Raw genomic sequence first — 72,089 nt, 5'->3', positions numbered from 1 at the left:
GGAAAATGGCGCGTTCATAGAAGCTGGATGCTGTACCTGGCTGGCATACAAAAATATGGCGAAGCCCACGTCAAAAGTTTTGGGAAAAATTAATTAAAAAATAAATAATAATTTAGGGACTGCATCTTTATTAACTCCTCAAATGTCATTTAGTGTTAAAATAAAGGATTTATTTTAAAAAAAAATGGCGTGGGATCCCCCATAATTTTAGTCTCTAGCGGAGGTTAAGCAGACGGCTGGGGCAGATGTTTGAAGCCTGGGAAGGGGGTAAAACCCACGGAGCTTCCCAGGCTACTAATATCAGCCCCCAGCTGAATACCTAGCCTTTACTAGCTATTAAAATGGGGGACCCCCCCCAAAAAAATGACGTGGGGTCCCCCCTATTTTAATAGCTAGCAAAGGCTAGGCAGACAGCTGGGGGCTGATATTAATAGCCCAGGAAGGGTGCCATGAATAATGGCCCCCTCCCAGGCTAGAAACACCAGCCGTCAGCCGCCCCAGAAATGGCGCATCCATAGGATGCGCCAATTCTGGCACTTAGCCTCGCTCTTCCACGCTGCCCTGGTGCGGTGGCAGGGGGTAATAGTGGTGGGGTTCATGTTAGCGCCAGCTGCCATGAAGCCCAGGTTAGTAATGATGGGCGTCTATAAGACACCCCCATTACTAACCTACAAAGTGTTAAAAAGAAAAAACACACTACACCCAGAAAAAAATAATTTATTTGAAATAAAACACACAATTTTATTTAATTCTTAGTTTACTAAAAATAATAGTTACCTGTCCACGTTCCTGCGCTGATCTCCCATGCACAGCTGTCACATCTGGAGATGGTGACAGCTGTCATGGCTGCTGTAAGCTCACGCTGCCGGGAACACGTCCGCTCCCGGCAGCGGGAGCCACTGACTGAGGTCACCGGAGTGCATTCAGTCAGCGCAGCTCCGGAGACCTCCTTTACGGCACTGCTGTACCGTGGGAATTTCTCACGATACAGCAGGGCCGTAAAGGAGCTAACCGGAGCAGCGCTGCCTGAACTCCGGTGAACCCTTACGGCCCGTCATTCTAGCGGCGGCAGCGGTTCAGAGCGGTCACATTCTATGTGGCTGCTCTGAACTGGAGATCTTCGTGGGACACTCGTGGACTACTACGGAGGGGTAAGGATAAGGTTGTGGTTTATTATTTTATATTTTATTACAGGAGATCGATGGCTTCGGGGAATTAGGTGTCTAGGTGAGTATAGGTGTAGTTTTTTATTTTTTACTTTATTTTAGGTGGCGATCGGCGGGGACAGGTAATGTATAAACTAATTTATTGTAGGCAACCACTGGCCACCAATGACATGTATTTAACATTTATTGGGGACACAGTAGGGCAATTTAAATAGCAGGATCAGGCTGATGGGAACTACTGCTCCCATCGAGCTGATCCTGCTGGCACGAGTGGACGGGGGACAGACATAGGCCGATGGGAGTAGTAGTGTCACATCGGCCTATGTCTGCCTGCACGCACACACCCGCACACATCGCACAGACACCGCGCACACCCGCACAAACATCGCACACACACCCCGCACACACACTAATCATGACGGGTCTGGGAGGTGAGGCTGACCTGTGCGGCCATGGGAAAGTTCATGTGAGTTCATGCAGTCAAGCATGAACTCACATGAACCCTCTGAGGGCAACGCGGTGACTTCAAATGAACAGCTGATCGGCATCAGCTGATACCTCAGCTGTTCATTTGAAATAACCGGCGGGAAAGCGCAGCATAGAACGGGAAAGCCGGCGGTGAAGTCTTTTCACTGCCGGCTTCCCCGCCCGGGTCCTTCGCTCCCCGCTCCTTGGTGCTGCGCTCCCCGCCCGGTCCTAACTTACGATCGGGATTGGAGGTGGCGAGGGGAGCGGAGGATCGGGGTGGGAGGCTGCGGGGAAGCAGTATGGGGCTGTGTGATTGTTTAAAAGCCGGCGGCTTTTTACCGCCCGCCAGCTTTTAAACAATCAGGAGAATTCTCCCCCGCTGGGATGGCATTCTGATGACAGGCTGGATCGCGCTGCCATCCAACTTGTCATGCTTCACAGACACTGCAGAGCGCAGGCATTATGGGAACTTCCGATTCCGGTATCCGATATTGTAAAAGTATCGGAATTAAGTATCGGAATTCCGATACCGCGAATATCGGCCGATACCCGATATTACAGTATCGGAATGCTCAACACTAGACCTAATGTTATCAAATTCTGTTTAACTCCTGTGGGTTCAAAATGCTCACTATATCCCTGGATAAAATCCTTGATGGATGTACTTTCCAAAATGGGGTCAATTGTGGGGGGTTTCTGGTGTTTAGGCACCTTTGGGGCCCTTCAAATGAGACATGGTGCCCGCTGTCTTTCAGCCAAATTTGTGTTCCAAAATTCAAATATTGCTCCTTCCATTCTTCCGTTTGTCCAAACAGAACTTTTTGATTACATGTGGGGTATCGCCGTGCTCATAAGTAAGTGGGTATCAAACTGTGGGGTTCACTTTTCGATGTTACCTTTTGCAAAAGTGTGAAATTTGGGGTTAAAGCAAGATTTTTGTGAAAAAAATAACTTTTTCAATATGACGACTTAATGTTATCAAATGGTTTTGTAAATTTTGTTGGAAAAATGAGAAATCGCTGGTCAACTGAACCCTTCTAACTTCCTAACAAAAAAACTATGTTCCAAAAATTGTTCTGATGTAAAGTAGACATGTGGTACATGTTATTAACTATTTTGTGTGACATAACTTTCTTATTTAAGGGGAATAAAAATTAAAAATGTGAAAATTGTGAAATATTCAAAATTTTTGGCAAATTTCGTTTTTTTCACAAATAAATGCCAGTCATATCGAACAAATTTTATGACTATCATGAAGTTCACTGTTTCCCGAAAAAACAATCTCAGAATCAGTAGGATCCATTGAAGCGTTCCAGAGTTATTATATCATAAAGTGACACTGGTCAGAATTGTACAATTTGGCTTGGTCATTAAGGTCAAAATTGGCTCCGTCACTAAGGGGTTAAAGATGAAAACCTTGCAGTTGCTTGCTGCAGGTTGTTTGGCAACTTTATTCTTGGAGAACGAAAGGGTAAAGGTGCTACCCAGATGTTGGAATCATCCTGGGCGAATTCCTTTTGCATACCCTTATGAATGCTTTGTCCTCTCTTGCAGGTGCCAACTTGTTGTCTTCACTTGTAGAATTGAACACTGTTGATCTGAGGTTGTCATCACATGACAGGAACATGTTCATGTTGCCAGGGGTTTCTTGCTGCCCCTTACTGTCACTGAGCTTCTCTTTCACCCAGTAATTATATGGGCGTAGCTGAAAGTAAGTGGTGCGACTATTTGGCAAGACATAAGTCTTGAATGAGGAAATCCTTGTTGGTCTCTTCATCTTATTTATGCAGACATTACCTAGGATAACCCAGCCTGGATCAAAACGTTGAGCAAATGGAGCATCATGTGGTCCGTTGATTTGCTGACGTACCTTGTATAGCCAGAGAATGTCTCTGCCGAGCAGAATCAGGATATTTGCACTATTGTCAAGGGCTGGTGTCTTGTTGGCTCTAGTCTTTAGATGAGGTTGATGAGCAGCCTCTGGGGTTGAGATCTGGTTGCACTCGATGAGAGAGGGTAGGGGTATCTCCACATTGTTCTCAAGAGAAGATACTATGAGCCCATTGGCTCTTCTCCCAGAAAACTCTGTAACACCACTACAGGTACTCAGGGTGTAGGGGTGAGCATTTCCCTTTAAGTTAAACAGATCAAAAAGTTCTGACCTTGCAAGTGATCGGTTACTCTGATCGTCCAGGATGGGGTACATCTTTACGGTCTTCTCTAGTTGACCCTTGGGGTGCACATTCACCACACATATCTTTGCAGAGGACTTGTCACAAAGTTCTTCTGTGCAAACTTCTGTGCATGAAGAAATTTGTGGTAGGACCTGCTGCTTGTTCTGCATTCTCCCCGTCATGACTTATGTTAGGTAGGGACGAATGGAGCGCTTGTACGTGGTACTCACTGTCACACTCCAAACACTAAATAGCAATTTTACGGTCTTTAGCAAAATGTTCAGTAGAATCACAACATCTGTAACATACCCCAAACTTCTTTAGAAGCTCCTTGTGTTCCTGGAGCGGTTTCTTTCTGAAGCTGATGCACTTCTTTAGGAGATGTGGCTTCTTATGAATGGGACACATTCGATTAGGATTTTCAACCTTTTCACTTTGGCTGCTCTTGTCTGGAGCTGATGTAGGTGTGGGAAGAATGTCAATCTTTTTCACTGACACTGGACTTCTGCGGTTTCTTATGTTAGAACGTGGACTTTCATACTTCAGAGGAGATGAACCAATGCCGCTGGGTTTGTCATAGAAAAAGCTTGGGTCAGTTTTACACTCTGCAATATCCTTGATAAACTCACAGAAGTGTGAAAATGGAGGAAAGGAGACTTGTTTGGCTCTTTTGTACCTTGACCCAAGTGTGGTCCACTTTTCTTGTATATTGTACGGCAGTTCAGAGACTATTGGGTTTACCCCACGAGCCGTGTCCAGGTAGTTGAGGCCAGGTAGGTGCATGCAGGGTCGGACTGAGATGTCTGGGGCACACAGGGGGAATTGACCATAGGGGCCCACCTACAGCAATATGCAAATAGCTGTTAGCCGTTATCCCTGTTTTAGTGGAGCGTGGACTGTAAATCACAGGCGGCTCCTGCACATCTACTGTGTGCCAATATAAATGGGATGTACAATTACGGTAAATTGCATTAAAGGGGTTCTTTGGTTAAAACAAGTTATTACCGATTCATGGGCCCCACAGTATAGGTGATAACATTGATTGTTTGGGTCCGAACATTGGAAAACACACTAAGCGGAAGAATGTGGAAGTTTTATCCCTGACAGGACACTAAGTTATCCCCATTTTAAAATGCAGCAGCAGGTGGGATGTCTGACCACAGCCTCATTCATTCTCTTGGGGGCTTCCAAAAAATAAAAAGCAGTGCTCACAGCCAATGAGGGAATGAATGGATCAGTGGTCTAGTCTCACATGCCGCTCCAGTGTAATGGGGATAAAAGCTCCACATTCTGCCGATTGGGTCCCATCAGTCAGACCCCCACTAATCAATTAGTTATCACTGATCCTGTGGAGAGGTGATAATTGGTTTTCACCGGAGATCCCCTGTAAGTGCATCTCTGCCGCTGTGTTTCAAGTATTTAATCTCTAAGGCCACAGTCCCACTATCAGTATTTGGTCAGTATTTTTTCTCAGGAGTCGGAGCCAAAACCAGGTGAGGAACAATCAGAGAAAAGGTATAATAGAAACAAGTCACCAATTCTGCATTTATCACCCACTCCTGAGAAAAAATACTGATTGAATACTGACCAAATACTGATAGTGGGGCTGTGGCCTAAAGGAAATAATCTTCTCGTAGTTAATATCAGAGAGACCAAATGACCACCAAACACAATCCACTATACCAACACCAATAATACCACATATAAAAAGGGACTAATACCGCGACACCATGACCAGATCACATATTACCACCACGTAATGACAGAATAATACCACATTCGAGGCATAATACAGGGATCACCAGTGACATTATACACAGGAGCTCTGTATATAGTGTATAGGTAATACAGTGGTCACCATTAACATACACAGGAGCTCTGTATATACTATATAGTGTGTAGCGCAAGTTTACATGTAATACACTGATTCACCAGTAACTTCTCTAGGTGAAGTCCTTCATCTTCGCTTTTCTTCTTCATCTGGCAGAGACCGCCATCACTTCTTCCAGCCAGGACTCATCTCTGCAGAAAATAACACACAGTTATCAATAACTGATCTCTTCTAGAGCACATTCCACACTTTTTCCCAGACTTCTACAATACGCCAGATGAAGAAAAAATGCGACATAATGCTGCCCTGCACAGTAACAGGACTCCCCTTTTGTCCCCTACCAAGGAAAACAGTTTCCTAAAAAATAAATTATATTACAAAAGTAATAATGTCCCTAATTGGACCCGAAAGTGACAATGTTCACACTTGCCACAATGAACTAATAATGTATGTTCCTCAATCTGGCCCCCAAACAGTAATTAAGTTCCTTGTCCAGCCTGGCCCACCATGTGTCCAGCCTGCCCCCCCCACCCCATATATCCACCCTGGCCCCCAAGTGTCCAGCCTGCTCCCCCATCATATATCCACGCCTGCCCCCCCATCATATGTCCATCCAGGCTGCTAAGTGTCCAGCCTGCTTCCCCCCAATCATATGTCCAGCCTGCTCCCCCCATCATATGTCCAGCCTGCCCCCCCATATATCCATCCAGGCCCCAAGTGTCCAGCCTGCTCCCTCCATCATATGTCCAGCCTGCTCCCCCCCATCATATGTCAAGCCTGCTCCCCCATCATATGTCCTGCCTGCTCCCCCACCATATGTCCAGCCTGCTCCCCATCTTATGTTCAGCCTGCTCCCCCATCATATGTCCAGCCTGCTCCCCATCATATGTCCAGCCTGCTCCCCTCATCATATGTCCAGCCTGCTCCCCTCATCATATGTCCAGCCTGCTCCCCCCCATCATATCTCCAGCTCTCCCCCTATCATATGTCCAGCCTGCCTCCTCCCCCCATCATATGTCCAGCCTGCTCCCCCCCATCATATGTCCAGCCTGCCCCCCTCATATATCCATCCAGGCAGCCAAGTGTCCAGCCTGCTCCCCCCCATCATATGCCCAGCCTGCTCCCCCCCATCATATGTCCATCCTGCTCCCCCATCATATGTCCAGCCTGCCCCCCCCATATATCCATCCAGGCCCCCAAGTGTCCAGCCTACTCCCCCCATCATATGTCCAGCCTGCCCCCCCATATATCCATCCAGGCCCCCAAATGTCCAGCCTGCTCCCCCCATCATATGTCCAGCCTGCGCCCCCCCATCATATGTCCAGCCTGCTCCCCCATCATATGTCAAGCCTGCTCCCCCCATCATATGTCCAGTCTGCCCCCCCATATATCCATCCAGGCCCCCCAAGTGTCCAGCCTGCTCCCCCCCTATCATATGTCCAGCCTGCTCCCCCATCATATGTCCAATCTCATCCCCCCAATCATATGTCCAGTCTGCTCCCCCCCATCATGTGTCCATCCAGCTCCCCCCCATTTGTCCAGCCAGCCAGGCCCCCCATGTTTCCAGCCAGCCAGGCCCCCCCATATGTCCAGCCAGCTAGGCCCACCATGTGTCCAGCCTGCCAGGCCCCCCATGTGTCCAGCCTGCCGGGCCCCCCATGTGTCCAGCCTGCCGGGCCCCCCATGTGTCGAGCCAGCCGGGCCTCCCATGTGTCCAACCTGCCAGACCCCCCATGTGTCCAGCCTGCCAGGCCCTCCATGTGTCCAGCCTTCCAGGCCCCCCATACCATTCTGCATCCACACAGAAAAAAAAATTCCTTTTACCTTCCAGCACTCCCAGCTTAGTACATAGTCTTTTGTACGCTAAGAGGGTCTTCACTATTCCTGTAATAATGTCAGCACAAAACTACGTGAGAACTATAAAGTGCATGGTGCAGCAGAGTCCTGGATTAAGAAATGGTTAGCAGGGAACGGTGGGGAAAGAGTGCTTGGCACGTGTTGTCACCCATTGTGGCTTCCTCAAGCCCCTGAGAGATGGAGAAAGAAAAGCATTACACATGGAATATTTCCACATTCCTTCATTGTATAATAATACTACAGCATCTCCAGGGACCTACAGTGGTGGCCAAAAGTATTGGCACCCCTGCAATTCTGTCAGATAATACTCAGTTTCTTCCTGAAAATGATTGCAATCACAAATTCTTTGGTATTATTCTCTTCATTTAATTTGCTTGAAAGGAAAAAACACAAAAGAGAATGAAGCAAAAATCAAATCATTGATCATTTCACACAAAACTCCAAAAATGGGCCAGACAAAAGTATTGGCACCCTCAGCCTAATACTTGGTTGCACAACCTTTAGCCAAAATAACTGCGAACAACCGCTTCCGGTAACCATCAATGAGTTTCTTACAATGCTCTGCTGGAATTGTAGACCATTGTTCTTTGGCAAACTGCTCCAGGTCCCTGATATTTGAAGGGTGCCTTCTCCAAACTGCCATTTTGAGATCTCTCCACAGGTGTTCTATGGGATTCAGGTCTGGACTCATTGCTGGCCACCTTAGAAGTCTCCAGTGCTTTCTCTCAAACCATTTTATAGTGCTTTTGGAAGTGTGTTTTGGGTCATTGTCCTGCTGGAAGACCCATGACCTCTGAGGGAGACCCAGCTTTCTCACACTGGGCCCTACATTATGCTGCAAAATTTGTTGGTAGTCTTCAGACTTCATAATGCCATGCACCCGGTCAAGCAGTCCAGTGCCAGAGGCAGCAAAGCAACCCCAAAACATCAGGGAACCTCCGCCTTGTTTGACTGTAGGGACCGCGTTCTTTTCTTTGAATGCCTCTTTTTTTTTCCTGTATACTCTATGTTGATGCTTTTTGCCAAAAAGCTCTACTTTTGTCTCATCTGACCAGAGAACATTCTTCCAAAACGTTTCAGGCTTTCTCAGGTAAGTTTTGGCAAACTCCAGCCTGCCTTTTTTATGTCTTGGGGTAAGAAGTGGGGTCTTCCTGGGTATCCTACCATACATTCCCTTTTCATTCAGATGCCGATGGATAGTACGGGTTGACACTGTTGTACCCTCGGACTGCAGGGCAGCTTGAACTTGTTTGGATGTTAGTCGAGGTTCTTTATCCACCATCCGCACAATCTTGCGTTGAAATCTCTTGTCAATTTTTCTTTTCCGTCCACATCTAGGGAGGTTAGCCACAGCGCCATGGGCTTTAAACTTCTTGATGACACTGCGCACGGAAGACACAGGAACATTCAGGTCTTTGGAGATGGACTTGTAGCCTTGAGATTGCTCATGCTTCCTCACAATTTGGTTTCTCAAGTCCTCAGACAGTTCTTTGGTCTTCTTTCTTTTCTCCATGCTCAATGTGGTACACACAAGGAAACAGGACAGAGGTTGAGTCAACTTTAATCCATGTTAACTGGCTGCAAGTGTGATTTAGTTATTGCCAACACCTGTTAGGTGCCACAGGTAAGTTACAGGTGCTGTTAATTACACGAATTAGAGAAGCATCACATGATTTTTCAAACAGTGCCAATACTTTTGTCCACCCTCTTTTTTAGGTTTGGTGTGGAATTGTATCCAATTTGGCTTTAGGACAATTCTTTTTGTGTTTTTTTCATTGAAGACAAATTAAATGAAGAGAATAATACCAAAGAATTTGTGATTGCAATCATTTTCAGGAAGAAACTGAGTATTATCTGACAGAATTGCAGGGTTGCCAATACTTTTGGCCACCACTGTACATACCATTCTTTCCTGAGAACACTCACCTGAGTCATTAGAGGAACTACAGTGGGTTCTGGGATAGTGCTAAATATGGATGTGTCATCAATATTGTGATTCAGATAAACCCTTTATTGGAGTTCAAAAATAAGCTTTTGCACCATTCTATATCTTTAGCTGGCCAAATTTGACCACTGTTAGCTTAAAGATTGCTTGTGAGCATTCTTCTAGTAAAAGAGGTACGCTCAGTTACACCAAGCGTGCATGTTTAATTCAATGGGGAGATGGAAATGAGCTGGCAGTGCCTGATTACTCAGGGCAACAAAATATCAACATGTTTGATTATTCTTTCATGTATCTGACATTAGGAAACCATTTGAGGGACATTAAATTCTAATCTGATCCTAATGAAATTGATGGATTCATGTAATGAACTTATCTGTCAGTGGAAGGTTGGTGAGCCTCCTCATGCAAGGTGGTGCATTCATTGCAAAGCAAGGACCATCCGTCTGCATTGTGTAATGTGCACTGCGTAGCCAATAAGTGGTGCAATTGTGGCGCCCCTGCGGGTTCAGTCGCCGCAGAGGTACTGCATCTCACCCAGAAGTGTGGTGCCCCACTCTCAGGTAAGGATGGAGTACTGCCTGGGACCCACCCACCTGCATCCAACACTACACCATTCCAGACCAGCAGGCGGGCAAGATGCACTGGCTTATGCTGAGCCCTGTCCCTGGTTGGAAGTGGGGGGAGCCGAGAAAGGGGGAACCATGTAGTGGGTGTGGGTGGAGGAAGCAGTACAGGGGAGCACTTGAGTAGGAGTATATAAAGAGTGAACCATCTTGTAGAAGATCAGACAGTCTGAGGAGAAGTAGTGGGCGCAGGAGCTCTGTAGGAGCTCTGCTCAGAAGAGAGGAGCGGGCCTAGATTGAGAGGCCCAGGAGGACAGGCTGGAAGAGGATGGGAGCAGAGGGAAGGCTCCAGGAGTGAGGGGATCCCAGGGGCACGGCGAGTGCGGAAGCCACCCGTGCGCCCGAATCTACAGGAACGTGGAGTGATCAGGCCACAAAGGGGGCCGGCCCCTAACTAGTGGAGAACTACAAGGCTCAGCTGGAAACCGGAGGCTACTGCACTTTCAGGGTGCAGCTGCTCACAACCGCAACTAAATCGCTAAAAAGGTAGCCACATAGGATTCAGGGGACTGCAGGTTGCCCGCCAAAATCTGAGGCTACCGGCTTTGGACACTGGTTGTGAGGCGCAGGGCAGGAGGGTGAGAGCCAGCGCAGGAAGACGACCGAGGAAGGCACACAGAATGGGGTCCCGTTATGTACTCCTGAAACACCTGGGAGTTTGCTGAAACCCTGCCTTGGTAAACACAGGACAGCGTGGGAGGTTACCCTGGCCCTGGGAACCTGGAGTCTGACAACTGTGAGTAAACCTGAAGACTGCACCCCACTGTGTCCTAGAATTATTATCTGCGCCATAACCTGCACCACACAGCACAGCAACATCTACCTCATTAAATCATCACTTACTGCGCTGGAGCCAAGCTCAGCCTGTGGAGAGATGAACCAACTCTGCTGCGTCATCATTAACTCCAGAGAATCTGCACCGTAGCGGCGGCTCTATATAGCCGCATACCACAGATGGCGTCACGAACATTATATATAAAAACTTTATTCCCTTTCATTTTCCCCTTTTATTTACCGCCCTGGGTCACGGACCGGGTCACTGCCACTGTGACATCCCCAGCACCGACCGGCCCGGCTACCGAGTACCCCACGGCCCAGGAGGCGCATCACACCCATTTCCCTGCAAACAGGACCATCCGTCTGCATGGTGTCATGTGTGCTGCTCAGCCAATAAACGTAGTAAATTTACAGCTAGTCCTGCATAGATGGTTAGTCGTCTAATAGAGGCATCTTTCTTAAAACACTATATCATTTGCTTACAGTTATTGCATTTAAACTGCCTGATTGCCAGGGCTTGAACTCTGCTTTGTCACTGTCCCCCATCTCTCTGGCGCTAAGACAGCCAGCTCATGTCTCTTGCATCAACTTTCGCCTCTGACCAGCAGAGGATAGAACCAAGGGGACCCTGCAGCAATGACCAAATCCCTGTACAGAGGTGAAGACGAGGAAGCTTCTGAGACCTGCTACCTGTGACCTGTTTACAGAAAGTCTGCCATTGTTGCCCATTTGAGCTGACGGATTACCCTACAGTCAGCTTACATTTTTACCTACTTAACTGGTTGAACTTAATGGATTAAGGTCATTTTTTCCAAATCACTAAAAATAAATACTTTTATGCACTTTGTTTTTCAGTTTTAGTCTCTGAATTTGTCTAAGTATGCTAAGGACTATTCTACAGCATTTATTTGTTTATTATGAACTACATATGGCCAATAACTCTGCTAGTAAAAATATAAGCTTTACTATTGTTATTATTATTATAGCGCTATTCTTTTCTTGGTGCTTTACATGTGAAAGGGATATACATAGCACAAACAATTACAATAAATTTGAACAATACAAGTCAGCGACTGGTACAGGAGGGGCGAGGACCCTGCCTGGGAGGGCTCACAGTCTACAAGGGATGGGTGAGGATACAGTAGGTGAGGGTACAGCTGGTCGTGCAGCCGTGTGGTGGAGTGATGGTTACTGCAGGTTGTAGGCTTGTTGGAAGAGGTAGGTCTTCAGGTTCCTTTTGAAGGTTTCCATGGTAGGCGAGAGTCTGATATGTTGAGGTAGAGAGTTCCAGAGTAGGGGGGATGCACAGGAGAAATCTTGTATGCGATTGTGGGAAGAAGAGATGAGAGGGGAGTAGAGAAGGAGATCTTGTGTGGATCGGAGGTTGCGTGTAGGTAAGTACCGAGAGACTAGGTCACAGATATATGAGGGAGACAGGTTGTGGATGTCTCTGGGCAATGGGGAGCCAGTGAAGGGATTGACAGAGAGGAGAGGCCGGGGAATAGCGGGGAGACAGGTGGATTAGTCGGGCAGCAGAGTTTAGGATAGATTGGAGGGGTGCGAGAGTGGTAGAAGGGAGGCCACAGAGCAAGAGGTTGCAGTAGTCAAGGCAGGAGATGATGAGGGCGTGCACTAGTGTTTTTGCAGATTTGTGGTTGAGGAATATGCGGATCCGGGAGATATTTTTGAGTTGGAGTTGGCAGGAAGTGGAAAAGGTTTGGATATGTGGTTTAGAGGAGAGGTTAGAGTCCAGGGTTACCCCGAGGCAGAGAGCTTGCGGGACTGGGGAGAGTGGACAGCCATTGACTTTGATGGATAGGTCAGATGGGGGAGTTGAGTGAGACGGTGGAAAGATGATGACGTCAGTTCTGTCAATGTTAAGTTTTAGAAATCTGTCAGAGAAGAAGGATGAAATAGCGGACAGACATTGTGGGATTCTGGTTAGTAAGGATGTGATATCAGGTCCAGAGAGGTAGATCTGTGTGTCATCAGCATAGAGGTGATACTGAAAGCCATGGGACTCTATTAGCTGTCCCAGGCCGAAGGTGTAGATGGAGAAGAGCAGGGGTCCTAGGACTGAACTCTGGGGGACACCGACAGCTAGGGGGTGAGATGAGGAGGTGGTGTGTGAGTGGGAGACACTAAATTTACTGAATTTTACTATGTAAATAAATCTCATCTTTGTTGATATAACCATTACCCTAATTATTTTGGTTGTACCTCTGAACCCTCTCAACTAAATTTTACTTATGGTCATGTAGTGTGTAGGAATCAATGGTATATATCTTGTCCATCTCTGAAGCCAATAATAAAGATAGTCTAGTCAATGTTCCTAGAGTATTACGGTATATCCCTGGTGGTCAGTGGTGCTAATAGCCATGATTCCAAGTAACCTGTGTATGAAGCCTTTGCTCTTTGTTGGTCAGTATTATATACCAGTCCTTGCTGGCTACCTATCTAAATGCAACTTATATACGATTATTATATATTCTCCATTTCCTAATGATCACATGTATACAAATATTTTTGTGTAACTAGCTTCTTAGTTTATTTTACTTGCTTGTCTACTTCTACAGTTACTTAATTTCTTACTATGGTGGCTAGATTGGACTAAATAACCACTTTTGACCAAATCAAGTTCAGAAGCTGAATTGTTTCTTGATTATTAGTATTAAGTCAGATTTAGATGGCAGTATTTTGTTGTCTTTAGATGGATAGCAAAATAGACTGACCATGAGTTACCTGACTTGTACTCATGGCCTCAAATATGAATATTAAGCTGTAAATTCAGGCCAGGAGACCCTCGGTCAGTACGAGCTTTGAAGTTCACATAAGGACCACGAGATACGGCCGTCTGATCCCAGCCTTACTGAAAGACCGTTTTGCATATAGAACTTTTATGGCAGCCAAAATTTCTAAATGTCATCAAAGATAACAGAAACCTACTGGACAATCTACTGACCCATTGGTATCATTGCCACGTGATGTATGAAATAGACTTGCGCATATTCAAAACATATACTATTGTTCTCAGTTTCTAACATTATAAAATCTATCCCAAATGTATTTTGAAATACATTACTTCTTTATAATAAACAACAAATATTTCCCCCAAAATATCTACATTTTATATATATAAAAACAGTTATAGTAAAAAAAATGTTTATCTTAATAAAATGACACATTTTAATATACAAAGTAAAACATTAGTATTGACAGTTTTTGCAGTTACCAGTACCCCTGCCTCTCCCCTGGGTGGGGTCCATCCTGAAACCTGTGGTAGAGGTTACATTATTTCCTGCCAGAACTACTAGATGTCAATTAGCTGTCACTTCTTCAGAGATCAGAGATCACCTGCATGCATGCACAAAGTGACCATCAGATGCCAGGTGAGCAGGGATTCTATGGATTGTTATGAGAAAGATCATGCAGCTAATACTTTTTATGGCTAACCACTAAATATACAATGAGATGGGGCAGAATAGAAAAAAATATAAAGGAAAGGATAATATACCTATAAGATCAGCTGGATGTGAAGTTATTAATCAGGTAGATTGCATGGATGGATGGATGATAAATAGATATGATAGATTGATATAATAGATAGATAGATTGATATGATAGATAGATAGATAGATAGATAGATAGATAGATAGATAGATAGATAGATAGATAGATGCTAGGTAAACATAAGTAATTGTACTTTATATGAAGAAAGAGTGAAGACAATGTGTATGTATTATAATATAAACTGGTGCAAGTTTGTGCGTCCTAAGAGTTTAGTCTATAGTTGATAAAACAAGACATACATAAAGTAAGGAAGATATACAAAGAAATATTTTCCCCTGTGATGATTGTTTCTATATTTTATGTTTTCAGAAAATGGTAAATATTGGACAATGGACATAGCTGCTCATATGTTTAAATTGAATGTTTTTTTTCTTGGGGAAGTTTTTCTCCCTATTACAGTGTTCTTGCTTGGTCTCTTAAAGTGTCTAGACCAGTATATCTCAACTCTTGTCCTCAAGTATCCCATCATTTTAGGATAGTATAGAGAGTTCCTTTAACAAGAGAACACTGTTGGCAATTTCTAAGGACTTAAGGATATTTACATCACCTGTGTAAGGCTACGTTCCCACAATGAGCTTTTGGTGCATTTTTGATGTTGCACCATTTCTGCACCTAATATTTAAATTAGGTTACTTGCTTTTTTCATTGCAGTTTTGCGTGCATTTTATTTATCATGCGTTTTATTGCGTTTTTGACGCTGCGGTTTTTGTCTCTGTTTAGTATGTCATGCTTTAAATGCAGCTGCTTTGTTTTTGATACTTGTTTTTTTGCTTGGCCTAAACTTTATTGCTATACTTAGGTGCGGCTTACACGCATTTTTGATGCGTTTCTGCAGCGGAAATGCAGTAAAAACGCGTGGGCGTTTTTTTGCTGTGAATTTTCCGCATCTAATGCAGGTCTATGGGAAAATTCTGCCCAGAAAACTCAGCAAGAGAAATTGACATGCTGCGGATGTAAAAAACACACACCACAGGTGAGTTTAGGGAACTTTAAAAAGAAGCACAGTGGGCAGGAGATTTCTATAAATCTCATCCACTTTGCTGGATCTGTAAGATGCTGCGTTTTTGATACAGCAAAAATACGCAGTGCCAAAAACGCACAAAAAGCTCATTGCGGGAATATGGCCTTACAGTAATGCCTCGCTCACGCATGCATATCACACGGCCGAGTGTTATCTGATGTTTTTATAGCATGTTATACTATGGAGCAGCTCACATCTGCGATTATTTTCTCATGCTGATTCGGAATGAGAGAACAATACCAGCATGCTGTGATTAGCATTAACACCCATACAAGTGTATGGTTGCGTGGGAAACGTCAGACTGCACTCGGATGTCATCTGAGTGTAGTCCGATATACGCCGAGACAGGCAATGGAGGAGATGGAGAAATTACTCTTTCGGTCTCCTCCGCAGCTGTGCTGCGATTCTCTCATGTGAGAGGATCGGAGCACAGAGCACGGACACTCGGCTCACGCTCACAGCAGACTTTGAGCCGCGTGTCATTAGCATCTCACATCCATTATGAGTACCGGAGTTAAGAAACATATATTAATTAAATACATTTCTGAACAGCATACATGTTGCTTGAGCTGGTATATAGGGGTCTATAGTGGGGGGTCTATATCAAATGGGGCACAGCCCTTTTACGGTTATTTTGTATATCCCTTGTGCTCACTCATTGCATCCACACTGCGTTTTTTTCCCACAGTTGCACTAAAAATCCCTGAACCCTGATCGTGAATACAGAGGAACCTCAGCAGATGAACTTGCTGTTACTGAAAATAAATCTCTACACAAAGACCAACAGTGGTAGATATCAGTCCTGCAGACCATACAAGTAATAACAGTACAGGTATATATAGTAACTTACAGTTGACGTTCTTTTTGGTGGAGTAGTGAATTTTCCCGTCTTTTCCATCTGGCCCAGACCGTTACGACAACTTCTTCCAGCCACGACTCATCTGCACAGATTACAATGAAAACATACTTGACTTCTCACATTACCAGCCCCATCCCCATCTATTCCCAACCTGCACAAACTCCTCATCCTGCTGACACCCCAATACTCTGCCTCTGCTGCCGTATATGTCCCTATTACTGCACATGCTGTGTGGTACAAAAGCAGGGAACCTCTTACTGCCCCACATAATAATACCCACCACTGTGTCCCTTAAATGTAATAATGCCTCATTTGTGCCCTCTAGATTGTAAAATTGCTCACTTGAAAAGATTAATGCCCTGTGCAAATACCCTAGAAAAGTGTCCACATTTTGCCCCTTTGATGGTTGCAATACTCTGAGTGCCCCTATAACAATAATTCTTCTTAAGTGACCATTAGACATTTAATAATGTCCACTTGGTCCCCAATATATAGCTCCCCTATACACAATATAATGCCCCACAGCTTCCCTATACACAGTATGGTGGGCCCACAGCTCCCATATACACAGAATCACCATCAGTACATGAATGCAGCACCAGAACTACTATTGGTATATTAATGCAGTGCCAGAACCACCCTCAGTAGATTAATATAGCAATACAGCCACACTTTTCCTCCTCTACATATTGCCCACAAGGTACTATGCCTTCACATTAACATCCCTCATATACAATAAAAGTCCCTATAACCTTTGGTTCTATAAGCCGCTTACCTTTCCCACTTTGGCAGCAGGGTGACAGCTACAGTAGGGAACCAGTGGCAGATATGTGACCGCCTCAGCTGGGTGACGACCTCTGGTCAGTTATGGATTGGTACATTTGTACATGATTAGGACCACGGTCAGTACATAAATCCATTACTAGATCCACTGTCAGTACATGAATCCAACTTCTCCATACTGTTCCCCCACTTCTCCATATTGCCCCCAAAGCTCTCACCTCTCCATACTATCCGCCCATGGTCCCATCTCTAAATATTATGTCCCCACTTCCTTATATTGTTCCCAAAGCTCTCACCTCTCCATACTGTCCCGTCATGCTCCCATTTCTAGACTGTTCCCCATCTTCTCCATATTCTCTCCCACACTCTCACCTCTCCATACTGTCCCCCCACACACCCATCTTTACATACTGTTCCCCACTTCTCCATACAATCCCCTCACACTCCCACTTCTCCATATGGTCCTCATACACTCCCAGTTCTCCATCCCGTACCCCAATTTCTCCATATTGTCCCTATGCTCCCACTTCTCTATACTGTACACCCACTTCTCCATACAATCTCCCCCACACTCCCACTTCTCCATATGGTACTTAGACGCTCCAAATTCTCCATCCTGTTCCCCCATATTGTCCCCTATGCTCCCACCTCTCCATACTGTTTCCCCCTAACCCCCCCCCACCGCTTCTTCACACTGAACACTCATTTCTCCATACGGCCCCCCAACCTCTCCATAATGTCTCCCACTACTCCAAATGGTCCCCCCACTCCTCCATATTATCCCCCATGCTCACTCCTCTCCATACTGTCCCAAAACCTCTCCATATGGCCCACCCCCACACTGCTCCCTCACCCCCAACACAATTTTCCCCACCCCCATAATATGACAAGCACCGGTGTGTCCTTCCTTTGCCACTCTGTGGTTCACTGATCACAGCAGATCTTGGTGATAGTAGCAAATATTCAAATGAGCAGCAATGTGCAACCTCATCACTCCACTGCACATCGGGGCGGGGAGCTAACGAGCACTCCCCTCCTCACAGCACTGCGGAGTTCCTCAGATGTATTCACGTCAAAAGAATGTGAATACATCTGAGCCCAGGGAGTAGGGAGCCGGCGGAGAGTCGCACGTTGCGCAGCCCTAGCTTAATATATAGGAGCGCTGTGCACTCTGATATAGTTAAGGGTAGCGTAGCTCCAGGTGGGACCAATGGAAACAACAATTACACTGATCGGTTGCATTGCAGCACCAGTTCTATAACCTGGGGAAGAGCTGAGCTGAAGCATTCCTGTCATTACCCAAGGAGAACAGGCTGCAACATAGTAGTTTTAATAACAGCAACGCTGTTCTCTCAGATTATCCAACCTGTGGAAGAATGGAGCGCTGACCTTACAGCTGACTGGAGCATACTAGTTAAGGGAGAACGCTGCTTGAGTCTGCTAATAGCTCACCGCAATCTCGGGTTGGAAAACAGTGGATAACGGAAGAAGAGTGCTGCTTTGGTAATTGGCAAGGTGAGCTGCAGAGTACCTGGGCCATCCAGTCCAAGAGTCGAACACTAGCCCAGGCGGTAATCAGGCAGCCAGTGGAACAAAAGACAAGAGGCAGGAATGAGTAGACTACTACCTAGGAGGAGGGGGCAGAGGCCGGGCAGAGAAGAGTGATGTCACCCGATGTGCTAGAGTTGTCGTGAGCCGCATGTCAGGGACCCATGAGTCACATGTGGCTCGTGACTTACAGGTTGTAGATCTTTGCTTTAAAGAGACTCAATACCATGGTGTTTAGATAATATTGCAGCTAATGTTTAGACAATAGAGATGATATAATATGTGTACAAAAATGAATCAAGTGGTGTTAGTTTATTTTAAGAGAACTGTATAGAGCACCTTTTTTTACATAAAGAAGGACTCATGCACGACAGCTTGTCACTGTCCTTCATACCAAACTATTTAAACATTTCAGCCCCAATTCTTCAACATGATTACACCAGAATTCTAATGTAAATTGCTTTAAAAAGTTGCAAAATTTTTACTCAATGCGTAGGTGTGCAAACAATTTAGAAACTTTTAGCCACTTTGGCAGGGTAGGATGTGAGGGAAGTGACACTACAGCTCATCTAATTCATGATTAGCTGTGGCATACCTTACTCCAGTCACTGGCTAGAATAAGATTTGTGGTTAATCACAAGGAGGCACACCTCACTTTTCAGACGTGCCTGATTCATTAAGACGGCATGCGCCTCTTAAAGGGGTTGTCCGGCTTTAGGTTACAAGTCTGCAGTCACTCTATGTGACTTGCAGACTTGTGAATCTGTGCGCTGTGAGGATTCTCCTGTGTCGGCGGCGGGCGTGTGACTGCAAGTATGTGATTTGCGTTCACAAGGTCAAGTGCCGACTAGATGGGCGCCACCATGCTCAATGCAAGTATATAGAGTAAGGCTGGACACACTCTAGTCGGAACTTAATGAACACAAATCGCATACTTGCGGTCACATCAGGGGCGTACATAGGAATCACGAGGCCCCATAGCAGAAGTTCTAATTGCCCCCCCCCCCACAAAAAAAAAATGTAAATAATTGTCGTGGTCACACAAGAGCAGATCTCACAACTTTCCATCCGTTACATAGTAATTTCCCCCCTTCAGTAGTCCTAGATCCCTCTTTCATTGCCCCATAAAGTGTCATGCCAACAAAAGTGTCCCCCAAACACAGTATGATACCCCCATGATACTCCACATGTGCAGTATAATGTCCCTACCCCACCTCAACTCCCAGGGCAAAGTATGGTGACCCCAACACAGTATGATCCCCCAACTGTGACCCCTTAGAGCTAGAGAGGATGATACGTAATAAGGGAGGGTGTTATACATAAAAAAAGGTGAAACTATATAACTAAGGACGGCGCTATACATAATAAGTGAGTACACTATATACTCAGTATGCTATATATAATACGGCTACATTCCTGCATCTGTGTGCAGTGTCGGTGTGCTGCCCACTTTTACAGACGCATTGAGCATGTCCTATTCTGATCCTCAAAATCGGATCAGAACAGGACAGTCTCTGACCATCACAGATCTCATTCTCAGATCCGTGATTTTCATGGATGTGTTATGTATCTATAAAACTCTACGAGTTCGTGGACCATCCGATAAAAAGATCTGGCAGCACACGGACCTTTCACACAAATGTGAGAATGCAGTCTAAGGGATTTTACATGTAACATTATCACTCCAAGTCACACAGTGCAGATACAGAATAATATTTACATCCAGGAACTTACCGCTAACGTCTCATCTGATCAGAGTCGGTTTCTGCTGCTTCTTCTCCATCTGGTCAGACCTTCATGTCGACATCTCCCAGCCACGACTCATCTTGTCACGATGATCAGTACAGCCCTAAAAATAACAAGGTCACATATATTGTATATATACTTGTGTCTCCCCCACACTGCGCCCCTGAATACAGATATGTACCCCACCATTAATATACTATTAGCCACTTAGTAATCAAAATACAAAGTGATCAGCAGCAATGTGCCCCCCATTAACTATAATCTCCACCAACCAATAATATAAATTATTCAGTCTCTGTGACTCTCCTCAATTAACTGTAAGGCTATGTGCACACGGAAAATATACAAGGCTTTGCAGTACAAGCAAAGTGAAACCCCCTTCATTGCTCTCTCCCAGCACCCCCATCATTGCTCTCTCCTAGCACTCCCATCATTGCTCTCCCCATTGCCACCATCCCCATCATTGCTCTCCCAGTCTCACCATCCCCATCATTGCTTTACCCAGCTCCATAAGCCCCATCATTGCTCTCCCCAGCCCCACCATCCCCATCATTGCTCTCCCCAGCCCCATCAGCCCCATCAGTTCTCTCCCCAGCCCCACCATCCCCATCATTGCTCTCCCCAGCTCCATCAGCCCCATCATTGCTCTCCCCAGCCTCACCATCCCCATAATTGCTCCCCTCAATGCCACCATCCCCATCATTGCTTTCCCCAGCCCCATCATTGCTCTCCCCAGCACCACCATCCCCATCATTGCTCTCCCCAGCCCCATCAGCCCCATCATTGCTCTCCCCAGCCCCACCATCCAGATCATTGTTCTCCTCAGCCCCATCAGCCCCATCATTGCTCTCCCCATCGCCACCATCCCCATCATTGCTCTCCCCAGCCCCATCATCCCCATCATTGCTCTCCCCAGCCTCATCATCCCCATCATTTCTCTCCCCATCCCCCTCATTGCTCTCCCCAGCTCCACCATTGCTCTCCCCCACCTCCCCTCATTATCCTGTTACTCTCCCCAGCGTTTTAAGTAAAAAAAAAAAAAAAACTTACCTCTCAGCACCTTCTCCTGCAGCATCCTCCTAGTTGCTGGCAACTTTCTTCCTGATCCAGGCGAGCGCTGCATGATGATGTCATCAAGCTGTGCGCATCTGTGTCAAGGAGGAAGCAGAGAACGGATCCCTCCAGCTCCGCAACCATTTTCCTCCTGTCAGCAGCAGAGCTGCAGGGATCGCTCCATGCCCGCCGCGTGCAGGGAGCACCTGCACCGGCGGCGGTATGTTCTCCCCTGGACTGCTCTGGGGCCCCCTCGCATCACGGGCCCCATAGCAGTCGCGTGGCCTGCCGCCATTGGCGGTATGCCACTGGGTCACCTGACTGGCCGCTCCTGGCACCGGCATTGGAGAATCCTCACATAGAGTAATAGAGTAAATGAAAACCTGTAGCCTAAGGCTGAACAACCCCTTTAATGAATCAGGACCGTCTAACTCCAGGATGACCCCTTAAGACTGGCGTAAATATCGCTGGTCTTCATTAATCGAGGCCTTCATTTTCAAACTCATTCTGGTGTTACTGTGATCATTTTTATATGCACTAGGTTTTAAACACAAGTATAGTCACTGTGGTTTGTGGAAAACCGTCAAATTACCAAACCAATTTATACCCCCTACAGTCATGGCCAAAAGTATTGAGAATGAGACAAATAGAAATTTTTCCAAAGTTCACTGCTTCATTTTTTGTAATGGCAATTTGCATATACTCCTGAACGTCAAAGAGTGATCAGCTTAACAGCAATTACTGTACTTGCAAAGTCAATATTTGCCCAGAAAATGAACTTTAACCCCCAAAACACATTTCAACATCATTACAGTCCTGCCTTAAAAGGAGCAGCTAACATCGTTTTAGTGATTGATCCATTAACACAGGTGTGGGTGTTGATGAGGACAGGGCTGGCGATCAATCAGTCATGATTAAGTAAGAATGACATCACTGGACACTTTAAAAGGAGGCTGGTTCTTGGTATCATTGTTTCTCTTCAGTTAACCATGGTTATCTCTAAAGAAACACGTACAGCCATCATTGCACTGCACAAAAATGGCCTAACAGGGAAGAGTATCGCAGCTACAAAGATTGCACCTCAGTCAACAATCTATCGCATCATCAAGAACTTCAAGGAGAGAGCTTCCATTGTTGTCAAAAAGGCTCCAGGGCGCCCAAGAAAGACCAGCAAGCGCCAGGACCGTATCTTAAAACTGTTTCAGCTGCGGGATCGGACTACCAGCAGTGCCGAGCTTGCTCAGGAATGGCAGCAGGCTGGTGTGAGTGCTTCTGCACGCACTGTGAGGCGGAGACTCTTTGAGCAAGGGCTGGTTTCAAGGAGGGCAGCAAAGAAGCCACTTCTCTCCAGAAAAAACATCAGGGACCGACTGATATTCTGCAAAAGGTACAGGGAGTGGACTGCTGAGGACTGGGGCAAAGTCATTTTCTCTGATGAATCCCCTTTTCGATTGTTTGGGACATCTGGAAAACAGCTTATTCGGAGAAGAAGAGGTGAGCGCTACCATCAGTCTTGTCTCATGCCAACTGTAAAGCATCCTGAAACCATTAATGTGTGGGGTTGCTTCTCAGCCAAGGGAATCGGCTCACTCACAGTCTTGCCTAAAAACACAGCCTTGAATAAAGAATGGTACCAGAATGTCCTCCAAGAGCAACTTCTCCCAACCGTCCAAGAGCAGTTTGGCGCCCAACAATGCCTTTTCCAGCATGATGGAGCACCTTGCCATAAAGCAAAGGTGATAACTAAATGGTTCATGGAACAAAACATAGAGATTTTGGGTCCATGGCCTGGAAACTCCCCAGATCTTAATCCCATTGAGAACTTGTGGTCAATCATCAAGAGACAGGTGGACAAACAAAAGCCAACAAATTCTGGCAAAATGCAAGCATTGATTATGCAAGAATGGACTGCTATCAGTCAGGATTTGGTCAAAAAGTTGATTGAGAGCATGCCAGGGAGAGTTACAGAGGTCTTGAAGAAGAAGGGGCTACACTGCAAATATTGACTTGCTGCATTAACTCATTCTAACTGTCAATATAACCTATTGGTACTCATAATATGATTGCAATTATATTTCTGTATGTGATATAAACATCAGACAAACACTAATAAAAACCAGAGCCCAGCAGATCATGTGAAAATATAATTTTGGTGTCATTCTCAAAACTTTTGGCCATGACTGTATGCTGTGACTTATCGGTGAGCCACTTTGAAAAAGCAGTATGGCCGAAGGAATAGTGCAGCAGCTTGAGCCATGGTTAGACAGGTAGATTTTCTTAAGAAATAACTTGTTTTAATTTTATTTCATAAATCAATAGTACATAATAAAATAAGCAACTTTGTAATATATCTTTTCAGAGAAATCTGCTTCTTTCAATCTGAAATAAGTGGATCTTCCACTTTCAATTCATGTGTAAAATCTGTATTCTTTGAAGACAGAATTTCCCATTACAATGAAAAATGATAGTTTGTGATTTTAAAGGAAAAAAAGGAAGATTTTTCCAAACATCTTGGAGAAGTAACCACAGATCTTCTGTGAATGTAGGCTTTTCTATCAATTTCTTCATGTAATCCCATACAGACTCGATGATGTTGAGATCCAGCCTCTGTGGAGGCCATATCATAATTTCCAATACTACTTGTTCTTCTTTACATCCAAGTTTTTAATGACATTGGCTGCATGTTTGGGGTCGTCCTGCTGCAGAATAAATGTAAAGCCAATCTGATGCCTCTCTGATGGTATTACATGATGGATAAGTAGCTGCTTTTATTTCTCAGCATTGAGGACATCATTAATCCTGATCAAATGCCCAACTTTATTTGTGGAAATGCAGCCCCAAACTTACAAGGAACATCCACCATGCTTCACTGTTGCTTGCAGATACTCATTATTGTTCTGTAGTCCAGCTTTTAGGTAAACAAATAGTTTTTTGTTACAAATATTAAAAATTTTGTACTCTGGTTCCTAAATTATCATGCATACTTGAGTGACTTGGCCTTGTTTCTATGTGAAAGGTATGGATTTTGGTCACAATTTTACCATGAAGGCCACTTCTGGCCAGACTTTTCTGAACTGTATATGGCTGTAGCTGGGTCTGGCTGCCAGTTTTTAGCTAATGGCACTGCTGGACATCTTCCAATTTTGAAGGGAATAATCGTAATGGGTCTTTCATGAGTTTCGTTGGTCCTCAAAATTGCCCATTTCTTGGTGTCCTCAATGATGAGAAATAAAGGCAGACACTTATCCATCATGCAATACCATAAGGGAGGTAACTGACTGCTTCAAATTTATTCTGGACAATTACCTCAAACATACAGCATGGGTTATTAGGAATTATCGTCAGCATAAAGAAGAAGTCATAAAAGTATTGATATGGCCCAAACAGAGTTCTGATCTCAACATCATCGAGTTTTTGGGGAATTACATGAAGAGACAGAAGAATATGCACAAGTCTACATCCACAGAAGATCTGTGGTTAGTTCTCCAAGATGTTTGGAACAACCTCCCTGCCGTGTTCATTCAAACACAAAGACTGGTCACACCAAATATTGGTTTGATTTATATTTGTCGTTTATTTATTCCCTTTTCATTTTGTTAATGTATGAACATAAACTATTAACACTTCTATTTTAAAGTAATGATGGCCACTCGTTTTTCTTTACTTAGCTGCTTTTTTCTTGCCATAATACAAATTCTAACAGTCTATTCAGTAGGACTATCAGCTGTGTATCCACCAGACTTCTGCACAACACAACTGATGGTCCCAACCCCATTTATAAGGCAAGAAATCCCACTTATTAAACCTGACAGGGCACACCTGTGAAATAAAAACCATTTCCGGTGACTACCTCTTGAAGCTCATCAAGAGAATGCCACGAGTGTGCAAAGCAGTCATCAAAGCAAAAGGTGGCTACTTTGAAGAACCTAGAATATAAGACATATTTTCAGTTGTTTCACACTTTTTTGTTAAGTATATAATTCCACATGTGTTAATTCATAGTTTTGATGCCTTCAGTGTGAATGTACAATTTTCAAAGTCATGAAAATACAGAAAAATCTTTAAATGAGAAGGTGTGTCCAAACTTTTGGTCTGTACTGTATATATACACACACAGTGGTGTGAAAAAGTATTTGGCCCTTCCTGATTTCTTATTCTTTTGCATGTTTGTCACACCTAATTGCTTCAGATCACAAAACAAATGTAAATATTAGACAAAGATAACACAAGTAAACACATAATGCAGTTTTTAAATGAAGGTCTTTATTATTAAGGGAAAAAGAAATCCAAACCTACAGGGCCCTGTGTGAAAAAGTGATTGCCCCCTAAACCTAATAACTGGTTGGGCCACCCTTAGCAGCAGCAACTGCAATCAAGTGATTGCTATAATTGCCAATGAATCTTTTACAATGCTCTGGTGGAATTTTGGCCCACTCATCTTTCCAAAATTGTTGTATTTAAACCACATTGGAGGATTTCCGGGCATGGACCGCTTTTCAAAAGGTCATGCCACAGCATCTTAATTGGATTAAAGTCAGGATTTTGACTAGGCCACTCCAAAGTATATCTTTTGGGCCTTCGCCCCTTGTTGGGACCCCCAGTATGGAGTGGGAACCCCCACCATCAGGAAAGCCTCTACGTCATCCCCCGGGGTCATTTTCTGCAAGGCCCGTCTTACTGCCTTCCGGACATGGGAGTCATCAGCCGGATTTGGGGCCCTCGTCCTGCCCTGGATGGCGGTTGCCAGAAGTTGCATCTGCTGCTGTGGCTCCTGCAGGTGCTGCTAGATCTGCTGTAACAACAGGTGTTTAAGCAGGTCCTCCATTTTGTCCAGCGTCACTTGCTGGCTTGTGGCAGACATTACCCAGGACATGCCGTCCTTCCTGTAGCAGTCACATGTATCTGCTGGGAATGCTGCCCGCATTGTCCACCAACTGTAGGGATTTTACTCACTTGGGTGCGATGGGAGGCAAACAGGAGCCATGTTCCTTTAAATGTCCATAACAATTTATTTGCTTCATAAACCAGTCAAAAGCAAAATGCAAACAAACAGCCTTTAGTGCAGGCAAAAACAAAGAAAACAGTCCTTTAAGCAAAGTCTCTAGTTAGCCAGTCCTGTGGTCACACAGGCAGGTAGGCATCCAGTACACGGCTCAGTCTGGAGACAACACACAGGAGGCCTTCTCCCTCCAAACACACAATGTGCCAAACAACGGCCTCCATTTTATAGGCTGTTAACCACACCCAGAGGTGAGGTATGTGGGTAGCTGGACCCGCCCAACTCTCCAAGCTACCCATAACCCGGTCCCAGGTGCACCAAACAGCCTTTTCGTGCTTACGTGCGCTAGAGAAACACTCCGGGCTACATCACAGAGGACAGCCATCTCTGTGACACATACCTCCCATCGACTATGCAACTATGCGACCATTAGCCACCTTACAATACATACATGCATACATACTGTTACGCACGCAGGTGGCACAAGAGGTTCCTGGACCTCACAACTCATTAGTAGACTACCACACTACCTAATGATTCACGGTTGCTTGGCACCTCCCTATTGGGGAGGGGGCCTCTTAAACAAGATGCCACCCAGCTATTGGCTGGGAGCCATTTTGTAGGTGTACTTTTATACTACGCTGCCCCTTTAAGAGCAGGAGAACACACGTGCACTAGGCACACCACCAGGAACTGTGGCACGCACAATACCAGGAGACATGGAGCAAGCGGGGGACCATGACGCACGGCTGGGGCGGTGAGCATGCATGGAGGCAGAAGGGGAACTATGCAGGGGTGCCAGCGAATAGCGTTACACATACACACACACAGCGGGTGAAATAAGTATTGAACACGTCACCAATTTTCTAAGTAAATATATTTATAAATATGCTGGACATTAAATTCTTTCCAGATGTCGGTAACAACCCATCCAATCCACACAGGCAAAGAAATCAAGCCATAAATGTCCATAAATTAAGTTGTGTGTAATAATGAATAATTACACAGGAAAAAAGTATTGAACACGCTTACTGAAATTGTATCAAATTGTAACAAATTGTAACAAAGCCTTTGTTGGTAATGACAGCTTCGAGACGCCTCCTTTATGAAGAAACGAGTTGCATGCATTGCTCAGGTGTGATTTTGGCCCATTCTTCCACACAAACACTCTTCAAATCCTGAAGGTTCCGTGGACTCCTTCTAAGAACTTTGAGCTTTAGTTCCTTCTATAAATTTTCTATTGGATTAAGGTCCGGTGATTGTCCGGGCCATTCTAGCAGCTTTATTTTCTTTCTCTGAAACCAACTGAGAGTTTTCTTGGCTGTGTGTTTGGGATAATGGTCTTGCTGAATTGTCCACCCTCATTTTCAGACAGTGAAAACAATATCTCATATGAATATAAACATCTTTATTAGCTTAAAATAATAAAATGGCAAGGTGTCACTCATAAGAACTGGGGAGATATAACGTCCAGAAACATTAAATAGTATGACATAAGTATATTTAATGTATAGAATTTGAATAAATAATTGAAATACATGATGTCAATAGTTTGCAAGCATAATCAATATAAACCACATAAAGTGCAATAGTGCAATGTAAACACATAATCAAACTACTGATACATAGTTTTCTGTAATGGCCATGTGTCCCTCCGCCCAGGAAGGGACACGCCCCTGTAAGCACGCCCCAGCACTTTGATTGACAACCAGCTCTACAGTGCAGTGCATCAGCGCAGAGCCAGTTGTCAGTCATATTGTCGGGGCGTAGTTAGAGCCACCGCTCACAGTATAGTGAGTAATGACTGAAGCAGCGCCGGCATGCCTGTATGACTAAAAGCCAGCGGTTACTGGCAGGAATAAAGTTAATTTTCTCCCAGGTGCTGCACTTTCAGTACTGCAGCTGGGCACCTTCATAATGCTATAAACTTGCAGATTGACCCCATACCTTGCAGGCTAATAACGTTATCTGACCTCAAAGGTTCCCTTTAACACCTTTAACACCTTGGTCCGTCCAAGGTTGTCTCCCTGCCCGCATCTTTCCGGGCACATGACAGCTGTAATCGCGATCCACTCGCAGCTGTAAAATTGTTAAATGCCGCTGTCAATATCTGACAGCGGCATTTAACACATGCAAACTGGAAGCGGGTCATAAGACACACCCATTGGTGCCCTTGTCTCATGATTGCGGGGCACCAATGGGTTGTCATGACTTCAGGGGGTCTGCAGAAGAGTCATTGAGAACCACCTATGAACGCTGGCCCGTGGCCAGCGTTCATAGGATATCAGCATTTATGCTACACATATGCTACACACATGCTGAAGCCCTGCTATGAGTAGCAAAGGCGATCGGAAGATCGCAGTTTCAAGTCTTCTAAGGGGACTATTCAAGCAAGTAAAAAGTATAAAAAAAAGTTTTAAAAAATATAAAAAAAATCCTAAAAGTTCAAATCACCCCCCTTTGCTCAGATGTTTGTTATCGCTGAGTTCAGAAATGCCCAATCTATCAAAATATAAAGCAAATTAATCTGATCGGTAAACGGCGTAACGAGAAAAAAAATCTAAATGCCAGAATTACTACTTTTGGTCACAACATTGCAATAAAATGCAATAACAGGTGATCAATACATCGTATCTACTCCAAAATGATATCAATAAAAATGTCAGCTTGGTGCGCAAAAAATAAGCCCTCAACTGGCCCCAAATCCCAAAAAACTGAGACGCTATGGGTCTTGGAAAATGGCAATTTTTTTTTTTTCTTACAAACTTTGGATTTTTTTTTCACTACTTAAATAACACAGATTCTATACATGTTTGGTATCTGCATACTTGTACTGACCTGGAGAATCATTATGGCAGGTCAATTTTACCATATAGTGAACATGGTGAATAAAAAACCCAAAAAACAATTTAGGACTTGCACTTTTTTTTGCAATTTCGCCACACTTGGAATATTTTTCCTGTTTTCCAGTACACTACATGGTAAAATCAATGTCATTCAAAACTCATCCCGCAAAAGAAAAGCCCTCATATGGCTATATTGACGGAAAAATAAAAAAAAGTTATGGCTCTGGGGAGAAGGGTAGTAAAAAAGAAAAATGGAAAATCGCTAGGTGGTGATGGGGTTAAAGGCTAAAGGACACTTGAAATCATTCCTCTGAATTAACCTGCCATTTTAAATGTATTTATTTTTGTGGTCTATGTTACATAGTAACATAGTAACATAGTTTGTAAAGCCGAATAAAGACTTGCGTCCATCAAGTTCGACCTGTTAGTTCTGTAATTGCTAAAGTTGATCCAGAGGAGGGCAAAAACCCCAAATGATTTAGCCAATCTTCACCTGAGGAAAAATTCCCTCCCGACTCTGAAACCAGCAGTCAGAATAAATCCCTGTATCAACCTACTATTTTATTTTATTTTTAAGTATATGCTGAAATCTGCCTGGTATCTAGAAATGCATCCAGTCCCCGCTTGAACTGGTGTAGTGAATCCGACATTACCGTCTCCTCACTCAGTGAATTCCATATTCTCACTGCTCTTACCGTAAAGAACCCCTTCCTATGCTGGTGCTGAAACCTTTTCTCTTCCAGTCTTAGTGAATGCCCTCTTGTTATCGTAATATCCCTCCTTTTGAACAAATCCCGGGCAAGATCTCTATACTGTCCCCTAACATATTTGTACACATTTATTATGTCCCCCCTCAACCTTCTCTTTTCCAGGCTGAATAGTCCTAGTTTTGCCAACCTCTCTGGGTATTGCAGTCCCTCCATTCCCTTTATTAATTTTGTTGCCCTCCTTTGTACCTTTTCAAGCTCATTTATATCCTTTCTATATATTGGGGCCCATAACTGAGCACAGTATTCCAAGTGTGGTCTGACCAGTGCTTTGTACAGTGGAAGAACAATGTTCTCATCCTTTGCAGCTATACCTCTTCTGATACATCCCATTACCCTGTTTGCCCTTACAGCAGCGGCCTGACTTTGGTAACTCCAATTTAGTTTGCTATCAATCAAGATGCCCAAGTCCTTCTCCATCTCTGAATTCCCCAATGACTTCGCATTCAGTGAGTACTGGTGACTTCCATTTTTCCTTCCCATATGTATGACCTTACATTTCTCCTCGTTAAACCTCATTTGCCATTTAATGCTCCACCTACCCAGCTTATCCAAATCCCTCTGTAGGTCTGCACTGTCCTCTTTTGTATTAATTGTTTTACATAACTTTGTGTCATCTGCAAATATTGATATTTTACTATTTATCCCGTTGACTATGTCGTTAATAAAGATATTAAATAACATTGGGCCTAGTACAGACCCCTGTGGTACCCCACTAGTGACAATTACCCAATCTGAGTATATTCCATTTATAACCACCCTCTGCCTTCTATCCTTTAGCCAGTTAGCTACCCACTTGCAGACATTTTCCCCCAGCCCCATCATTCTCATTTTGTATACCAACCTATTATGTGGCACGCTATCGAACGCTTTTGAGAAGTCGAGATACATGACATCCACTGGTTCCCCCTGATCTACTCGAGAGCTAACCTCCTCGTAGAAGTCAATCAGGTTTGTTTGGCAGGAGCGATTCCTCATGAATCCATGTTGGTTCGGGATTAAAAGATTATTAGCATCAAGATGCTCCGTAATTGCCTCTTTAATGAAGCTTTCAAAAATTTTGCCCACAACGGACGTCAGACTCACCGGCCGATAGTTTCCGGCGTCACTTTTTGCTCCCTTTTTGAATATTGGCACTACATTCGCCTGTCGCCAATCAAGTGGTACAGACCCAGTCTCAACAGAGTCCTTAAATATAAGATATAACGGTCTGTCTATCACATTACTTAGTTCCCTTAGTACCCGTGGGTGTATGCCATCAGGTCCTGGTGATTTGTTTATTTTAATGTTACTGAGGCGTTTCTGTACCTCAACTTGGGTTAGATTTGTCATACTTAGTGGAGGATTAAGCTTGTCACTTCTCATTTCTCCTGTTAGTTCGATTTCCTTTGTGAAAGTTGTCGAAAAAAAATTATTTAATAGATTAGCTTTATCCTCATCTTTCTCTATGATTTTGCCTTCCTCACTTTTTATCGGTCCAATATTATCCGATTTAATCCTTTTACTATTTATATACGTAAAGAACAGTTTGGGATTTGATCTACTTTCCCTAGCAATACGTTTCTCTGTTTCCTCCTTCGCTATTTTTATTTGTTTTTTGCAGGTTCTCGTTTTTTCCTTGTAACACATTAGTGCCTCCTTACTGTTTTCCTGTTTTAATCTCTTGAATGCCTCTTTTTTGCTATTTAACGCCCCTTTTACGTTCTTGTTCAACCATATTGGTTTCCTCTTATTTCGGGCCCTTTTATTCCCATACGGTATATACCTCTCGCACTGAGTATTCAGAATTCTTTTGAAGGTTTCCCATTTACTATTCGTATTCCTTTGATTAAGTACTTTGTCCCAGTCAATAGGTTGAAGGTTTTCTATCAGCTGATCAAACTTCGCCCTCCTAAAGTTTAATGTTTTTGTTGTTCCCTTATTGATAACCCTACTGAAGGGCATTTTGAAGTCGATAATATTATGGTCGCTATTACCTAGGTGCCCCCCTATCTGTACCTCAGTTATTCTATCAGGCCTATTAGTCAATATTAAGTCCAACACGGCCTTCCCTCTCGTTGGTTCCTGCACTAGTTGGGAGAGATAATTATCCTTAATATTTGTCAAGAACCTTTTTCCTTTCTGAGATCTACAGGTTTCTGTTTCCCAGTCAATATCCGGGTAGTTGAAATCCCCCATTACAATCACTTCATTATGTTTTGCTACTTTGTCTATTTGTCCTAATAGCAGATTCTCATTCTCCTCTGTTATATTTGGTGGCTTATAGCAGACCCCCAGTAATATTTTATTATTATTTTTTGCCCCCTCTATCTCTACCCACAAAAATCCTGTTCAATAATCCTATTATTTTGACTTTGATAAAAGTAAAAGTGATATGTTGTTAATGCTTCACAATGGATGAAAATAGCCCCGATTTACAGTTATACAAGAAAAAGAATAACAAATAAAGTTTCTCTATGCTTTCTGTGCTTCACAACACTTGTTATAAAATATGTTATCATGTATGAAGTGTAAAGAGTACCCCCATACAAGTTAGAGGACCCGATGATTGGTGAATGAGCAATTATAGGAATGCTTATTTCCAACTATGAAGTCATCTAAACCGGCCACTAATCACCCAGAGAAAACATCATCATGTAAACAGCACATGTGCTCCAGAGAACAATACTCTATGCTCAGAGAACAATTATGTTATCCATTGTTCTGTGCTCACAGAATTTTGGTTGGAGTGGCTAAACAGGTTATTAAATGACCGCAAATTAGCTTTCATGCTGGCAATAGATGGTCATTTCATGGCTGCGGTCAACATGTGTAAAACAAGCATTAGGCTAGGTATACACTGCATCTGTGGCCACTATTAGGCAGAGGCCACAAGCAACCATTGTAAAAAAAATGTATAATGCATGGTACAGGTCACTTTGCTGATACATAGCTGTCAGCATAGGCGGATTATAATGAGGGTAATCTGGGCTACCACCCGGGGCCTGAGGCTCCGGGGGGGGCTTTGGCTAGATTGGCCTCATTATAATGTGCGGCCGCGTCACAGCTAAGAGACATTGCACTGTGCGCAGCCATGTCTGCTAGCGTGACGTCACGCAGTGCTCCCTGCACTGCTGCATACCACTGGAGAGGAGCTGGACAACGGGAGCCAAGCAGAGGGATGGTGAGTTACGTCTGTGTCACAGTGTGTCTGTTTGTGTCTGTGTGTGCAGATATCATTGTGTGATGTCTGTTTATATGTATTTTTAAGTTTTAAATGTGTTTATGCGTGTATGTATATGTCTTTGTATATATGTGCGTGTGCATGTGGCCTCCCTCTGTTTCTGGTGGGTGCTGTGCGGCCTCCTGCTGTATCTGGGGGGCGCCGTGCGGCCTCCCACAGTATCTGGGGGGCACCGTGCGGCCTCCCGCTGTATCTGGGGGGCGCCGTGTGGCCTCCCACCGTATCTTGGGGACACTGTGCGGCCTCCCGCTGTACCTGGGGGGCGCCGTGCGGCCTCCCACTGTGTATGGGGGCGCCGTGCGGCCTCCCGCTGTGTATGGGGGGCGCCGTGCGGCCTCCCACTGTGTATGGGGGGTGCCGTGCGGCCTCCCGCTGTATCTGGGGGGCACCGAGTGGCCTCCTGCTGTGTATAGATGGCCACGAGCGGCCTCCTGCTGTATCTAGGAAGCTACGCGCGGCCTCCTGCTGTATTTAGGAGGCTATGCGTGGCCTCCTGCTGTATCTAGGAGGCTAGGTGCGGCCTCCTGCTGTATCTAGGGGGATTATGTGGAAGCTCATACTGTTTACAGAGGGCTATGTGGGGGCTTATGCTGTATGTGGGGGCTCATACTGTATATAGGGGATGTCAGCATACTTAAAGGGAACCTGTCATGTCACTTCTATAACTTACATTGTCCCCAGGTCCATGTTAGTGATGCAATGTGCATCACTAACATGCTTTTCCCATGCAAATCACTGCTATAGTGACTTACTAAAATCACTTTATATACACGTATAATCTTACTTGCTCGTTCAGTCATAGGGGTGTTCCTTTCTGTATTCAGTCAGCCTGGTCGCCGCCCATTGAATTTGAATGTTTATTCCACGTTTGCGCAGTTTCAATGTGTCTACCAGCGTTCTTTTCCCCCCATTGTGAATGGGGTCCCCGCACGTGCGCTGTGAATTGCGGCTCCTGCGCATGCTCTCAGTCAGTGAAGCTGTGAGCTCAACACAGCTTCACTGCGCAGTGAGAGCATGACTTAGTGATGCACATTGCATCACTAACATGGACTTGGGGACAGTGTAAGTTATAAAAGTGACATAACAGGTTCCCTTTAATAGTGCTCAATATTAAGTCATACAATTAATGCAAAAAAAAATAATTAATATATTAATATTGAGAAGAATTAATTTCAGCATTGGTTCGGCTTCCACAACAGTCACAGTCTCTCATGTGGCCCCTTGGGAAAATTAATCTCCCACCCCTGCTCTATTTTGTATAGCGCTATGTTTTGTATAGCGCTGTACACAAGGGAAAGATTTGCGTGGCTCACATCGCACGCCGCAATCTCTTTTTCCGTCTACAGATCTGCACCAGAGCACCTGTATGTTACTCACATGAACTATCACATGGTTTATCAAAGGGGATCATGTGATATGTCACGTGATACATCAGGTACCGGGGCGGCGGGGGGTCCACGCCTTCTAAACTGCCCAGGGCCCTGGCTACTTTTAATCCACCCCTGCCTGTCAGACAGAGGCTAAAAGAACAGGTTTAGTGTACACTGTGTCTGTGCACTTAACCTACAGTATTGGGCTCTTTACCCAGCGTATACTCTAAAGTGATAACTTACTGATCGGTGGTGGTCCGACCACTTGGACCAGCACCGATCGGCAGAACAAGCCTTATTGGGGCCCTTCATCTGCTTCTGATTGAGAGTGCTCACTTCCCAGAGTGAACACTGTTTGAGTGCTGCCGGTAAGTGTGCAGCCATGCGTGCATGCAGTGGCCCCGCACATTCTTCTCCCTGTCTCCTTCTGTCATTGCATGTTGCACTTGCAGGAGTTTTTGGTGAGTTTTTTTACGCTACGTATTTTTGAAAAAGTGCAAGTAACCTATTTTACTTAAATGGGTGCAAAAATGGTGTAGAAAAATCTGCAACATCAAAAACTCACCAAAAGCTCATGGTGGGAACATAGCCTTAATGTAGCAAGGGGTATCAGTAGAAATGAGACAGGGAGGAGAACAAGCACATACACTGCGCGGCTGCACACACACTGGCAGCATTCAGACAGTGCTCTCTCTGGGAAGCGAGTACTGTGAATCAGAAGCAGAGGATGGGCATTGGGCCCCAATAAGCAAACGATGAGGATGTTGATGCACCAAGCTCTTTGCTACACTAAGTGTGCACCGAAGCCTTCTCATTTGCATATGAACTAAAAGTTATTTTCTCAGGCACTGTGCATGGTTATAGGGGCTAAGTCCCCTACAACACTGTATAGCCCATTTAAAATTCATTTTGGGGGTGATGGACTCCTAATAGTAGAAAATCCCTCTAATGGTAGCGCTGTTTTGCAGATCTATTTTGATGTGGAAAGACCCTGCAGCATGTGCAAGTATTGTGCATGCATCCTGCTGTATAAAGTAGGATATGGGTATTCCTGCTGGGAGTCAGACAGTTGCCCACCTTTGATGAAATATTGATCAACTCCTACACGGTTCCACTCAGCAGCAGCCAAGGCTTAGATGGAACACTGCCATTATAATGGGCTGCATTTTTATAGGTCATCAGTGAGAAGCATACAGTATTTAGTGGGTAGTGAGTGAGCATTGGTGTGGAGAGCAGTAGTGGATAGCTGACATTTTTGTTATGGCAAAATGGACTTAAACGGAACCTGTCAGCAGGATTTACTCGTAGAAGGTATTAGGAACGCTTTATCAGGCTCCTAATACTGTTTTTAATAATTCTTATGTTGTACCTAAATGCCACATGTGTGTGTTTAAAAACAATGTTAAATCCTCCCTGCCCACAGTGGTGTCACTTAGTTGCCAGAGTGTGCAGGGGGAGCAGCAAGGAGGAGAATACTGTAACTTCCTCTTCTCCTCCTCCATGCGCATCCTGCATACACAGGCGTGTCAGTCACACTGCTGTGGGTGTGATCCCAGTGCTTTAGCAATGATTAACAGCATTCCCTGAGTAGTCCATTACCCAGACAGAAAGAGCAGGGAGGATTTAATATAAGTCTTAATCATTAAAAACAGAATTAGAAGGCTGATCAAATGCTTCTAATATCTGCTCACAGGTTTCCTTTAAGGACAACACATCCAGCAGCAAAAGCCATACACTAAGTAATATTATGTTTGCAAAACTAAAAGCCATATAGTGCTGAAACAACAAAGCCATAAAATAATAATACAATATTACATACGATCCATAATAATACAGATTGGCATTTTGTGATTGGGGACCGGCACAATACCAAAGCTGTTTGCAACAGCAGCTGCTAGCCAGGATATTATGTCAGATTTGGCCCCTTAGCCCTCGTGACCAATGCGATTACGTGGTCCTACAGAAGGTCCCATCACCGTGAACTAGGTCAGTGATTCCCAAACGCCCCCAACACGTCATGTTTTCAGGATTTCCTTAGTATTGCACAGGCGAGAGAACCTGCAACAATTTCTGATGCCTTGATGATGCTTCCATCACCTGTGCAATACTAAGGAAACCTTGAAAACATGACTTGTGGGGGGCCGTGAGGAATGGCGTTTGGGAATCACTGATTTAGGTAACCAGTTCAGCCACAAGATGGACTTCATAGGAGATCATTATTTTTACTATAAACAGTCAAGCTTCATAGGGGAACTAAAAATGTAAGTAACAATATCATTTTAACAAAAGTTTTAAAAAATGTTAAAAGAAAAAAAATCTTTAAATGAATCTGTTTTCCGTGTTTTCCCAATCTCAAAAAATAAAAAAAAACAAGAAAACAAATAAAAAGTCCAATCAAAATATAAAATTAATTGACCTATGAGATAAATACTGAATAGAAAAAAAAAAGAAAAACAATAGAATTAACATGTTTTCACGCCACCACACCTTCCCCCCAAAAAAATGCAATTAAAACATTCCCTAAAATGATACTAATAAAATCTAAAGATCAACACGCAAAAAATCATACATCTCCATAAACAGCGCAATGAACGCCGTATGCACAAAACCCCCAAAATGTAATGACAGAATTGCAGTTTATTTCAACATTTCAACCCACCTTGAATTTTATTTCCAGTTTTTCACTACATTGTATCATGGTATAATGAATAGTGTCACTTCATCCTGCAAACTACAAGCCCTCTACAGCTACAGTCCATTCTTACTTGTGATGGGGGGAATCATGTAGGTCGGACCCACACCTGTTATGAAGTAATAGCACATTGTAGGGAAATACCAAGTTTAACTCAGAACTTCTAATCAAGCACGCTGCACAATAAGGATGTGAGTATATAAAAGTACATAAGGAATAGTAATAATATCAATAATGCATGATCAGCCGTTTTATTGCCTGGAAGTAATCTTTGCCATGCTCAGTCAAACTTCACACACACCCTTCCTGTGAGTCTGTGCAACGCCTAAACCACAAAATAGAGAACTTCAATACCACGTGTAGATTGAAGCTTCAAAGACATATTTTTCCGTATAGCATAACATGTTTCTCGCTACATCAATGGCAATTGTAAAGATGGATAGATTTAGAGCTTGAACTCTCAATGTGTATTTATTATTTCTATATCTGTACATGGCATGAATTGTGCATCAAGTTTATTTTCCACAAACAATAGGGTTTCTGAGGATGACTTTCATGATATATTAATATAATAAGTAGGGTTGAGCGAGTATGTTCTGTCCGAGTATGCTCGGGCCGAGCTCCGAGTATTTACAGCTGCTCGGTGATATGGTTGAATCGCTCCCGTGTGCATGATTTGCAGCTGTTTAATAACTTTATTACATGTGAGGAATGTGTAAGAAATAGACATTCCTCCCATGTAATAAAGCTGTCAAACAGTCACAAATCATTCACACGGGAGCGATTCAACCATATCACCGAGCAGCTATAAATACTCGGAGCTCGGCCAAGCATACTCGGCGAAAGGGTTAATAGAACATACTCGCTCAACACTAATAATAAGTCATATCTCACGTAAAACAGTGGCACTCAAGAATGGTGTAATTTCCTCTTTATTATCAGTCCTTTATTGGCAAACAAAGTGCAAAAATATGGGAACTAGGAGCCAAGGCCAAAAGAGGTGTCAGTCTAGATGCAAAACGGCCGTCACCTAGCTTGCACCCCTTTATTCCCACATTTTTGCACTTTGTCCATAAAGGATTGATAATAAAGAAGAAATAACATCATTGGTAAGTGCCACTTATCTGTTCTACACAGGATAATGATTTGCCTCTATCTCTTTATTAAAAGATGTAAAAATTGTGTACACCCTGTATATATTTAGACTGACTCCCATATTTAGTACTCTTCTATGCATCATTGATGAGATTGATGGGGCTGGTAATTAACCTCATGGATGAGAATCATTGTATTTCATGTACAGATGCAGCAGGGCTGCATGCAGTTATCTAACGGAGCAGGCACAGCTTTTTAGATATAGTAGAGCTGTTACTTTTTTCCTGTAATTATGGACATAATGGGATGTAAGTGAACACTTACGAATTGCTGTCTTTCCCGGTTTCTAACGCCGCTCTGGTTTTCCTCTGGCCCATGTAATCTGAAATCAGACCTGCTAGATCAGAGGTCCCCAACCGCCAGTCCGCGGACCAGGACCGGGCCGTTGGGGTTTTTCAGCCGGTCCGCAGCGCCGCTGACAGTTGTAGAGGATCAGCAGGGAGAAAGCCAGCATGTGATCAGTAGCCTATAAGAAAAGAGGAGGAGGGACTGGCAGTGAATAGATAATTAGCCATGCGGCCCTACTCGCAGAATGTGCTCAGGCAGGAGCAGGGACAAGCATGTCATGTGTGTCCAGCGCTCCTTCCCCTCCTGCTAGCTGCGAGTTGGAGGGGGAGGGGCTCTGGATGCTAATGGGCAGCTAGATATGACGTCAGGTGTCCCACCCTTATGACTCCTGTAGCTGTGTTCTGGTGTCGTGCGGCCCAGCAGCAGATTTTCTGGTTAAAGTGAAAAAAGCAAATAACAGTGAAAATTCATAGCAGCAGTGGCTGTGTCCAGTAGCAGCAGTAGTGGTCATCATCATCAGATGGGACCTAGATGGGACCGTCTTGTTGCAGGAAAACAAGCCCAGTGCTCCCACTGATCCAGGGAAACAAGCCTGGTGCTCCCACTCATTCTGAACCTATGGTAAGTTGAATCACATTCTCATTATAAATGTCATAATTATATGATAAGTATGCACTAAGCTCCATCCCTCCATAACCCCACCCACATATGACCAAAGCCCCGCCCCCACCCCCACCGGGCCATTGAAAACTGGTCTTGCTTAAAGCCGGTCCCTGGTGCAAAAAAGTTTGCCGACCACTGTGCTAGATGACGCAGCGATTTGTGAGTGAACTGGAAGTCAATGTAAGTCTATGGAGTCTTATTCTGAGTCTCATAGACTTATACTAAGGGGTCATACCCATATGTGTGGAAAAAAACGTTCCGATATCTGGACCGAAAAAACGGACGAGTGCCATGCAAGTGTCATGCGAGTGCCATGCGATTGCTATGAGATTTTATCACCTAGCATCCATATGACATCCGTGTGACATCCGTATGCAATGCGATTTTAACATGGGCTTTTACATAGGGGAATTGTCTAGGGCATTTTCACATAGTTTTCTATGGAAATATTCTACACTACATATATAAATATGTATATATGTGTATATATACAGTACAGACCAAAAGTTTGGACACACCTTCTCATTTAAAGATTTTTCTGTATTTTCTTGACTATGAAAACTGTACATTCACACTGAAGGCATCAAAACTATGAATTGACACATGTGGAATTATATACTTAACAAAAAAGTGTGAAACAACTGAAAATATGTCTTATATTCTAGGTTCTTCAAAGTAGCCACCTTTTGCTTTGATGTCTGCTTTGCACACCCTTGGCATTCTCTTGATGAGCTTCAAGAGGTAGTCACCGGAATTGGTCTTCCAACAATCTTGAAGGAGTTCCCAGAGATGCTTAGCACTTGTTGGCCCTTTTGCCTTCACTCTGCGGTCCAGCTCACCCCAAACCATCTCGATTGGGTTCAGGTCTGGTGACTGTGGAGGCCAGGTCATCTGGCGTAGCACCCCATCACTCTCCTTCTTGGTCAAATAGCCCTTACACAGCCTGGAGGTGTGTTTGAGGTCATTGCCCTGTTGAAAAATAAATGATGGTCCAACTAAACGCAAACCGGATGGAATAGCATGCTACTGCAAGATGCTGTGGTAGCCATGCTGGTTCAGTATGCCTTCAATTTTGAATAAATCCCCAACAGTGTCACCAGCAAAGCACCCCCACACCATCACACCTCCTCCTCCATGCTTCACTGTGGGAACCAGGCATGTAGAGTCCATTCGTTCACCTTTTCTGTGTCGCACAAAGACATGGTGGTTGGAACCAAAGATCTCAAATTTGGACTCATCAGACCAAAGCACAGATTTCCACTGGTGTAATGTCCATTCCTTGTGTTCTTTAGCCCAAACAAGTCTCCTCTGCTTGTTGCCTGTCCTTAGCAGTGGTTTCCTAGCAGCTATTTTATCATGAAGACCTGCTGCACAAAGTCTCCTCTTAACAGTTGTTGTAGAGATGTGTCTGCTGCTAGAACTCTGTGTGGCATTGACCTGGTCTCTAATCTGAGCTGCTGTTAACCTGCGATTTCTGAGGCTGGTGACTCGGATAAACTTATCCTCAGAAGCAGAGGTGACTCTTGGTCTTCCTTTCCTGGGGCGGTCCTCATGTGAGCCAGTTTGTTTGTAGCGCTTGATGGTTTTTGCAACTGCACTTGGGGACACTTTCAAAGTTTTCCCAATTTTTCAGACTGACTGACCTTCATTTCTTAAAGTAATGATGGCCACTCGTTTTTCTTTACTTAGCTGCATTTTTCTTGCCATAATACAAATTCTAACAGTTTATTCAGTAGGACTATCAGCTGTGTATCCACCAGACTTCTGCACAACACAACTGATGGTCCCAACCCCATTTATAAGGCAAGAAATCCCACTTATTAAACCTGACAGGGCACACTTGTGAAGTGAAAACCATTTCCGGTGACTACCTCTTGAAGCTCATCAAGAGAATGCCAAGAGTGTGCAAAGCAGTCATCAAAGCAAAAGGTGGCTACTTTGAAGAACCTAGAATATAAGACATATTTTCAGTTGTTTCACACTTTTTTGTTAAGTATATAATTCCACATGTGTTAATTCATAGTTTTGATGCCTTCAGTGTGAATGTACAATTTTCATAGTTATGAAAATACAGAAAAATCTTTAAATGCGAAGGTGTGACCAAACTTTTGGTACTTGGCCTCCAATTGCACATTTTCTCGGATTTATATTATATCCCGGCTTTCTCAGCGCATCCAGAATGGCCTGTAGTTTAGAAAGATGACTAGCCCAGTATGGGATAAAGACTACAATGTCGTCAAGGTAGGCTGCGGCATACTTCTCATATGTGGGGCTAGGATCCCATCCATAGCCCTCTGGAAGGTGGCTGGGGCCCCCTGTAGTCCGAACGGCATCCGAGTGTATTGAACGCACCCATCAGGTGTCGAGAAAGCCGTCTTCTCCTTGGCTGTCTGGGACATGGGGATCTTCCAGTAGCCCTTCGTCGGGTCAAGAGTGGTGATGTACCTTGCCAGTCCAAGCCTCTCGATGAGTTCGTCGACGCAGGTTATTGGGTACGCGTTACACTTGGATACCTCATTCAGCCGGCGATAGTCATTACAAAACCTCCACTCTCCGTTTGGTTTTTGCATGAGGACGATTGGGCTCGACCACCCACTCTTTGACTCCTCTATCACCCCGAGGTCTAGCATCCTCTTCACCTCGTCGGAGATCACCTCCCGGCATGCTTCCGGAATCCGGTACGGCTTCAGATTCACTCTTACATGTGGCTCTGTCAGCACGTCATTCTCTACCACCTGAGTATGCCCCGGCAACTCTGTAGTAGTTCTTGACACTGTTACTTCTGGGCCGGCGATAGAGTCTCTGCTATAGTGACCTCTTCCACCTTACCTTCGGGAGCAGCTCCCAGGCAAGGAGTTTCCACAGGTTCCTGGTCCCGCCATGGCTTGAGCAAGTTCACATGGTATACTTGGTGCGGCTTTCTTCGGTGGACTGGTGGACTTTATAATTAACTTCGCTGACTTTCTCCACCACCTCGAACGGACCTTGCCATTTGGCCAGGAACTTGCTCTCGACTGTAGAGATTAGCACCAAAACACGGTCCCCGGGCTGGAACTGCCTCAGCCTCGCCGATTGATTATAGACCCTTGCCTGGGCTTCCAGTGCCTGGAGGAGATGCGCTTCACAATCGGCATCACTTTTGCTATTCTTTCCTGCTTCTGGGCGACATGTTCAACGATGCTCCGGTGTGGCGTAACCTCGGTTTCCCAGGTTTCCTTAGCGATATCCAGGAGCCTCGCGGATGTTGTCCATACAGGGGCTCAAACGGAGAAAATCTGGTAGAGGCTTTTGAAACCTCCCTTACCGAGAAGAGCAGGAAGGGCAGCAGGTAGTCCCAGTCACGTCCATCCTTCTCTACGACTTTCTTGAGCATCGCTTTCAGGGTCTTGTTAAAGCGCTCTACTGTCTGCGGATGGTAAACGGAGGTTCGCAGTTGGGTAATCTGGAGGACCTTACACAGCTCCTTCATTACCTTGCTCATGAACGGGGTCCCTTGGTCTGTTAGGATTTCCTTTGGCAGACCGGTTCTGGCAAATATGTGGACAAGTTCCCTGGCTATGCATTTACTTGATGAATTTCTTAGCGGTACTGCTTCTGGATACCGGGTCGCATAGTCCATGATCACCAGAATGTATTGGTGGCCTCAGGCTGACTTGACTAAGGGCCCTACTAGGTCCATAGCTATCCTCTCAAAGGGGATCTCTATCGCCGGCAGTGGGACTAATGGACTACAGAAGTGGGAAGAGGGAGCGGTTATTTGGCAGGTGGGGCAGGACCTACAATGGTTGAGAATTTTTTGGTAACACCTAGGCCAGTAAAACCTTCTTAAAATCCTCTCCTGAGTTTTCTCGACCCCTAGGTGTCCTCCCAGAACATGTGAATGGGCCATATTCAGTACCCTCTGTCTGTATGGTCCCGGCACTAACAGCTGTTCCACTGTCTCAACGCCCCTTAGTTTAGCCACCCGATATAGCGAATCCCCCTGAACTGCAAAGTGGGGGGAACCTGGTATCGGCCCCCGGCTCTTGGGCAACCCCATTACATATACTAAGCTGGTCAAACGCCCACTTTAAGGTCAGGGAGGTTGGCCTCCCCGGTCACCGTCTCGCCCTCATCGCCTGAAAGGACGCACAGTGGGAACTCATCCACTTGAGACTTCATTGGGGGGTTTTCTCCAGGGACCTGGCTTTTGCCCACGCTACTTAGTCCAGTTCCCTTCCCCCACAAGTCCCAAAATAAAGAAAAATCACGGCCCAGTATAACGGGATGTATCAGGTACCTCGTGGGACTGGGCACCACAGTCAGTTCCCACTGTCACTGTGGCCATAGGATAGTCCTTGGCGTCCCCATGAATGCACCGAACGCCCACAGTTTTCGAAGGGAGAAGGGTAGCTCTGCTTAAGGTCACCAGACTCCCAGAGTCCAACAGTCCAAGCACCTTTACCCCATTAATGGACACGGCACACGCTTGAGGCCCCTCGCCGGGTCGACAGTCCACACTGCAGGCTGGATAAGCATAATAGGAGACGCGTCTGCCTAGGCTACAGTCCATGGGCTCAGGGGACATATGACACCTGGCCAACAGACTATATCTTTCACAACAGTCCTTGTGGCACCTTTCAGTGGGAGTGGGACGCCCCCCAGTGGTTGCTCTAGACCCCTTCCGTGGTGAACTCGTCCCCTTTTGGGTATCCCAGTATGGAGAAGTGACTATATCCGGTTTCTCGAGGGATTTATCAACCACCTGGTACCCCTCTACCAGGCCGATGAAGTCATCTGCATTCTGGGGATCGCCTGGGCAACCCAAGTCTGTACCGACTTGGGAAGGGAGTGCCCATATCTATCAATCACCACCCGTTCGACCATCTTGGCCAGAGTGGAGGACTCTGGCTGCAAGCAGCCACTTCTGAACAAGTTGCAGTAGGTCAAACATCTGCGAGCGAGGGGGTTTGTCGCTGGCATACGCCCAGTGGTTGACTCGCTGGGCTCTCACCGCCATATCCACTCCCAGGCATGCCAAGATCCCTTTCTTTAGCTTGGCGTATTCCTTGGCATCCTGCAGTGCCAAGTCGTAATATGCCTTTTGGGGTTCACCCGACAAATATGGCACCAGAACCTCTGCCCACTGTTCTGGTGGAAGTCTCTCCCATTCAGCCACCCCATTAAAGACGGTCAGAAATGCTTCTACATCATCACCGGGGGTCATCTTCTGCATGGCCCGTCTTACCGCCTTCCTGACGGAGTCATCAGTCGGCCCTGGGGGTGGGGTGGTTGCCCTGCCCTGGATGGCGTCCGCCAGAAGCTGTATCTTCTGTTGCTGCTCCTGCTGGTGCTGCTGCGCCTTTTGCTGCAACTGGATCTGTTGCAGCAACAGTTTAGTTGTCTCCTGGTGCTGCTGCTGGCTCTGCAAGTGCTGCTGGTGCATCTGTTGTTGGCTCTGCACCAGGTGCTTAATGTGCTTAATGAACTCTTCCATGCTGCTGGACTTCTCTGACTGGCTAGCGGACTTCACCCAGGACATTCACCAGTCACTGTGGCAGGTACACGTGTTCCCAGAATCTTGCACGCACTCTCACACCAACTGTGGTAAAGCGACTTGCTTGGCTTTCTGGAGGCAGACAGAGGACACACGGTTCGGGTAAAACTTCCTGCGGGTTTATTATGCGGCATAAAATCCAGCAGTGTCCCATAAAAATAAACAGGCCCTCTCGGGGGTTAACGGGAAAACAAAAGTGAAAGTACAACAGAGTCTATTAGCAAGCAAGGGTCGGCCTGCTCCAGGTAGCACAGCGAAGTCTTCAGCAACACCCGTCCTCCGGTGTTGCTCTCTGGCTTCAGCCCAATGCAACCTGGAGACTTCCCTCTCCAGGCCACACACTACTCAGAGAAAAAAAACTGACTGAACATTTAAACCTTGCTCAGCCACAGCCTGAGGGAACGTAGGGGAATGGCCTCCCACCCCCATTCCCATAAAACCACACCCTTTAAGTGAGTTACCCCCCCAGCATATAACATGCTGGCAGATAGTTTATTGGTTTCAGTTCACACAGGCTAGCAACCTGTGTGACACATACCTCCCCTCATATATCATACCAGTGACTCTGTTACAATATATACAGATTAACAGATATATACACAAATTCAGATATATACAGTTATATGAAAAAGTTTGGGCACCCCTATTAATCTTAAGCTTATTGTTTTATAAAAATTGGTGTTTTTGCAACAGCTATTTCAGTTTGATATATGTAATAACTGTTGGACACAGTAATGTTTCTGCCTTGAAATGAGGTTTATTGTACTAACAGAAAATGTGCAATCTGCATTCAAACAAAATTTGACAGGTGCATAAGTATGGGCACCTCACCAGAAAAGTGACATTAATATTTTGTAGATCCTCCTTTTGCAAAAATAACAGCCTCTAGTCGCTTCCTGTAGCTTTTAATGAGTTCCTGGATCCTGGATGAAGGTATTTTTGACCATTCCTCTTTATAAAACAATTCCAGTTCAGTTAAGTTTGATGGTCGCCGAGCATGGACAGCCCTCTTCAAATGATCCCACAGATGTTCAATGATATTCACGTCTGGGGACTGGGATGGCCATTCCAGAACATTGTAATTGTAGTAGATTTGGAGCGGTGCTTTGGATCATTGTCTTGCTGAAAGATCCATCCCCTGCGTAACTTCAACTTTATCACTGATTCTTGAACATTATTGTCAAGAATCTGCTGATACTGAGTGGAATCCATGCATCCCTCAACTTTAACAAGATTCCCGGTGCCGGCATTGGCCACACAGCCCCAAAGCATAATGGAACCTCCACCAAATTTTACTGTGGGAAGCAAGTGTTTTTCTTGGAATGCTGTGTTTTTTTGCCGCCATGCATAACGCCTTTTTGTATGACCAAACAACTCAATCTTGGTTTCATCAGTCCACAGGACCTTCTTCCAAAAAGAAATTGGCTTCTCCAAATGTGCTTTTGCATACCTCAGCCGACTCTGTTTGTGGCGTGCTTGCAGAAACGGCTTCTTTCGCATCACTCTCCCATACAGCTTCTCCTTGTGCAAAGTGCGTTGTATAGTTGACCGATGCACAGTGACACCATCTGCAGCAAGTTGATGCTGCAGCTCTCTGGAGGTGGTCTGAGGATTGTCCTTGACTGATCTCACCATTCTTCTTCTCTGCCTTTCTGATGTTTTTCTTGGCCTGCCACTTCTGGCCTTAACAAGAACTGTCCATTTGTTCTTCCATTTCCTTACTATGTTCCTCACAGTGGAAACTGACAGGTTAAATCTCTGAGACAGCTTTTTGTATCCTTCCCCTGAACAACTATGTTGAATAATCTTTGTTTTCAGATCATTTGACAGTTGTTTTGAGGAGCCCATGATGCCACTCTTCAGAGGAGATTCAAACAGGAGAACAACTTGCAAGTGGCCACTTTAAGTAGCTTTTCTCATGATTGCATACACCTGGCTCTGAAGTTCAAAGCTCAATGAGGTTACAAAACCAAAAAAAGTGCTTTAGTAAGTCAGTAAAAAGTAGGTAGGAGTATTTAAAACAAGAAAATGATAAGGGTGCCCATACTTATGCACCTGTCAAATTTAGTTTGAATGCAGATTGCACATTTTCTGTTAGTACAATAAACCTCATTTCAAGGCAGAAACATTACTGTGTCCAACAGTTATTACATATATCAAACTGAAATAGCTGTTGCAAAAACACCAATTTTTATAAAACATTAAGCTTAAGATTAATAGGGGTGCCCAAACTTTTTCATATAACTGTATATATAGATATAAATATGTGAGTGAGATATATATTCTGTGTCTTGCATGTGTTGCTTACTGTACACCAGGAGGTGAGTCTGGCAGAGACTGGGGGTGCGGCGTCTGTTGTGATGTTACCTCTAGCCTCTGCCAGACAAGAAAACTCTAGAAGGGGTGCGAGCACTTTCTCTAGAATCAGGAGAGAAGCTGGTCACATGCCAAAGTGTGGTAGCTAGGCCACAGTGCAGGATGCTGACAGGTAGTAAATTACAAACTGTCAGCATTCTGCTGCTAGATACACACATACAATATCAAAAAAGCCCGGACAACCCCTTTAAGTGTTGCACTGCTGTTAATAGGTCCATGCACCTGCACACCGCCCTCCTTACCTTCATTCATATTGAAAAGAATGGCGCCGTCCAACCAATTATCTTAATTTAATAATAATACATTTAATCCTGCACTATTATTTGCAGGTTTCCATAACTTCAATTGATGTACAGTACATGGCGAAGTAATTCTGCATACAGTCATGGCCAAAAGTATTGAGAATGAGACAAATAGTAATTTTTCCAAAGTTTACTGCTTCATTTTTTGTAATGGCAATTTGCATATACTCCTGAATGTCAAAGAGTGATCAGCTTAACAGCAATTACTGTACTTGCAAAGTCAATATTTGCCCAGAAAATGAACTTTAACCCCCAAAACACATTTCAACATCATTGCAGTCCTGTCTTAAAAAGGAGCAGCTAACATCGTTTTAGTGATTGATCCATTAACACAGGTGTGGGTGTTGATGAGGACAGGGCTGGCGATCAATCAGTCATGATTAAGTAAGAATGACATCACTGGACACTTTAAAAGGAGGCAGGTTCTTGGTATCATTGTTTCTCTTCAGTTAACCATGGTTATTTCTAAAGAAACACGTGCAGCCATCATTGCACTGCACAAAAATGGCCTAACAGGGAAGAGTATCGCAGCTACAAAGATTGCACCTCAGTCAACAATCTATCGCATCATCAAGAACTTCAAGGAGAGAGCTTCCATTGTTGTCAAAAAGGCTCCAGGGCGCCCAAGAAAGACCAGCAAGCGCCAGGACCGTATCTTAAAACTGTTACAGCTGTGGGATCGGACTACCAGCAGTGCCGAGCTTGCTCAGGAATGGCAGTAGGCTGGTGTGAGTGCTTCTGCACGCACTGTGAGGTGGAGACTCTTTGAGCAAGGGCTGGTTTCAAGGAGGGCAGCAAAGAAGCCACTTCTCTCCAGAAAAAACATCAGGGACCGACTGATATTCTGCAAAAGGTACAGGGAGTGGACTGCTGAGGACTGGGGCAAAGTCATTTTCTCTGATGAATCCCCTTTTCGATTGTTTGGGACATCTGGAAAACAGCTTATTCGGAGAAGAAGAGGTGAGCGCTACCACCAGTCTTTTCTCATGCCAACTGTAAAGCATCCTGAAACCATTCATGTGTGGGGTTGCTTCTCAGCCAAGGGAATCGGCTCACTCACAGTCTTGCCTAAAAACACAGCCATGAATAAAGAATGGTACCAGAATGTCCTCCAAGAGCAACTTCTCCCAACCATCCAAGAGCAGTTTGGCGCCCAACAATGCCTTTTCCAGCATGATGGAGCACCTTGCCATAAAGCAAAGGTGATAACTAAATGGCTCATGGAACAAAACATAGAGATTTTGGATCCATGGCCTGGAAACTCCCCAGATCTCAATCCCATTGAAAACTTGTGGTCAATCATCAAGAGACGGGTGGACAAACAAAAACCAACAAATTCTGGCAAAATGCAAGCATTGATTATGCAAGAATGGACTGCTATCACTCAGGATTTGGTCCAAAAGTTGATTGAGAGCATGCCAGGGAGAATTACAGAGGTCTTGAAGAAGAAGGGGCAACACTGCAAATATTGACTTGCAGCATTAACTCATTCTAACTGTCAATATAACCTATTGGTACTCATAATATGATTGCAATTATATTTCTGTATGTGATATAAACATCAGACAAACACTAATAAAAACCAGAGGCCAGCAGATCATGTGAAAATATAATTTTGGTGTCATTCTCAAAACTTTTGGCCATGACTGTATACAGCTCCTCTCCCCTGAAAACAGGAATCAGGATCTAGTCAGTTTTGGTACTGATCTGTTCTCTGATGTTATGGATGTCATTTATGTCAGGTTATAAATATCAATTCTTAGAAAACCTGAAAGATTAATACACATGAAAATGCATCAGCAATTTTTCTAAGTCCGCAGGATCTCTTTTTGTAGTCAGATAAACATCACTTGTCGAAATCCATAAGCTGCACCAGAGCAGTACCTTGTGATGAATAGTGCATTAGTGAGAAGCACATGATTTAGGCTGGGTCTTCAGTCTCTTCCTGGCAGGCCAGGGTCAGGGGAGCATATAAAAATCATCCAGAAAATTCGGTCAATTTTCATCTGTATTATCATCTGTGTGTTCATATTTTACAACCATGTTACATCCGTGTGGCATCCGTGTGTATATATCAATATTTTAAAATGTACAGAAACAGTTTCCTATGTTAACTTTGATAATGTATCTATAAATATTGGATGGAATATGGATTATTGCCTTATCGTTTTTTTTTTGCGCAGCCATTGCCTGTTGTAGGTGACTCTCATCCAATATACGGAAGAGAACAGTGCTTGCTACGATTTTATTCACACGGACATTCGGTCCACGTAAAAAAACCTGTCCTACTGAATAACATTGGTCAGTGAATTTTACAGGTGTAGGTGAATATGCAGCAGATTTTTCATCGAGTGGAACATGTTGCATGAAAAATATTTGAAATCAGTAGTGTGTCAAGTTTATCTGCGCATTAACCCTGCAGGTGAAAGTTGCGTCAATTCTGCAAAATTTCTGCAATTAAATCCACATAGCTGCAGATTTAGTGCTGAGTTAATCTCTGTTGATATTACTTTCTCCTTTCAACAACAATCCCTAGTCATAGGCCACAGCCTCGCTATCAGTATTTATTCAGTATTCGGTCAGTATTTTTCTCAGGAGTGGGAGCCAAAACCAGGAGTGGGTGATAAATGCAGAATGGGTGACTTGTTTCTATTCTACCTTTTCTCTGATTGTTCCTCATCTGGTTTTGGCTCCCACTCCTGAGAAAAAATACTGACCGAATACTGACCAAATACTGATAGTGGGGCTGTGGCCTTAGACTAGGTCAAGTGTCTGACACAGGAGCTGATCTGCTGACTGTTTCCAAGGGTACCAGACCAATCTAAAAAGCTGTTTACATGAATAGGAAAAAAACACTTAAGATAGTGAGAAAACTATTCTAAATACATAAAGTAAAGTATAAATAAAGCTAAATTAACCAAGTTGTCACTTATGATGTTCTGTACATTGGGAGACCAGCATCTGATAGTTATATGAAGTGATGAATGAAATGAAGGTCATCACTTATGGCAAAAACGCCACCTCTTTCGGTATCACCTCTATGCTGATGACACACAGATCTACCTCTCTGGACCCGAAATCACCTCCTTACTAACCAGAATCCCACAATGTCTGTCCGCTATTTCATCCTTCTTCTTCGCTAGATTTCTAAAACTTAACATGGATAAAACAGAATCCATCATCTTTCCCCCACCTCACTCAACCCCCCATCTGACCTATCCATCAAAGTTAATGGCTGCCCACTCTCCCCAGTCCCACAAGCTCGCTGCCTCGGGGTAACCCTTGACTCTGATATCTCCTTCAAACCTCATATCCAAGGCCTGTCCACTTCCTGCCGACTCCAACTAAAAAATATCTCCCGGATCCTCTCATTACTTAGCAAAGACTCTTCAAAAACACTAGTGCATGCCCTCATCATCTCCCGCCTCGAGTACTGCAACCTCCTGCTCTGTGGCCTCTCTTCTAACACTCTCGCGCCCCTCCAATCTATCCTAAACTCTGCTGCCCGACTAATCCACCTGCCCCCTCGCTATTCCCTGGCTTCTCCCCTCTGTCAGTCCCCTCACTGGCTCCCCATTGCCCAGAGGCTCAAGTTCAAGATCCTAACCCTGGCATACAAAGTCATCCACAACCTGTCTCCTCCATACATATGTGACCTAGTCTCCCGGAACTTAACTTCACGCAACCTCCGATCCTCACAAGATCTTCTTCTCTACTCCCCTCTTATCTCCTCTTTCCACAATCGCATATAAGATTTCTCCTGTGCATCCCCCCTACTCTGGAACTCTCTACCCCAACATATCAAACTCTCACCTACCTTGGAAACCTTCAAAAGGAACCTGAAGACCCACCTCTTCTGACAAGCCTACAACCTGCAGTAACCACCACTCCACCACACGGCTGCACGACCAGCTGTACCCTCACCTACTGTATCCTCACCCATCCCTTGTAGACTGTGATCCCTAGCAGGCAGGGTCCTCGCCTCTCCTGTACCAGTCGCTGACTTGTATTGTTCAAGATTATTGTAATTGTTTTTGCTATGTATACCCACTTTTCACATGTAAGGTGTGTGAGGTAGCGCTATTGATCATGTTGAGGGGCACTCACTTCACCAGGTCAATTAAAGCACACATGCAACGTTTTCCAGTAAACTAAAGTCCAGCAGTTTATTACTTATTATAAACTGCTTATAATATAGACCATCTCAGTAGCTCGCAGGAATGTTACACACGTAAAATCCTGGAGCCTTTCAGTGGCAGCTATGCCCACTTGGCTTCAGATACAGTCCTCAGCAAGGTAACAACACTAATGTCCATATCAAGCACCGTCTTTTACCTTTGCCGGGTCTAGCTGCTTCTATCAGCTCTGTTCTGCCAAAGCTGTGGTTTAAGGCTCACCAGACATGGTCTCCAGGCCTCGTGCCTTCCAGGGCTAATGGTGTCCCAGGCACAGAGATCAGGTCTCTTGCCTTTTTGTGTTTCAAAACGTCCCGGATATATATCTCCTCTGTGCGCACATCCTCTGTGATGATGTCACAGTCATGTGATCAGTCACCTGTAGGGGAGGTACGTGGTCAGCCAGAACACACCCCCTCAGACATTTTGGCAATGCAGCAAGCCGCTGCATTACATATCCTCCCCCTCTTGTTCAAGCCCATGGTATTGAACACATGATATACATAATCACATTAAAACCCACAGTTCACACAGAGTCCATGTACTTGACCTTTGCGCTGCTCAGCCCCTGGAACATTAGTCATCAACATTAGCCCGTTCCTTAGGGACCTACCATCTGTCATTGTCGCTAACTTCGTCAAGTCACATTTCCGAGTCGTAACCTTGTTAGACCTCCCCCACTCCCAGCGGTCAATACAGCAGTGTGACTCACTTGCCCTTGTTTATAATGTCAGGTCCGACTCCGTACTCTCTCATATTCTACTGGGTCGTTTGCATGGGCCTCTCAGACCTGAGTTACTGGAGGACACACTACCTCTAAACCCACACCCACTATCCTCAGGACATCTTGAAAGGTCTCTAACTTCTGCGGTAGCCGTTCTATTATTTAGAGGGCCCTTTCTCTGTCTGGTCTCACAATTTATAGACAGCTGCCATCTTCTGCTGCTCAGGCGACGCTGTCTTTCCATTCGCAGTCTGGCGAGATTCAACTGTTCTACCTCTCGCAGGTAGGTCACTCAGTACTCTTTCAGCATTCGTATATATGCAAGATTTTCTTCCATTCCTACAGCAGAGAATGACACCATGCCGTCTTTATCCGGTATCCAGTCCTGATGATCACGTGGACTGCTTACCTTCATCACACCAGACTTATTTACCATTATTTGCATGGCTTGGCCATTTCTCCCAATGAACTTTCTTACCAAAGCATGAGGCACCCAGATGACTTCTTCCCGCGGACTTTAGCTTTTCTCATAAGCTCCAGTTGTCTAATGGCTTGTTCCATCTTCAACCGGACAATCTGCTTCTTGAGAACACATCGCCAGTGCATGTCACTTTGGTCAGCTAACCTCTTCACTGTGACTTCGGTTGTGGACAGGACCACCAGCTGTTAAGCTTTTGAGGTCGAGTACACCTTACAGGCTCCCACAGCCTTCTTAAACTCTTCATGCACTGACTCTCTGGTGCATTCTTCTCTCAAATCTTCGTGTACATCTATGAAGCACTTGTACCGAGAAGTTTCTGTCTCACCAGTGGTCTCCAAACGATCATCTGGCTCAGGTTTCAGGGACAACTGACTTTCAGCTTCTTCACCCTGTATGCTTCCCCTGAGCTGACTCACAGCTATGAACTCAAGAATTCTCCTTTTGACATCTTCCATCCCATAATGATATTCTTTTAACACTTCCTCAGCTCTCCTCAGGTCCACCTTCTCATGGTATAAAGGATTAAACGCAACTTGTTTGCCCTTTTCCTTCTCCAAGGCGGCCTCGTTCACTGATTGGTACTTTGCCAGGCGACCTTTGAGCTCGAAAACTTCTTCCTCTAGCTCAGCTACTCGCCTCTCAGCAGCCCATCTCTGAAGCTCTTCCTGCTTCAACTGCTCCTTTATCAGCAGAATTCTCTCAGCCCTCTCTGTCTCCAATGCGCCCACTTGGCTCTCGACAGCCAGTCTCTCAACGTTCTCTTGCTTCAAATGGGCTTGTAGCATCTCCTTAAGCTCCTTGATCTCGGCTCTTACATCCACCGAATCATCCAAGCTCGCATTATTCGAAGAGGTATTTGCTTCATACCTCCCTTCTCCAGTGGCAAACTCCTGACCCTGGTCTGTGGCTTCTCCGATAGACTCCTCCATCTTTTTCCGCTCAGCTTCCATCCTGCCGATTCTATCCTTAAGGCACGTCTCTGCCCTCTGGAGATCATCACAGAACATCTTCAGCTCCTTCACCTGAGCTTCCAGTCCTAGGATCTTTCTGCGGAGATCATCATTCTCATCACGGGTGTCCTGCAGAGTGGTCTCAATCACTTGGCGCATGTGCTCTGCATCAGCCTTATCATCCTCTATTTTTTTCTTAACCTTGAGGAGATCCTCATAGTCTCTCTTGGTTTGTTGCAGTTCCCTATTGAATTTTTCACGCATCTTTTCTGCCTCACGGTTGTGACCAGACACCTCATCTTTTAATGCCCCTTTCAGGGCGGATAGCTCCCGGTCTCGCTGGTACAGAGAGTCCTCTAGTCGCTCCTTCTCCTGCATTAGAGGCTTTACTTGATCCTGGAATTGCTGCAGCTCCCTCATGTGTTCATCATACTCCTTCTTGGTTTCACACAGCTCCCGGTTGAACTGTTCGCGCAGTTGTTCTAGGTCTTGATCATGTCCAGAAACTTCATCCTTCAGCGCCCCTTTTAGGGAAGATAGCTCTCTATCCCTCTGGTGTGGACCCTCATCCAGCCTTTGCTTCTCCTGCATCAGCTGCTACACCTGCTCCTGAAATCTCTGCACTTCCTTTCTTGTGACCTCTGCTTCCTCCGCATCCACAGAGCCTTTCTTCACTTGGTCCAGCTCTGACTGCACCAGGGAGAAATGATTTTTCATCTCGTTCAGCTCATCTTCAGACTCCTCTTTCTGAAGCTTGAACTGCAAAACCTCCTCCTTGGTTTTGCGGAAGTCCTCTTTATTTTTCTGGAACATTTCCTTCCATTGGTTGATTTCCTCGCTGCTTTCCTCCAGTTCTCGCTGCAAGTTCCTCACAACCTGGTTTATTTTCTGCCATTCAGACTCCAGGCTCAGTCCTGGGACACGTTCTCCATGTTTTTCCTTAGTTGCTGCACGTCACTCTGATACTGCTGCCTGACAGGCTCCAGCTCTTGGTCATGATTGGCCACCTCCTCCTCTATCCTGATCTCCTCTGCTTCTAAAGGAGAATCCACACTGGGAATAAAGGCACACAGCATTGCATTTTCTTTATTTACCCTTTCAGCAAAAGCTACATGAGCAACTTTTTTGTGGCCCTTGCGCCTTCGACGATGAGAGGAGGACTTTTTCACCTCGTTTAACTCCTCCTGACTGAACTCTCTTTCTACTTTCGTAGTGTCACCGTCAGCTGTGGGGTCTGTGTCACTCCCCATGGTGTTGTGGACCAACAAGTCACCTCCCACTTTGATGTCAACCCCTTCTACTGGAGCTACCCAGATATCAACAGTTGAATTGTCATTTTTAGGCGGTACCAACACACGACCAGTAACCAATTCTGGTTTTGTATGCTCCACCCCCTTTTAAGACTCCACCCCCTTTTGGACAACCACACCTGTAGGGGGTACTTTAAAAAAAAAAAACGCAATAGTCTTAGGACACAGTTCACAACATATCATACTACCTCCCTGGGCACTCTGGGATAGTACCGGCGCCACAGGAGAACTCAAGGAATGGACCGCTGCCACCATTCTGTAAGGTGCCAACAGCTCTTGCCATTCCTGTACCATGTCCTGTTGTTGTTTCTCAAATACCTGCTGCTGTGATTTTAACAGGCACTTTAATCGCTCAATAGCTTCAGTCTCATTTGCTGCTCCCTTCACAGCCATCTTTATCAGCTCCTGTATTTCTTCAGGACACTCTATTTTGCTGAAGAGCGTTTGCAGCCGGTCATCTAACCCCTTCTCCATTCCGTCTGGGGATACTGCTCCATTCATAGCCATCACGGTACGCTGTTCACACCAGACACTTCACACCGCTCTCCCCGGAAAAATTTTCGTGGCCCCACCCAGCCACAGCAAACCAGGTTTGAGTGTGATGACAATTTTCGTAACCCCACCGAGTACCAGCCAGATGCTTTAATCTTCGTGGCCCCGCCGAGCCACAGCCAGATGCTTGCATCCACGTTCGTTGTCCTGTACCGTTACCCCATGCAACCAGGCTGCAGTTGCCCGCATTCTCCACCAATTGTGAGGTAGCGCTATTGATCATGTTGAGGGGCACTCACTTCACCGGGTCAATTAAAGCACACATGCAACGTTTTCCAGTAAACTAAAGTCCAGCAGTTTATCACTCATTATAAACTGCTTATAACATAGTCCATCTCAATGGCTTGCAGGAATGTTACACACGTAATATCCTAGAGTCTTTCAGTGGCAGCTATGCCCGCTTGGCATCAGAAACAGTCCTCAGCAAGGTAACAACACTAATGTCCATATCAAGCACCGTCTTTTACCTTTGCCTGGTCTAGCCTCTTCTATCAGCTCTGTTCTGCCAAAGCTGTGGTTTAAAGCTCACCAGACATGGTCTCCAGACATGGTCTCCAGGCCTCGTGCCTTCCAGGGCTAATGGTGTCCCAGACACAGAGAACAGGCCTTTTGCCTTTTTGTGTTTCAAAACCACCCGGATATATATCTCCTCTGTGCGCACAGGACCTGTGATGATGTCACAGTCATGTGATCAGTCACCTGAAGGGGAGGTACGTGGTCAGCCAGAACACACCCACTCAGACATTTTGGCAGTGCAGCAAGCCAGTGTATTACAGGCGCCATGCAATAAATGGCGCTATAATAATAAATAATAATAAGAATAAGCTCTTACTGACCATCTCTAGTACTAGTGAAACGGATAAGAAAATGTACTGTACAGTAAGGACATTTAGGGCTGGAATCACATATATTGGTGCACTAGGCAAAATAGGAAAATTGCGTTCTCCCCATCTTGCGTCAATTAAGAACTATAATAATAATAATTTTATTTATATAGTGCCAACATATTCCGCAGCACTTTACAATTAAGCGGGGACATGTACAGACAATAAAGACATCACAAAGTAACACATAGTTCACCAGTTACAGGAGGAGTGATGGCACAATGGGAGACACAATAGGTAAAACATGCTCATCATGCATGGTCCCGCCATCATTGTAATAAATAAGGGCATTTGAAATAAGCTGCATGATCCGGTCACCAGCCAGGATCTGTCTAAGTGCAGTCACCAAGTGATATTGGGTGCATGGAGGATTGGAAGACAGATGTATAATGGGGGTAACAGTGGCAAATCACTGATGGAATCCTTGCTTTTATAAATTCTATTAAAGATGTAACAGAGCTTTGGTTGTCGGATGGAGCAGGTAGTTTGTCTGATATAGTAGAGCTGTGTTTGGAAACAGAGCTAGACAAGACGTCTAGCTCTGTTTGTTTCCAAACACAGCTCTACTATATCAGACAAACTACCTGCTCCATCTGACAACCAAAGCTCTGTTACATCTTTACAACCTAAACTTGGAATAACTCCAAATACCACTACACACTCCCCTAATATCTCTGCAACAGAGAAGCAAAATTTAAAAAAAAATGTTTATTCCGTTTTGCAGCTGCTCTGTCCAGTTCAACATGAAAAATTTGGTGAAAGGTCGACTTTAAGATAAGACTGTGTGGCACTGTTACTATAGCTGTGCCATTTAGATGTAGGAGAGCTGATCTTGCTTAATGATTAAAATGTCAGATGTAGAAAGGAAGACTTTCCAGATGCAGCACAGCATTTTTTGTCAGTGTAGCAGGGCTGAGTTTGACAAATTTAACTCTGCTACATTTGAGTTGTATATATAAATGTAGATATTCCCCTGTAGTTTCTGTGCTACCTCGTTCCTCTGCCCTCCTAACATAATCCATCTTCCCTATTACTACCTAGCATTTTAGCACTACTTGCCTCTCAATTAAAAGATCGCAGAGTGTGTGTGGGAGAGAGAAGGTGGGAACGCAGTGTTGTAGGCACAAGAGCCATCAGGACCAGGAGAAGGATACAGTGGGGGCTGTACAAGGAGTGCTGAAGAGCAGGGCAGCCTCTGAGGAGGAGGAGGAGGAGGTGTGTGTGGAGAATAATGTCAGATAAAAGAAGAAACATTTTTTCAGCTCACCCTTGTAGAAGACTCCAATTGAGTTTCATTGCTGAAGCATGGAATCCTGTTCCTGCTGAAGGTGGAGTGAACTTGCACAGAAAAAGATATGGATCCAGCTGTGGCATAAAATGTAGAAAACATTCTTTATTAAATCACTTTAAAAACATTTCATAGCGTGATAATACATTCTAGTAGACGTAGCTGGACAGGAGGAATGACCAATAAAATGGAGAAACCAAACACGTTTCAAACACTACATGTGTTCTTAAACTCGGGTCTAGCCGAGAATGGAGAATGTACTGTGACCGGAAGCAGTAAATTACAGTGTATCAGTCTCACACACTGGTCTCCGGTTGATGAGCACTTCCATCAGTCAGATGAAGAAAATGCTCATTGGATATCACCAGAGGAAATTATTTTTTCTTCTCCTTTTCAATGTTCAATTAACATGCCGCCCCCCCCTTTCTTTTGGTGCTTGGTGGCAAAATATTCAAGCATCTACCCTTGCCCACCTCTCGTTCCAGCCCTTATGACATTACATTGGCTGTCAAGCACTAGTGAGAAGGTGGAAAGAGGTGGTCTAAAATGATCTCCCATTCGGTATATCAGCTAATCGACCTATCCATACAATATGCTTGGGGTGCCATATTTTATTCCATATCCACTTTATTACTATTGCTTATACATCTACTGTAATATATTTATAACTAAATGCACTATAGACTGCATTATTCTCACTGTTAAAAGTATACAAGACAGAAAGTAAAACAGAGTCAAATAACAATCTGTTGTTTAGAGCAGTGACAGTCGAAATATACTATAGGCCTTTCACAATTCCATCAATATTTTATTTTTCAGAATTTTATATGCCATCATGAACCTGTCATCTAACCAGTGTCTAGAGATGGTGGACAGACAAAATGCTAATATTATCTTCTTACATTATAACCTGACTGGGCGTCTAATTGGTCGATCAAGTGAAAATGGCATGTATCTGAAGATAATCAGCATCCTAATCAGTGTCTTCATCATATTGGAGAACTTGACCGTGCTGGTGGCGCTACTGAGGTGAGACGCAATGAAGCAGCAGGGAAAAAGGCTCATTATTATAACCTAAATTTCAAGGGTGCATGTCTGTGTAGACCATTAAAAAATAAGCAAGTTGATCCCTTTATGGCAATATAGCGTGAGGCTTAGCAAGTGTAAGTGCATCATCACATCCCAATGCACTTCCACACACATATACAGAACATCAAAACATGCTGCTGGAAAAGTTTTATGGGATCATAAAGGGATCAATTTGTTTATTTTTGAATGGGATACACAGTCAAATAAATGATTTGGGGCACAGAAGTTTCTGACAGGTTCCCTTTAATAGCAAAGATATAGAAATGAGCAGACAATGTGTAGTAATTTGGAGGATATGATCTGGGATGTAAAAGAAATCAAGAATGATGCCCACAGGACGCACTTCTAAATTATCTAAAGCGCAGACCATTATTATTATTTCTCCGTTTTCATTTTAAAGGGAATCGGTCAACAGTTTTATGCAATGTAATCTAAGAGCAGCATGATGGGACAGAGAGACAAAGAGAGAGACCCTGATTCCAGTGATGTGTCACTTACTTGGCTGCTTGTAGTTTCAATAAAATCAGTGTTTTATCAGCTCAAGATTATCACTAGAGGACTAGTTGTCTTGTGCAATGTAGTCCTCCAGTTATATGTTACCCGGCCCCCACCACTGATTGGCAACTTTCCACCAATGCACAGTTTACATAGAAAGCTGCTAATCAGTGGTGTGGGGGGGCTTACACAAAGCTCAGCATTCTGAGAACTGCTAGATCTGCAGCAGAGAAAAGTGATTTCCTTAAAACTACAGGAAGCAGCGACACACTGGACATCACTGGAATCAGGGTTCCTGACCCTACATCATGCTGCTTTCAGATTATATAGCAAAAGCCTGGTGACAGATTGTCTTTAACCCCTTTACAGCCTGAGGCGTATTAGTACGCACCAGGCTGTAACCCCCTGTTCAGCGCGGGCTCCGGCGCTGAGCCCACATTGAACCGGGCACGTCAGCTGATTATTACAGCTGACATGTGCCCACAACAGCCGCAGATGGAATCGCGATCCACCCGCGGCTGTTAACATATTAAATGCCACTGTCAATCTCTAACAGCGGCAATTAACATCGCCGCGCAGGAAGCGCGTCACTTACCCCACCCATCGGTGACCCCGTCACGTGATCGCGGGACACCGATGCGTGGGCATGACAACCCTGGGTCTGCAGCAGACTCCAGTGGTTGTCATGAGCTGATCGCTATGAGCGCCACCTAGTGGTCGGCGCTCATAGCACAGGACCATTTCTGCTACATAGAGGTGATCTGCTCATCACCTCTATGTAGCAGAGGCAATCAGACAGTTGCTGCTTCTAGTCTTCTATGGAGACTATTGAAGCATGCAAAAAGTGAAAAAAAAAATGTTTTTAAAAATATTAAAAAAATTTAAAAAATATAAAAGTTTAAATCACCCCCCTTTTGCCCCATTCAAAATAAAATAATAAAAAAAAAACACATACGCATATTTGATATCGCCGCGTTCAGAATCTCCCGATCTATCAATATAAAAAAAGAATTAATCTGATCAGTAAACAGCGTAACGAGAAAAAAATTCTAAACGCCAGAATTACGTTTTTTGGTCACCCCAACATTGCAATAAAATGCAATAACGGGCGATAAAAACATCGGATCTACCTCAAAGTGGTATCAATAAAAAATTCAGCTCGGTGCACAAAAAATAAGCCCTCACCTGGCCCCAGATCCCGAAAAATGGAGACACCTACGGGTCTTTGAAAATGGCGCCATTTTTTTTTTTTTTTTTTAGCAAACTTTGGAATTTTTTTTCACCACTTAAATAAAAAGAACCCATTCATGTTTGGTATCTACGAACTCGTAATGACCTGGAGAATAATAGTGGCAGGTCATTTTTAGCATTCAGTGAACGTGGTAAAAAAAATAAAAAAAACATCTGTGGTAATGCACTTTTTTTGCAATTTCACCGCACTTGGAACTTTTTTCCCGTTTTCCAGTACATGATATGGTAAGACCAGTAATGTCGTTCAAAAGTACAACTCATCTCGCAAAAAATAAGCCCTCACACGGCCATATTGACCAAAAAATAAAAACGCTATGGCTCTGGGAGAAAGGGGAGCAAAAAACGAAAATGCAAAAACACAAAATCCTAGGGTTGCGAAGGGGTTAAAGGGTTTGTCCATGAAGACAACCCATTCTGAAAATGAAGTCTGTTGCTGTCACCACTCATCTTTTATCATTGGGGGAAGCTGTGGCCAGCCACTCATTTCACCTTCAGAAAACATATTGCAATTCAACTTAACTATATGCTTTTTGTTTGCCCTTTTTAGGTTCCTTCGTTTGAGGCGTTGGGTTCACTGCTGTTTGGCAAATATTGCAGTTAGTGATCTCCTGGCTGGCATTTCATACTTGCTAAATATATGCCTTTCAGGTAAAACTACTTTCCGACTGACCCCACAGCAATGGTTTCTAAGAGAGGGCCTTCTATTTACCACCCTCGCTGCCTCTACTTTCAGTCTGTTTATTACCGCAGTGGAGCGTTATTGTACAATGGTGGCTCTAGTATCAGAGAGCCGTTCTAGAAAAGTGGTGCGTGCACAGGGGTTGATCATTTTATGTTGGGTGCTGGCTGCTACTGTTGGGTCCTTGCCTTTGTTTGGGTGGAACTGCCTATGCCACATTGAATCCTGCTCCAGTCTTCTTCCCCTTTACTCAAGGCAATATATTTTATTTAGCCTTGGACTTCTGTCCATTAGCCTGATTGGAATTATTGGTTTTTACTGCACTATTTATTACTTAGTGTGTTGCAATGCCAGGGGGACTGTAGTCACGAGCCAAAGTCGGCGTGCCATACATTTACTTCAAACCGTTCTCATCATCCTTGGCTCATTTGTCATCTGCTGGACTCCCCTTTTCGTCTATCTCCTGGTGGACTCTTCATGCACCCCTCCTTCGTGTCAGTCTCCAGTAGGACTGGAATGGGTGCTTGCCTTGGCTGTTTTGAACTCAGCTTTAAACCCATTAATTTACTCTCTCAGGAGTTCCGAAGTACGTAAAGCAATGGTGGCATTCCTTTGCTGTGCTTGCACTAGGGTGGGAATTAATGTACCAGCATGTCACCAGCAAGGCCGAGATGTCACCTCTGGCTCATCAAATGAAAGTTCCCTCAGAAGGAAAAGCAGTGTGCGCCTTTCACGAGCAAGTTTTAGGAGTCCTGTAACCAGCATTTCTAGTGTGCCGAGTCAGTAATAAACCTTTGGGCTCATTTATGGGAACGACGTTCTATAGAATTTACTATGCCTATTGCGTTTCTCTTATATTGGTCAACATTTCTAGGAAGCCAGCTAAGATGGAAAGGAAAGATAACTATTCTTTGTACTTTCTTCTGTTACATCAATAATTAATTTCATTAGCTAAATTTAACTAAAATATGTTGCCAGATTAAGATGGTATAGGCATTAATACGCAGTATTACATTGCAGTCGTGATAAGCGTTCTGGAGGGAATGAGTTGTGCGCCCACTGGACAGAGCTGCATGGGCCAGAGAAAAATACAATGAGCGACTAATTCTGGTAGATCATATTCCTATTTTTTTTCTAAAGGAATACAGTTTATATAGGATATGTCACATGCTATGTATGTATAAATGGTCAATACCCTATGGAGATTCCAATGTGCAATATACGTGGATAGACATCAACATGATGAAGAATTACCGCTACAGAGAACAGAGGACCATCACCAATCCCTACAACCAGTTTCCATGTAGCAAATACGTGAACTACACTGTTTAATCACAGAAACAAAACGGTTGTATAGAAACAATTGCAATATCACCTTCCTAATATTAATCTGAAACTTGCATATGAAATTCAGGGGTTTAAATATTTTCATTCCAGATGCCAGACAATTGTCTAAAATAGTTTACCTCCTGGGCAATTTTGTGTGTAGCAAAAGCATGGATGCAACGTCACAAATGTTATCCAGAACTGAATGTTATGAAAGAAGATGCATAACTGACAATGATTCAGTTCTAGATATCAATCAATCCTAAACAATCTGAAGAATTTTCTGTTACCTACACCACAGTTGCAAATCTAAGTGCGGAAGTAATACTCTGTCCTTTAAGTGTCAGCACACCTAACGTTTGAGGTTTGCTATCAAGAATTTTGGCTTGCAGTTGGCAGGCTGGGTGCATTGGTGGGATGGAGGATCATGAGTCTTGTGGTTTCTTTCAGATGGCCTGCACACACAACACAGTGTAGATATGCGCTGACAGGGCCATCTAGTGGTGGAAGCACATTTATATATTTGCTTTGTATAAACAGTACCTTTTCTATATACTTTACTCATACTGACATGCTTAAAAGAGGAGAGCTATACTGAAAGATTACCTTTTAGTGATTTATTTCTTCAGAATTGTATGCATTGTTCATATATAGACATATATATATATAATCTATTGGTAAAAGTGTTTTTATGTATGCATATGTTTTAAGATATGAAATTATACCAAATAAATCTGCTTTTAAAGTTTCTCTCAGTTTGATAAATAAAAAAGATAAATAATAAAGTGTGTGATCCAGTTGAACAAAACAAACTCAAGATTCTAGGCAAAATATAGGTTTGTAGGTGAAAAGCAGGAAGTGTTAAAGGACATCTATATGAAACTAGACACTATACCCAGGGACGTACATTGAAATCATGGGGCCCCATAGCAGAAGTTCTAATTGGGCACCTCAACCCAAAAAAACATATTTGGTGGAGTCACAGAAGAGCATATCTCACAGCTTTGCAGTCTTTACAAAGTAATTTTCCTCCTACTGAAGTCCTAGATTCCCCATTCATTGCACCCATAAAGTATGATACCAACAAAAGGGTCCCCCAAACACTCCCCATAGTCCATACAGTATAATGCACTTCCCATAGTCCATACAGTATAATGCACTTCCCATAGTCCTCCATATCGTATAATGCACTCCTCATAGTCCTCCATACAGTACAATGCACTCCCCATAGTCCTCCATACAGTATAATGCACTCCCCATAGTCAATACAGTATAATGAGCTCCCCATAGTCCTCCATATAGTATAATGCACTCCCCATAGTCCATACAGTAGAATGCACTCCCCATAGTCCTCCATGCAGTATAATGCATTCCTCCATAGTCCATACAATATAATGCACTCTCCATAGTCCTCCGTACAGTATAATGCACTCTTCATAGTCCACACAGTATAATGTACTTCCCATAGTCTTCATACAGTATAATGCACTCCCCATAGTCCATACAGTATAATGCACTTCCCATAGTCCTCCATACAGTATAATGCACTCCTCATAGTCCTCCCTACAGTATAATGTATTTATCATAGTCCATACAGTATAATGCACTCCCCATAGTCCTCCAAACAGTATTATGGCCACCACAATTAACTTTTTTATTTAAAAAAAAAATACAATACTCACCTCTCCTCCTCGTACCCCCGCTAGTCCGGTCTCTGCAGTGAGGGCTCTAAAGTAAATCTCAGCACAGCGTGTGCAATGTAGTGATGTCATTGCGCCTGCGTTGTTGAGATGTCAGACACCGAGGAAGAATTATGGGTAATGTAGCATCATCTGACGCTCCCTCCTTCATCATTGCTTTCAACTGTATCGTCATCTAGGATGCCGATACAGTTAAACTTGTGATAACAGGTGGAGCGGGGTGCCTGGTGCTGCCGCTGGCACTGAGCCACCTGGCTCATAGGCCCCATAGCAGCTGTGTGGCCTACCGACATTGGCGATATGCCACTGACTATACAATATTCAAAACTGCTACTGACTGCAGTAGTTTCTCTAAGAATCTGTCTACCTATAATTTAGTTACAAGTCATCACACCTCCACTTCCCCTCCCCTCCCAAAAAGTGTAAATTATTGGTAAAGTTCCAAAACTGTAAGGGCACATACACAAGCCAAAGCCTATGGGAGACTATGGAGAGAACAGAGACATCAGGCACACAGTCTCCACAGGAGTGATTTACCACGTAGCAGATCCCAATCCTCTGATAGAACTTAAAGGGGTTTTCCCAAGAACAAAGTTAATTTTAAAGTTCATTTTAATCATTAGATCTTGGAATAATAATAACCTTCACAACTAGCTGTGTTTAAAAAAATGTTTCTGCTCTGAGATAATTTTATAAATGTGCCCCTACCGTCTTATGGTGTGTCTGACCGTGCAGCAGGGCCGGCTCCAGGTTTTTGTGGGCCCTGGGCGAAAGAGTCTCAGTGGGCCCCTTTAACACATACCACGATTCGTGATGCGCAGAGAAATATATATATAGTACAATGCCAAAGATTTCACTTCTTACATTACATGAGCGATATCTATTGTAAATTCTACAATAGCTCAGAAACGCTCCATACAGGATACTGGCCCCCATATAACGCTCCATACAGGATACTGGCCCCCATATAAGGCTCCATACAGGATACTGGCCCCCATATAACGCTCCATAAAGAATACTGGCCCCCATATAACGCTCCATGCAGGCTGTGCCCCCACATAATGCTCTATGCAGGCTGTGCCCCCACATAATGCTCTATGCAGGCTGTTCCCCCCACATAATGCCTCATGCAGGCTGTTCGCCCCACATAATGCCTCATGCTGGCTGTTCGCCCCACATAATGCCCCACGCAGGCTGTTCCCCCACATAGTGCCCATGCAGGATGTCACCCCCCCTTTTAATGCCCCATGCAGGATGTCACACCCCCCCCTTATAATGCCCTATGCAGGTTGTCACACCCCCCTTCCCTTATAATGCCCCATACAGGATGTCACCCCCTCTTATAATGCCCCATGCAAGATGTCACCCCCCCCTTATAATGCCCTATGCAGGATGTCACACACACCCCCCTCGCTTATAATGCCCCATGCAGGATGTCACACACACCCCCTGGCTTATAATGCCCCATGCTGGATGTCACACACACCCCCCTCGCTTATAATGCCCCATGACTCCATACAATAAAAAAAAAAATCAAATACTCACCTCACCTCTCATCTGCTGCCACTGCTCCGGACTCCTCATGCGCGCCGGCGTCTTCCCGCTCTGCGCTGTGACGGCTCAGGAGAGTGGAAAGACGTCACCATGCCCTCTGACCTGAGATGTCACTGTGCAGCAGCCGCGGAAGAGACAGGACCTGCTGCGGAGGCACGGGGAGAGGTAAGTATTGTGCCGGCTGCCGGGGCCCTGAGCAAGCGGGGGGGGGGAGCGGGCGCTGGCACTGCTCTCCTCCGCTCACGGGTCCCATAGCGTGGCGGGGTGCCTGACGGCGAGTGGGCCCTCCCCGCCTGCTCAGGGCCCCGGCACTTGCCCGGGTGCGCCGGGTGCTGACGCCGGCCCTGCCGTGCAGGAATATGTTCTGATCATACCACATCTCCTGGGCAGGGGAGGAAGCAAAAAAGTATACAGACATTACAGCATGGGATCACAGCTGATTCTTTTTGTGAGATAAACCATTTCCCTGCCTGTTTTTAAAAAATGTTCTACCTCAAAGAAAAAAATATTTGCGATCTATTGCTTCTTTCCCTCACTTCCTTCTTCAGCCTTGCTCAATGGTCTTCCGCAGCCACTCACAAAGATGGCCACACACTGGACCTCATCTTCACCCACCTCTGTTCCCTGTCTAACCTCTCCAACTCACCTCTTCCTTAATCTGACCACAACCTACTCACATTATAATAATAATCTTTATTTATAAAGTGCCAACATATTCCGCAGCGCTTTACAATTCAGAGGTTCATATTCAACAGTCATAAGTAACATAGCTAAAGATAATACAATAATTAAAGCAAAAATTATGATGACCCTGCTCGTAAGAGCTTACAATCTACAATGAGGTGGGGGTGACACAAAGTACAGGGGCTTATTTACAATGATGGTCCAGCCATCTTGAGGGGATGAGGGATAGATAAATGCTGCATGAGCTCATCACCAGCCAGTATCTGTAGTGCTTTTGGGTTCGGTGGAGACTCATGTTTGGAGAAATAAGGAATGGGCTATAAGAATATAAAAGGACTTCGATTAGTGAACATGATAGGCCACCCTAAACAGGTGTGTTTTTAGGGAGCGCCTAAAACTGTGTAAGTTGTGGTTCGTCCTAATTTCTTGGGGTAGAGCATTCCAATGAATAGATGCAGCTCGGGAGAAGTCTTGAAGCCGGGAGTGGGAGGTACAGATTAGTGCGGATGTTAGTCGAAAGTCGCTTGCGGAGCATAGAGAACGGGTAGGCCGATAAACAGAAATGAGGGAGGAGATGTAGGGGGGTGCCGCACTGTGGAGAGCTTTGCGGGTGAAAACCAGCAATTTAAATTTGATCCTATAATTCATGGGCAGCCAGTGCAATGACTGGCACAGAGCGGAGGAGTCTGAGTAACGATTAGTCAAATAGATAACCCTGGCTGCAGCATTAAGGATGGACTGGAGAGGGGAAAGTCGAGTGAGGGGGAGGCCAATTAATAGAGAGTTACAGTAGTCAAGGTGGGAGTGGATCAGGGCAACAGTGAGGGTTTTTGTTGTTTCCAAGGTGAGAAAGTGGCGGATTCTAGAGATATTCTTCAGGTGCAAGCAAGAGATTGTCTATGGAAGGTGAAGGAAAGATTGGTGTAAAACACAACGCGCCTGCTGGCTCGGCATTGTTGTGGTACCACACACGGGGAGAGAGATGTCAGATTTAGGGAGGTGAGTAGACGGCGGGAGCAGAAGAAGTTCAGTTTTGGAAAGGTTGAGTTTCAGATAGAGAGCGGACATGATGTTAGAAACTGCGGCTAGACAGTCACTGGTGTTCTGTAGTACAGTAGGGGTAAGGTCAGGGGATGAGTTGTATAGTTGTGTGTCATCAGCATAAACATGGTACTGAAAACCAAATTTGCTGATGGTCTGTCCAATTGGGGCTGTGTAGAGAGAAAAGAGAAGAGGGCCAAGGACTGAACCCTGAGGAACCCCAATAGTGAGAGGAAGGGGGGAAGAAGTGGAGCCAGCGAATGATACACTGAAAGAGCGGTCAGATAGGTAGGAGGAGAACCAGGAGAGACCAGTGCCCTTTATGCAGATTGAGTGGAGCATAGAGAGTAGGAGGTGGTGGTCAACGGTGTCGAAAGCTGCAGAGAGGTCAACAAGAATGAGCAGAGAGTAGTCACCATTACGTTTTGCTGTCAGAAGGTCATTGGTTACTTTGATGAGTGCTGTTTCTGTAGAAAGTAGGGGGCAGAAGCCAGACTGTGATGGGTCTAGAACAGAGTGAGTGTAGAGGTAATTGGTAAGTCGGGAGTACACCAGGCGCTCCAAGAGTTTAGAGATGAAGGGAAGATTGGAGGCTGGTCTGTAGTTGTTTGTGCAGGAAAGGTCAAGAGAGGGCTTTTTAATAATGGAGTAATGATGGAGTGTTTGAAGGGGGAGAGGAAGATACCAGAAGAGAGGGAGAGGTAGAAGATTTTTGTTAGGTGAGTAGTGACGACTGAAGAAAGAGACTGGAGTAGATGTGAGGGGATGGGGTCAGTGGTGCATGTTCTCCTCCCCAGGTGCACATTCCCCACTCCACAAACTTGCATACCCTCGCAGAAATCTCAAACACCGTGACCTACACTCACTCTCTGAATTCCTCCTCCCTCTTACAGACATAGGCTCCTTACATGATACATATGTCGCAGCTGCTTTATATAACACCACAACAGCTGCAGGCCTCAATTTGGTCATCCCCCTCACACATACCAAAGCTCGCACAATCAACAGGCAACTCTGGCACACCAGCCTGACTAAAGAACTGAGGCGGGCCTCCAGGGTTGCTGAGCAGAGATGGAAAAAGTGCCACTCCAACGAGCATGTCATCGAATTCAAACAGTCCGTCACTACTTTCAAGTCCACACTCACTGCTGCAAAACAAACATACTTCTCATCTCTCATATTCTCCCTGTCACACAACCCTAAACAGCTATTCAGCACTTTCAATTCTCTCCTCCATCCCCCAGCGCCTCCTCCCTCTCCTCTCATCTCAGCTGAGGACTTTGCCTCATTCTTCAAGCAGAAAATTGATACCATCAGGCAAAGCTTTGGCCTAACGTCCCCACAGCCCCTTCTCATATCTACTCAATCCTCTTCCTCCAAAACCAGCTTCTCTGCCATTATGGAAGATCAACTTTCCTCCTTACTCTCCAAGTCACACCTCACCACCTGTGAACTTGACCCTATCCCCTCCCACCTCATCCCTAACCTTACTACAGTCTTCATCCCAACTCTAACCCACCTCTTCAACCTGTCACTAACAACTGGCATCTTCCTCTCATGCTTCAAACATGCCTCGATCGCACCCATCCTCAAAAAGCCCTCCCTTGACCCATCCTCTCTGACTAGCTGTCGCCCAATATCACTTCTCCATTATGCATCAAAACTACTGGAACAACACGTCCATTCTGAACTGTCCTCCTACCTCTCCTCCTGCTTCCTCTTTGACCGCTTACAATCTGGCTTCTGACTGCATCACTCCACTGAAACTGCCCTGACTAAAGTCACCAATGACCTACTAACTGCCAAATCCAAGCGACACTACTCTGTCCTCCTCCTCCTGGACCTGTCATCTGCCTTTGACACAGTGGACCATTCCCCGTTACTACAGAATCTCTCATCTCTTGGCATCACAAACTTGGCCCTATCTTGGATCTCCTCATACTTAACAGACAGGACCTTCAGTGTTTCTCACTCACACACCACCTCCTCACCTCGGCCCCTATCTGTCGGTGTCCCCCAAGGTTCAGTCCTAGGACCTCTGCTCTTCTCAATCTACACCCTCGGCCTGGGATAGCTCATGGAGTCTCACGGCTTTCAGTATCATCTCTATGCTGACGACACACAGATTTACCTCTCTGGACCTGATATCACCTCCTTACTAACCAGAATCCCACAATGTCTGTCCGCTATCTCATCCTTCTTCTCTGCTAGATTTCTAAAACTTAATATGGATAAAACTGAATTCATCATTTTCCCCCCATCTCACTCAGCCCCTCATCTGACCTATCCATCAAAATCAATGACTGTCCACTTTCCCCAGTCCCAGAAGCTTGCTGCCTTGGGGTAACCCTGGACTAGATCCTCTCCTTCAAACCACATATCCAAGCACTTTCCACTTCCTGCTGACTCAAACTCAAAAACATCTCCCAGATCCGCACATTCGTCAACCACGAATCTGCAAAAACACTAGTGCACGCCCTCATCATCTCCCGCCTTGACTACTGCAACCTCCTGCTCTGTGGCCTCCCTTCCAACACTCTTGCACCCCTCCAATCTATCCTAAACTCTGCTGCCAGACCAATCCACCTGTCCCCCCGCTATTCTCTGGCCTCTCCTCTCTGTCAAACGCTTCACTGGCTCCCCATTGCCCATAGACTCCAGTTCAAAATCCTAACCATGGCATACAAAGCCATCAACAACCTGTCTCCTCCATACATCTGTGACCTAGTCTCCCGGTAAATACCTACATGCAACCTACGATCCTCACAAGATCTCTTTCTCTACTCCCCTCTCATCTCCTCTTCCCACAATCGCATACAAGATTTCTCCCGTGCATTTCCTCTACTCTGGAACTCTCTACCTCAAAGCATCAGACTCTCGCCTACCTTGGAAACCTTCAAAAGGAACCTGAAGACCCACCTCTTCCGACAAGCCTACAACCTGCAGTAACCATCACTCCACCACACCGCTGCACGACCAGCTCTACCCTCACCTACTGTATCCTTACCCATCCCTTGTAGATTGTGAGCCCTCACGGACAGGGTCTTCTCTCCTTCTGTACCAGTTTGCCATTGTGTTCTTGTTCAAGATTATTGTAATTGTTTTTGCTACGTATACCCCCTTTCTCACATGTAAAGCGTCATGGGATAAATAGCGCTATAATAATAAATAATAATAATGATCCCGTGTGTAATGTCCGTATATTTTTTTGCTGCCCCCTCCCCCCCACACCCAGGAGATGTGGTACGATCAGACCATGATCCTGCACGATCAGACACAGCCATTACGCAGGGGCACATTTATAAGATTATCTCAGCACAGGAGCATTATTTTTAAACACATCCAATTGTGGAAATTATTATTATTCCAAGAGCTATTGATTAAAACCCCTTTAAAGAAGCACTCCCACCAAAGTTTGTATTCCCTTAATACATTGCAATCATCATATTATATAGCACTGTGTACTTCCAATTGCTCTTTTTGCCTTTTTACCCATCTAATTGTTCTATTTTCTCTGCTCTATGTAGAAACAGGAAGTCTCTTTCCCTGCACTAATCATTCCCTTCTTCAACTTCTGACCAAGCTGATTCACCCCTGCCCTCTGCCGGGGACTTTTGCAATGACTCATGAGTCATGCAGGGAAAATTGATCTCTTGTTTCTACATAGAGCTTAGAAGGATTCAGCTAGTCAGTTTTTAATCACGTGATGTCATAGACCTAATGGAAAACAGAAGAATTAGCTGGGTAGAAAGGCAAAATGAGCAATTGTAAGTGCACAGTGCTATATAATATGATGACTGCTATATATTAAAAGGAAAAAAATGTTGATGCAAGTGTTTTTTTAAAGCAGGGCTTAATGGATGTTATGCCTCTAGACAGTTAACTTGTCTTCTCTACCGAGGTGGGAAAATAGCATTGTGGAAGCAATTAAAAAATGAAAGGTACACTTTTTACAGGACTCTTCATAGTTGTACAGTGTTAGGCTGTGTTCACATGTCCAGTAGTCATCAGTGAGAACGGATCCAGTAGCAATCCGTTGACAAAAAAAGTTCTGCAGACACAACTTTTTTGTTCTCCTGAAAAAAAGGATTTCATCTTGATACGTTTTTGTTAACATTGAAGCCTATGGAAAACGAATCCATTAATTAGCCATCTGTTGTTCTCCCTTGAAACCGATCCGTTTTTTGCATACTTTTCCACCGCCAGTAAGCAAAATTAAATTGTTGCTGTCAGTATCGCACTGTGCATGGAGAAATCCTATTGACAAG

At 44.6% G+C, this 72,089-nt stretch overlaps 1 protein-coding gene across 2 annotated transcripts; it reads left to right on the top strand.

Moving 5' to 3' along the window:
* Window positions 1-14,119: 14,119 nt before the first annotated feature.
* S1PR4 (sphingosine-1-phosphate receptor 4) lies at window positions 14,120-63,435 on the top strand. Of its 2 annotated transcripts, XM_073651466.1 has the most exons (4): window positions 14,120-14,230; window positions 16,121-16,264; window positions 58,822-59,031; window positions 61,385-63,435. In XM_073651466.1, exons 3-4 carry the CDS (start codon window positions 58,838-58,840, stop codon window positions 62,301-62,303), a joined length of 1,113 nt encoding a protein of 370 aa, XP_073507567.1. In that variant the 5' UTR covers window positions 14,120-14,230; window positions 16,121-16,264; window positions 58,822-58,837; the 3' UTR covers window positions 62,304-63,435. The 2 variants fall into 2 exon arrangements, with proteins under 2 accessions (XP_073507567.1, XP_073507573.1); XM_073651472.1 differs by lacking the exon at window positions 16,121-16,264 and having other exon boundaries at window positions 14,144-14,230.
* Window positions 63,436-72,089: the final 8,654 nt, after the last annotated feature.

Source organism: Phyllobates terribilis, unplaced genomic scaffold, assembly GCF_046119375.1.
Source record: "Phyllobates terribilis strain yellow unplaced genomic scaffold, ASM4611937v1 Scaffold_1__5_contigs__length_1240528914, whole genome shotgun sequence".
Lineage (NCBI taxonomy): Eukaryota > Metazoa > Chordata > Amphibia > Anura > Dendrobatidae > Phyllobates > Phyllobates terribilis.
Note: the sequence above shows the minus strand (reverse complement) of the source record. Positions and strands in the feature narration are given on the sequence as shown.

What these genes read in the sequence shown, in the direction of transcription:
- S1PR4 (XM_073651466.1), top strand. Translation starts at nt 58,838, where the DNA reads ATGAACCTGTCATCTAACCAGTGTCTAGAGATGGTGGACAGACAAAAT. An exon ending in GTGCTGGTGGCGCTACTGAG is followed by an intron (nt 59,032 to 61,384) that starts GTGAGACGCAAT and finishes TGCCCTTTTTAG; the next exon opens with GTTCCTTCGTTTGAGGCGTT.